This window comes from Rosa rugosa, chromosome 3, assembly GCF_958449725.1.
Source record: "Rosa rugosa chromosome 3, drRosRugo1.1, whole genome shotgun sequence".
NCBI classification, from domain to species: Eukaryota; Viridiplantae; Streptophyta; class Magnoliopsida; order Rosales; family Rosaceae; genus Rosa; species Rosa rugosa.
This window is the reverse complement of record NC_084822.1, coordinates 14038293-14107858: the sequence shown is the minus strand read 5'-3', so window position 1 is coordinate 14107858 and position 69566 is coordinate 14038293. Positions and strand designations below refer to the sequence as shown.

Genomic DNA, 69566 nt, shown 5'->3' with positions numbered 1-69566 from the left:
TCCTCGTGTTGGCTACGTTAAAAGCCACGTAGTGAGGTTTCCTCAGTGGTGAAGTTTACACTGTGTCAACAATTATTGAGGTCTTCTTAATTGTGTTGTTTAATTACAAGCCTTGTTTGTTTTTCAAATACATAGAGTTACTGTTCCATCTGGTGTTTTCAGGTTTTGTTATAATAAAAGTCAAATAGATTCTCACACTCACGAGTAAGGGTTTTCCAGATGATATATAAATTCTTCGAATGCATCCATAATTAAATAAATAATAATAATAATAATAATAAAACTAGGATTAATCCTAGTTGCTGCCGGGAATCTAAGTTGTATTGTTGTCAACTAGGGCAACTCACACGTACGCACAAGTCAGTGACCAAAAGGAATTATGATATGAAGTGGGCTGGACTTCACAAATCTAAACGGTGTTTAAAACCTACCCAAATATCCTGTATATATAGGCAGTCGTGGTTTTTCTACTATTCGCTATATTCTATGTTTTTGAGTTGTTGTGTGTATACGATCACTTGCGATGGAAGTAACTCACTCACTCAATCGCTTCTACTTTCACGTCACTCCCCTTGATGCACAACTCAACGAATATCACAAAGAACCTTCACCGGTTCAACTTTTTATCAAGTTTGACTACTACGTCAAACACAAATACTTCAATGTCTCACAAGATCATAGAACCCGAACCCTCATTCACCGATCGGAAGAGAGAACTGAAGCGGTGCACCAATCTGATTTGTGCCAGTTAGATCAGAGCCACATGAACAACGACTCGTATAAGAACTGTCTTTTTTACATTCTTTCTGAACTTGGAATCGACGAAAATAATCACAGTGCAATAGTCAATGAGATTACAGACTGGGGTCGCATAATTGACAAGTTAGAGTACAACAAGGATCGAAAAATACTGAGCTTGTGGGTTTATATTGCGAGTGAGCATATAACCTTCCGCTGCGAAAGGTGTTTGATGGAAAGAGAGTCATTGATTAAAAAGAAGCTAAAGAGAGTTAGAGTGGTAAAAGATAATGAGATAGAATGTGATGATGATAATGCGGGCGACGATGAGGAGGACTGTGAAGAAAGAAACAGCCGATGTACAGTTCGCGAGAGTGAGATTTGCAGTATTTGTATGGAAGAGTTTGCAGTGTTAGATGATGTCTTTTGCACGCCTTGTTGGCATATGTTTCATGACAAATGCATAGTACGATGGCTGGGAGAGAAGCTCCATTGCCCTCTTTGCCGCTTCCAGATGCCTATTGAACATAGAGACTGCAGGGGGCAAAACTAGACCCTAATTAGGATGAACCGAAGATCATGATTATTTGTTAGGGTATAGGGGTATATGAACCTTTGTCCATCAGAAAAATGGGTGCTCCAATTTTCAAACTGATGGATCACTAAGGTACGTACGCAAACTATATCAGTTGGTATATATATAGACTAACTTCCGCCTTTTTTTTTGTTTTTTGTCAAATACCCCCAAAATTTCATAAGTGGGAAATAGGTAGGTGATTTGACAAAAATTATATACCTGACATTGGTGGAAAACATACGGAAATTAGCATAGGTAACAAATGTATGTGATCTTCAATAGTTTGGATATACCTTATTGTCAATTTGAAAGTTTTGACACCAATTCATTCAATAGATCAAAGTTGATGTATCATTTGTTACGGTAACTATCAATTTTTTTTGTTTTGTTTTGTTTGTTGAGATATTGATCTGGTCTGTTCATTAAAGATCATGTAGCCATGATTTGCTATGTAATTTTACACTTTATTCTTCATGAAATTAGTTGGAGGTTTGGTCTCATTGTTCTTCAGGACCGTACTCAGAGTTTAAATGTACTTAGTAATTCCGTGTCCTTTGTTGAAGCTAGTATCGTGATTAGTTTTTGTCGCGCGTCCTTTAAATTGCTGCTATCACTCTTTGTAATCTAAGTTTGATCGATTTATAATGTAATATATAGCAATTCAGCTAGCATATGATCGGTAACTTAACTGTTAGTTTATAATTAACTTATGCCTCCCGATCGAAAGTTTCAAGTCAGCCACACTGCCAATGGTGTAGATCACTAAGATGCTCGATCTACCTCAAAATTCTGCCATATCATATCCATCGATCAATGGTTGTTTTATATATGCATGCAAACAAATTTAAACCACACCAACTTCTGAAATTGAGAGGTCTGGTTCGTTAAGGACTCGTGAACAGCATCAGAGGACCTAGGTCGACCTACCCTAGACGAAGGAGAAAAGTGGCAGGCAGAGGCAGCATATATACTCGACCACTGGCTACTGCCTTCAAGGGGATCATCCTATAAAATAAGAAAAGTATTGTTCGCCGGCCATTTCGATCGATAGTACGTTAATGATCACCCATGGATCAAAATGGTTTCCATGAGATCCGTCCCAACGGCATATCAATAGGAAACCTAGGGTTTGTAGAATTTCTTTGTGGGACGTCTTCACAAGGAGAACCCTAGCTAAGTACGGTTTCCTGAAGATGAGCTAGCTGAGACGGCCAGTTTCTTTGGTTAATGTAGGGTATTGGTAAAGTAGGAGCAGGACTCTATGGAACATGGATACGTGACGAATAGTACATCTTTAATTGTAGGATCTGCAAAAGTTATGACATGAAGCTGGAAAATTGAAGATTTTTAAATCTTGGATTTGGGCTTTATTTTGTAATTGTTTCCAATTTAAGTTTTTCAAGATCTGATCTCAGAATACTGTACCAAGAATCTACTATCGCACAATTCAGACTTTTACTATAAATGGCACGCACAAGAATAATTTAGATAGGTAAATCAATTTGCTTGAGCATAATATGGAAAGTCAATTCTCAGTAGAAAATATAATCCAAGGTTTTTCATCCCACCCAATCCGCCACCTGTACCCCCAGAAAAGAAAGAAGTTTATAAAGTTTCCTTAGCCAAAATAGTTATTTATTACCGTTTTAAGAAAAAAGAATACATCGATTACCGCAAAATGTTGAATATATTTCGGTTCATTTGGCTAAGCAAATTTTAGTCAAAATAGTTAAAAAGTCATTTTAGCTAACCAATTTTAAAATACAATTGCATCAGTTCTCTTTATTTTAATTAGTTTTGAATTTACATTATATTTTGAATAAATAAAAAGGGAAATGAAAGAAAAGGTCACTTTAGAGAGTAAAATGATAAAAAGGTCACCTAGTTCCCACTTGATAAAAATGTCCATTGTGAATTGCTAGTAATATTAATTTAGTCCTTATAAATAATAAGTTGATGTTAAAAAATGTCAATTTTTAATTTTTTTTATTCCGATTCTGCCCTGAGAACCAAATACACGTTTGGAAAGAGAATCTTCATATCTAATTCCTCCTCATCCTTCATCTCTTTCCTCTATGTTAATCTCGCTGCATTATCTATTCACTTTCCTCAAGTTGAACCAGAGGTCAGAGATAAAATTCCTCAGAGAAAAAAATTCACGGTCTTTTTCTCTCTCACTCCCGAGATCTCGAACAATTTTGATCGGTTTCTTTGGCCGTGATCCACCGAAACACGTCGCCGTCGGCGAGAATGGAAGGACTCTAATGTCTCCGGCGACGATGCCTTCGCCGCGATCTGCAACAAGTATGACCGATACTAGGGGTGGGTTCGGTTCCGATCGGTTTGGTTTTAGGCCGAAACCGAAAACCGAACCGAATTGTCGGTTCGGTTCGGTTCGGTTTGTGTATTTTTCGGTTCGGTTCGGTTCGGTTCGGTGTGTGTATTTTTTTGGTTCGGTTCGGTTCGGTTTTTTTTCGGTTTTCTTTTTCAATAAAACATTTTTTTTTTGTTTTTTGGCAAGACAATAATCTTGCTTCGTAGTTCATAATCAAATTTCAAAGCTTCATTATATGAAATGGTTGGCTTTGGTTCTTGTTTCGAATTCGATCAATTAGGTCAAACTTAGTTACTCTTATAAACCTATATTTATATATCAGACACTCCAAAGAGAAACTTCTATAAATTCAAAGAAAATAAAAAAACCGACCGTTGGATGCGATTATTACAATAAATTATGCGTGTGGTTAAAAATTTAGCAAATTTCACAATAGTTTCGAACCCGATCGGATTGGTCAACCGTAGTCACTTGTATGTTTTCTTGGTTGACCAATGAAGTGACGACCGCGAAACGTGCTTATTTTTTTACATCATGTTTGTAAATATTTCATTGATGGATGTGCGTTGACATAAGATAAAAATTTCAATTTTAATTACCAATACATTGGCCTATACCAATTTGTCTCCTAAAGTAGTATGACTTATATATTGTATTTAAATTATTGAGGTTCACTCTAAAGCAACCATGAAGAGAAAAATGAATTTGGAGAAACCAACCACTCGATGGAGAGATTGTAATGTTTTATGGTGGTTGTAAAAAATCTGGCCAATTTGGTTCTCGTTTCGAATTCGATCAACTAGGTCAAACTTAGTTACTCTTATAAACCTATATTTATATATCATACACTCCAAAGAGAAACCTTTATAAATTCAAAGAAAATAAAAAAACTGACCGTTGGATGCGATGATTACAATAAATTATGCGTGTGGTAAAAAATTTAGCAAATTTCACAATAGTTTCGAACCTGATCGGATTGGTAAACCGTGGTCATAAAATTTCACAATATTTTGGTTCGGTTCGGTTCGGTTCGGTTTAGGTTCGGTTCGGTTTTCACCTAGCCGAAACCGAAAACCGAACCGAACATAATCGGTTCGGTTCGGTTTTTTTGTTTCGGTTCGGTTTTTTTCTACTACAGTTCGGTTTTCGGTGCGGTTTTTTTCGGTTTTCGGTTTCGTTTGGCCACCCCGACGTCGACAAGTAGAAGGACTCTAACATTTTTGGCGACGATGCCTTCGCTCGCCTCTACTCCACCGTCGAGGTCCGACATTGAAGCTACTCTTCAGGTTCAGTCTCTTTCTCAGTTTCTTTCAGATTCAAACTGTGTGTTTCGGAGCGATGAAATCTCTTTAAGAGTTCAGAATTTCGAATCTCTTTGAAATTGACTAGAATTTTAGTTATGATTTGGTCCTATTTTTCAAATAGAGACTGAATTTTGAGTAATTTTGATATGGAGAAAGCAGAGCTTGCTTCAAAAGAGAAAAGCACGGCATCTGCAGTTGCTCTGAATTCCGAGATTCGCCGGACCAAGGCTCGATTGCTTGAAGAGGTTCCCAAGTTGCAGAGATTGGCTGTAAAGAAGGTTGGCCTCTACTGTTTGAATCAATTCTATTATCATGCTTCTTTGTAATTGTGCATTTCATAAAATTGTTTGAGAAATTGATGTTTAGTGTGCTACATTCTACTCACTGAAAATTGAAAAATGATTGCACCTCGGATACGGTATTTTAGTACTCGAAGTAATTGAAGTGGAAGAACATGTGTAGTTGAGTTGTCAATTTTGCTGTTTAGTATAGAATTCCTGATTGCTTAGGGTTAAACCAATATTGCTCGGGCAAATCTATTTTGATGTGATAAGGATATAGAAACCAGACGGGATGAGTAAGGTAGGCATTGCATATATTTCCTTCCATTTTAAAGCAAGTTGAACTTCTTGAACTTGTTAGAATTGTGTTATTCAAAATTATCTGGGTTCTTATGAGTAAAGCTTTTGTTTGATGTTAAAACAAAACAGTTCTAGGGGCTGTGTTATGCTAGAGCTGATTCTTCTGCCTCTTCTAATTTTACCTATTGTGTGCAGGAAGAATTCTCAAGCTATTATGATGATTTCATTGACAAATTTGAAAACTTACATGTGAGTAAACCATTTTGATTACTCGAACGAAAACTCTAGGCTCACATGCCTATGAAGGTACACCATTCTCTCTCAGTTTTGGCACTGTGTGTAATTTTGTGCTCAAATTGTTCCAAAATTTTATCAGATTGTGACAGAATTATTATACTAGATTCTGGGTGGGTTAAAGACATGATCTTTGACTTTAACCAACATACAGTTTATTAAAGAAATAATTAATATGTAATAAGAGCGCCTCTTATTCAAGTTATTCAAAATATCAGTATCACTTGTCTTTTAACTTTTAACTGTTGTAGTCCTCCTGAATATCTACCTATCACTTTCTGGGCTTATGTTATTCAATAGAGTTAATTAGATGGTGGTTGTCAGAGCTGAACATGCTTCCAGTTGTTTAGTGTATTTATTTTTTGTTCGTTGAATAGTTATTACACCATCATGATTGTCGAATGAGTTGGTTGAAGGCTTGTTTACAAAAAAAGACAAAGCTGGAAGAAACCACAGTTTTGCTGGAAAAAAAAAAAAAAAAACCTATGTAAAATTGAATTGATTGACAACAAGGTCAATCAGTTTCCCCTCTTGCATATGTTTTTACATTCAGTACTAAAAATGATGCCTCTTGGAAACGATCTTGTAAATTGAAATGTAAGGGCCTTCTTCTATGGATTTTTGTATCATTCTTTACTTCCCATTCAGTTTTGAGCATTTCTATGTGCTGAGATTAAGATTGGTGTAGTTTGGTTGGAATGAAGTTGGAAGCAAGCATATTTATCATTTATGGTTTATTTGGAACAGGAGAGATGCAAGTTACAGCTGGTCATACACGACTTATGCTGCTTTATGACTCCCGTAATGATGACGGGATTAAGAGTTTTTTCCAAGAGGTTCATGAGCTTTATATCAAGATTCTTCTTAATCCGACCTACTTGCTTGGTTCACGAATAACATCGTCACATTTTGATACCAAAGTTCGTGCCCTTGCACGAAAATATCTGTAGGGCTCATGCATCTTGCATGGGGGACAGCCTCTTGATTTTGTTTCAGAATGAGGTTGAAGTTTCCAAATACAGGGTATTCAAAAGTGTTTTCCCGCATATTTGTCCTTAGTATTTTTCCTCATGATTGTCACTTGTAAACTATTGACGTTATAAAGATCTATAGATCTCCATATTTAGGTACTTGTGTATTATACTATTATATACCTCTTATGTATTGTGTTCATACATATATCCCACAGATTGATGATTATTTTTGAGGTTGTGCTACATATATTTGTTATACACAATAACGTTATAAAGAAAAAAAAAATCTTGTCTTTGGCAGATAAAGCAGCATTTTGATTTGAAGCATTAGCATCAAGTTTAAGATATATGATTTCTGTTTTTGTGAACCAAAAACTGATCATAATGGATTTTGTTTTTGTCAGTGACTTAGTCAGTGACATGCAATATGACATGGTCAATGACTTTGCAAGTAACTTGCCAATTTCAGTGACATGGCCAGTGACTTGATCAACATTGGACATAGCCAGTGGCCAGGTCAGTGACTCGGCAATTTCAATGACATGACCAGTAACTTGTCTACTGACTTGTGATCAACATTGGACATGGCCAGTGACTTAGCCAGTAACATGCAATATAACAGTGACTTTGCTAGTGACATGTGATTGACAGTGACTTGAGATTAATAGTGACCTACTGTTAGTGAAGTCACTGGCCAAGTCACTGTTAACCTCAAGTCACTGACCATGTCATTGTGAATCCATGGCCAAGTTAATGTTAACCGTAAGTTACTGGCAAAGTCATTGGCCATGTCACTGACCAAGTAACTGTCAGTAGCCAAGTCACAAGTTAATAGCCAAGTCACTGTTAATCACATATCACTAACTAAGTAACTGACCATGTCACTGACCAAGTAACTGTCAGTAGTCAAGTCACAAGTTAATAGCCAAGTCACTGTTAATCACATGTCACTAACTAAGTAACTGACCATGTCACTAACCAAGTAACTGTCAGTAGCCAAGTCACAAGTTAATATAGCCAAGTCACTGTTAATCACATGTCACTAACTAAGTAACTGACCATGTCACTAACCAAGTAACTGTCAATAGCCAATGACTTAACTGGCCAGTGACTTAATCAATGATGTGTATAACAGTTAATAAAAAAATAGTCTATAAACAATATTTGTAATTTCACATTACATTGACTGAAAAATTCTAAGTAATGTACATGCAACTTTCTCATCCCAACATGACATTCTTACATGACATTCTTTCTTGTTACACAAAGCCACGAGGACAATTAAATACTCCCATCGTCTGAAAATTGGAACTAACAGGCATACCAGTTGCCTTCTTCACATTCCCAATGTGAATAATCCTACCGGCTCTCAGGGAATTTAGTCTCATAGGTCTGAGGCAACTGCATGAATAAGTAATTTTTATCAAAGACAATATGGAGCAATATCAACAGTCTACCAACAGCCGTGATGACATGTAAGCCCAACCAAAACAATTAAAAATACAACAATTAGAAAAGACAAACCTTGATCCACTGCCACTGCGATCCAGTTTGTGCATAAGAATTGCTCATGACCGGGCATTCAATGACTGTAATATTATTAGCAGATTAAGTCAGTTTCATTGCAGATCAACCAAAAAAATAATACAGTGCAAAAACTTAGTTCACTGTTTTAGTACAGCCATATCTTTATACTACAAACCAGTACCCTTTGGATTTGCAATGCTGATGTCTGCACTACCTGAAGATATCATGCACTTCCTACTAGTTAAAGTAACGGGGTCAACCAAAAAAGTTATTCAGGAAGGGCTAAGTGGTGGGATTATGAAACTAGTAAAACCATCTCCTTTCACTCCAAACCAATGTCTTTTAACAGATAATGTACTCCTTACTAGTTAAACCAAAGAGGAAGGGGATGAGCGACAAGCCCAGTAAATAGGTTACAAGAATGCATGCTGTGCTATATTCTCTATCACAACTTTCATTAATTACTTACATGCAAACAAAATCATAACTGACCAATCTTTATATATCATGATTAAAAGTTGACACCAATCTAAACTAAACTTTTCACCTTTTATATTTGGATGATAAACTCTAATCATTTATAAAAAGGAAATTTATCTTCTTCAGTAGATTAAAAAAAGATGACGACCCACATAAAAGTACTAAGCAGATTGAACCAATGAAGTAACATAATATTGTTTCCTTATCAAAAATGAAGCAGAGGTACCAGTAGCAACAAACATAATGACATCTTAAAAGCAATATAGCAGCAGCGTTTACTATTATGAAACCGAAAATCAATTTCTAACCCCATATACTCCTTGAGCCAGTAACCAAGATTAACAGTACTGGTAGTCCAGAAGATATATAAACGTCAAAGCAAATTGAAGATTTGTTCGCATATGATCAATACTACTACTTCAATCTATTATGGGAAACACAATCTCCAAATTCTCAGGCAATAAAGCAAGTAATCTACCAAACAGAAGCACATAGATACATTCTAGCATGTGAAAATTGATTAATAATATTGAAACACTAAAAAATCAGAACTCACAGTGACGAGGGAGATGGATCACGGCGACGACGAGGATTCTGAAGCTGTTGCTGGTGCGCGAGGTTGCCGTGTACAAAACCCCGCCGCGGTCGACATCCGGCAGGTATAATTGCGGCATGTGGCTCAAGTCTGACAAGATCTGGACGAGTCGGCTCCGGGTAGTGTCGTGCAAGGACCAGCGCGAGATCCGACCAGAGGATTCAAACTCCAACGACCTCCGTCGAGACCGTGCTCGACTCGTCGCGCTTCTTCGTCCTTAAGATCGAGGACGGCACCGGCAAGCACGCCTTCATCGGCCTCCAGTTCGTTGAGCGCAACGAGTCGTTCTATTTCAATGTTGCGCTCTCCGATCATGACGAGTACGTCAAGAGATGAAGAGGAGTCGCATGACGCTGCATCGACCTAAACAATCTGCAGCAATCCCATTATCGGCGAGTCAGCACCGCTTCAAGAACTCGTACACCGATCCTAACGACGCGCCATTCACACTCTTTCGAGGTATGTGTCCGTGTGAAGAAGAAGAAGAAGATAGAGAGAGAGAGAGAGAGAGAGAGATAGAGAGAGAGAGAGAGAGAGGTTTAGACGGACTTGAGGGGGAGAGAGAGTTGTCAATGGCAGTTTTGTTATTAAATGTAACTCTAGTGGTAGGTTGTGAAGAGGTGACCTTAATTATCATGAGGACATTTGTGTATCCTGAATTATAATAAGACATTTTAAAATGACCTCTTTTATCATTGGCCCTAAATAAAAAATAGTTTAAATTTATTTATAAATTACATATTACAACTTAAAAGGATTGTTTAATAAAGTTCATTTTCAATAAAAAAAAAAAAACTTAAAAGGAATGTTTTATTAACAAAAACAATAGAGAGTCTTCTCGTTCTCTCTATATTTTATAGCGAGATAGCTAAAAGTTAAAATAGAGAATCATTTGGGAGTCTAGTGCAGCTGCTAAAATTTATAAAAAGCTAAATACGCTCTCCAAAATAGTTAAGCAACCAAAATAGAGAGTCTACTTAAGATGCTCTTAGTAGCTGCGTATGACTTTAGAATGTGGATAAAGGACATTTAGAAGTAATTAAGTAGTTAGTAGTATGTAAGAAGTATCAAGGTAGTTGCAGGAGATGTGATTTTTTTTGGCTTTTAAATATTTAGGGCCGGTTAGTATGAAATTTTTTATTTTTTTTATACAAAAATTAGTAAATAGTTACGAGACTCGAATTTAAAATCTTATATATAGAAATAAGTGACTTATGCAACTAAACCAAACAGTTGTGTTTTTGGCGGTCGAATTCAAAATGTCAATTAAACTTTGTGCATAAATTTATTTATATTAATTTAATTAATAAAATCAAAGAAAAATGTTAGAGATCGTCCCTAGTTTAATTGGGAATGAGAATACCTAGCACTCTGCTAGGGTTGGGAGAGCGTCATTCTTGGCCTCTCTACACCTTTCTCCATCATCGATGGACTACTTTTGCGGTACCGATTTTGGTATCGGCTCCTTTGTGCATAGCTTATGCCGTTCCCAAACCTGGGCGCTTGTATGTGTTGATTCCTTATGTTCAGTTTCAATTGAGCCTTGGCCATCATCTGCTTCAACCTAATCTTGGCATTTCTGCTCCATGGGGGGGGGGGGGGGGGGGGGGAAGGGGAGGGTGGACGTGGATGTGCCACCTAGCTAGGTACGGACGGTTTCGACTGTTTACCAACTTCGATCGAGTCGGGCGCGGTTGAAATCGGGTTGCATAGAAGGACCTGGCTTGGTGGCGACGTGGTTGGGTGAGAGATTCATGAGAGGTCGTTGCCGGTCCATGATTACGAGTGATGGGAAGATGTCAGATCGGTGGTTGGGTTCGGGATTTGCCATTGATGCATGAGTGATCAGAGGGATTTGGGTTTGGCGGAGCATTAACCCGATTTCGATTCTGACCCCCGTCAAGATTGGTGGCATAGGTGGTGGTGCCCAGACTCGAGTGAACGGAGCATGGGTTTTTCTGGTGAAGGAAGGCGACGCTTTGGCTGGGGTCAAGGTTAGGGCAAATCTGGGTGCCCAGAGAGAATTCGGGTGCCCAAATGTGGACCTGGGCCTCTTTCGGTTTGGACTACCTACGGTGGGTCTTTGCTTGGGCCTTGTCTTATGTTTGGATTCGCATTTGGGGGATCCAGGAGATTTTTCATGGGCTCATTTTTCGGCTGCACTTTGAAATTGGAATTTTAGCTACTTAGGTAGAAGATTGCTCTCTACTCAACGTACTATTTTGCGTGGAGTAGGCAAGGTTGATCACACTACCGCCAGTTACCTTGATAGAAAGTTACCCTCTATTCGACGGATATCTTTGCGTGGAAGTATGGTTGACCATACTATTGGTACTGTTTTACATAGTCTGGGCTCTGCCCGGTGCTTCATCAAATGCTTTATAGCATTCCTCAATATTCTTGTTAGGTTTTATTTTCGATGCCTTGTTGCATCTAGTATTGTTTTTATTATGTTTCAATTTGATGTAGTTACTACATCTATAAGTTGTAATATTTCTTATTATTATTAATAAAATTCTCGACTATTACCCTCATTCCACTTCTTGGACCTAGCCCAAGCTATTGTTTCCTTTAATTTTAATTTTACTGTTTTAATTAGTTTGCCTAGTTGTTTTGCGCATTTTGCAAGCAATAAATCCCTACATTTATTGTGTAGGACTAGTCGGGATTTTTGCCTGTGTATGCACTCAAAGTGCCTTGTCTGCTCTAGGTAGGAGGCGAGTTCATTGCTTCGTTAAATGGTCGCTGCCTCCTAATGGTAGGGTGAGACTAAGTGTCGTCGGATTTATCTTCCGGCAGCAACATAGTAGGAAAGCTGTGCGTATGGTAATTATGCTACGTTGTAATCGGGTTACATATCGAGTTATGTTTCCATTATGTCACCGCTATGTTAAAGCAAATAGAGTCGCCAATAAAGAGCGCTCTTTGCTAGTTGGTGCCTAGTTGAATACAATTATTTGGTAGAGAAGCATGATAGTATTTCAGGACGTTTTCTAGATGATTATTGTAATAAGGGATTTAGGCTCAATGTCCCCCCTTGTATTCGACAGTTTCATTAATTAAGGCTTGAGGGCAGCCGCACCAACCCTTTATTAAAAAATAAAATTTGGGAGGGGAGGGGGGGACCGAACCAAACCCAACTAATAACAAACAAGGAAGAGACAACTAACAACTAACATAGTACGAAATTCTTACACTTGAGAATTTACTTTTACATATAAGCTTTTAATTGATGTCAATTATTTTTATTTGGGACTTTATGATTACGATATGGTAACTCATCTATATTTTGTTAATTTTAAGCTATCCTAACCGGATTCCGTAAGTTCATTTAGAACCTCATAATTTAACAGTTCTGATCGAAATCGAACAAACAAGCACTCAAGCAGAGGTAAGGCGTACCATAAATTGTTATTCCACAGTTAGAAAAAAATGCAAAAGAAAAATGGAAAATGGAAAATGGAAAATGTCTTTTCTATCTTTTGTATGATATAAATGGAAAACCTTTATTCTGTTCAAAAAACAATGTACCTCTTGCACTCCTTCTATGTTAGGCTGTTAGCGCATGGGTGACTGTCTGGACCTACTTTTGGAGTGCAGCCATATATATATATAATTTCTTTTTGTTTATAAACCGATCTATTCCACGAACTTAAACATATAAACAAGAGAGCCGGGCTTCCCCTCTATATATCCTTTATCATCATATCGATGTCAAAACCTTTTCATTCACTACTACTGGATCACTCATTGTATCTCTTCTGTTGTGGAACCTTTCATGCACAATATGACAATAAGCTAGCCGGAGACAAACCCATTTAGTCCTGACTTTTGGTATGAATCCCTTATGGTTTTCAATATTTCAGGGCTGATATATATATATATATATATATATTAGCTAGTTTTGTTAATTTTTCATGTTTGCTGTATGGGTTACACTCAATCGTTTAACTTTATGACAAATAGAGGACCAGGTAAAGACCCTAATATTTGGATTTCACGTTGGAGTCTAGGGCTCTAGGCTATGTTTACAAATTTAGGCTAACTAGTTTTGTTTTCATATTTTCATGGGTACGTAAAAATTGAATCCACAGTAACACTATCCCCTTAACATGTGTTTCGCACATGTCAATTGGTTTTTATTTTTATTTTTTAAAATTTAATTTTTTTTTAGCAATTTCTCTCCTAATTTTGGGGAAGCTTCTCCTTTTTTCATGGGAGGAATTGCAATTTTTTCAAATATATACCTATTGACTATCTTATTCTCATACAGAAATAATTTATTTATTAATATTTATATTATGTGAGGGCATATACGGTAGTTTAAAAATTTAACGATTCTCTCAATAATTGACTTAATTCACAGTAACATGTCTAATTTTTTTTTTAAATAGGATTTGTCCTTTTTGAAATTATCTTGGCTGCAAGCCACGAATATTGGATTTTTTTTTTATAAGAAAATCACAAATAACTTTCAAAACAATTATTTGTGGTTAATGCAAATTGCAAAATCAATTAAATAAAATAAAGAATTTCAAGATTAAAAAAAAAAATCAAATTTAATTGTTTTCAGGTGAGGCTCACTTATTTTTCTTGCCCTTTTTTCCTTAATTGATCCAGGTGGTGGGACTCTAAAGAAACATCTATAGGGATTTTGGCCACATAGGTTTCGTCAAATTAGAAGATTATTTCGAATCCATGCTACATACGGATTAGGATTAAAGACTCTGTCTCAGTTTCCCAGTGGCAGTCTAGCTAGCTATATATAAAGAACACTATTTGAGCTGTTCGTTCTTTTCCAGTTTGGGTACAATGGAAGGCTATAATCTTCTCATGACTATTTTCACCTACGAAATAAACACTTTTGACAAACCGGACCAGTATGTGGAGGACCCTTCACAACCTGTGCTCGCCGTTAAGTTTGACTACGCCGAGCATCATAGATATGGCATATACTCCCCACAATATGATACCCCAATCCATCATTCTATCAAGAAAGAAGATCCCCATGTAAGTCGATTCACTCTGGCCGAGTTCAAAAGCGACGAAGATGACGAGTGGAAGGAGCGTCTTTATTATGTACTGGACTCATTCAACGTCGCTGAGGAAGAGCAAGACGAAATCGTGGATAAGATCATTGAAGTGTTTAACAGAGAAATTGGAACATTGGGTTCCGACAATGATCCAAAAATACTGGCATTGAGTGTAGATATGAAGCTAACGCATTTCCTGGTGTGTCAGCGAGAATTAGTGGCGAGGGAACTGAGAAAGAGGATGCTCAAGAGGGTCAGAGTGGTGAAAGATGACGAGGTTGAGGAGGATCAATATCGAGAGGGCAGAAAGAGGCGTAAGATCGTAGGTGAGAGTGACAGCTGCACCATCTGTTTGGAGGAATTTGGTGCTGAAAACGACGATGTTCTCTGTATGCCGTGCTCGCATGTGTTTCACGGCAAGGAATGCATAGAGAAATGGCTGAGAGAAAATGACAATTGCCCGGTTTGCCGCTTCCAGCTACATGTTTGTTAGGAATCTTTTCAGTTGAGTTGTTTTACAACATAATCCTTTGCAAATCCGATTAGTATTACTGTTGGTTGAATAAGAATGAATTTACGTTATGTATTCCGAATAGTATTACTGTTGGTTTATAATAAGAATTTGCAAGATTTGATTGAGAATTTGCAAGATTTAATTTGTGAATCGATTGTGATATGAAAGTAATGTCATTTTAGCAATTATTGAGTGCTTCACTTTACAATTCAATTCTTTATGAATTAAATTCTCGAAACATCCAGGTAAATCCCATATTAATCATCGGTCATCTTTTTTTTTTGATCAAATAAGAACTTCATTAATAATGAACTGCTTACAACGAGTTATAGGCGACATCTCTAACCCAGAAATGGCCTCTAGACTTCACACTGGAACTCTATAATGACTGACTCTAAACTTGCACTACAACTGTATGACAAAGACAAACGCGCAGGAGCAGTGACCCCTTAACATCTTACCTCTTGTCCAGCCAGTAATAACTCTAAGACTCACTTGTGTCGACATTAAACTCACCAACCAGAGTCCTCCTGACCAGCATTTGATTGACCAAGTCAACACTCGTTGTGACCTAAACTCAATCAAATGGATTACCGGACATTCAGACCTGGCACTAAAAAAGCCAATACCATCACCTCCCTATTGTCAACACCATCCATCCACCACTGCTCCAAAACGCCATCGCCTCCGACCCGATCCCAGACAAGAAGGACCCACTAGAAGGCCAAGGATGATTGTCTATGCCAGACTTTTTCGCCACCGCTGCTGACCCAACTCCAGAACAGGAACGACCCCCAAGACTGCGAAATAGAAGATTGTCTCTGCCACACCTTTAGTAGTGTCTTATTACCAAAAAACCAAACCCTAAAACACTAGTGACAGCCAATCCCGCCACCATGGCAAACCCGATCTTATTGCCAACAAAACAACTTAAAAAACAACATTAAATAAAAAGATAACCAGGGCAGGGCCCAAAATTGAGCCCAAACCCCACATCCAGCCCAAGTAGGAGAGGGCCCAGCCCAGTTCCTGCACAGCCCCCCATCTTCGTCCCCCCATTCCTGACGTGCCACCACCTGCGACGAACATCCACCGTCAGCGCGCCCCGAAACCAGTTGTCTCGCACCATCGCCGACCATCCACCAACCCGGTCGCGCCACCGCTAGAAATCCACAGCCCACACCCCAATCCAGAAGTCCACCCAACCCAGATCGAGTCGTGGACTCGTAGCACCAACCCAGAATTGATCGACAATCCACCACCATCTCTGACCATCCAGGACTCGACCCGCCACAAATCCCATCTCCTTCGCCCTCTTCATCCCCAGACGTGCCGCCCAACCAACCCACAACTTCCACCTGTAAGTACTGAACCACCACCCCCCAGCAACTCTGATCTCCCCTACCACCAGCCATCAAACCCAACGATCAAGAACTAAGCCACCCCGATAAAAGGGACCACGCGCGATTACCCAGCAACAAGGCCCGTCCGACGACAACGTCCGTTGACGCGCCGCCGGACGGAGGTAAGAGAGTTTTTTTGAAAACCCTAGCAGAGAGTTTTGGTGTGATATGAGTTTTAATTGAATATGGACAAAATTAATCATCGGTCATCTTAATAACTCATTGGTTTTTTGGTTTAAAAGGAAATTGTCCAAAAGGATAAAAGTGGAGATTCTCTTCCCCATAAGTGTTTTCTTTTTTTATAGGACTCTCCCAAAACCTAAGGCGTAATCAAGGTAGGTGCTCGTCTGGTGGTGGCCCAACGCCTGTGCTGGCCTTGGTCACGTGGTGTCGGTGCTGCTGCCGGATGGGTGGTTTTTTTGCCTCCTAAGGCTTTGCTCGGGCTAGTTTGGGTCGACTTTGGCTAAAGGTTGACAGCGGTGGTTTGGCGGTTTTCGAGCTTGTTGCAGCACTGAGGTGGTGAGGTCGTGGCACATCATTTGAGGGACGGTGAAGGTGGCGTGGGATGGATCTAGATCTCTGATCCGTTTCTTTTCCAGGTGAAGGTGGAGGTGACTTCGGCATCAAAAGTTTGTTGGGATGCGGTGCGGTGGGGACTTGGGTCTCTTGCGCGCTTCTCGACGGCACGGGTGGCGAAGTCGAGGGGCGCTGGTGGTGTTCCTCACGGCGGCAGCTGTGGTCGTGGTGCTTCTGATGGATCGGCACAGTGAGGCCAAGCTTGAATCAGGGCTGGGCTGTAGTTTTGGGCCTTGGGCTGGGGCAACCCTTATGAGCCATTGGGTTGTGGCCCACTTCATTTAGTTTTGTTTTTTATTTCTAATAAATTTCTTACTTGTGTATATATGGAGCTATGCTCGTTAGTTAGTTACTTCCTTAATGAGCGCTAATGAGTGTAGTTTTTATCTAGTTTACTCGACCTATTTACTATGTAGTAGTTAGTAGTCTATAGGCTCTCTGTATGAGTATGGCACTCTCAAATGATTGGACCTAATCTATGTATCACTGTGCTACTACCACAGACTCTTTATCTACCCCATGATGGTAGAGGGATGATATATAGGCAATTTATGGCTTGAGTTATTAATATATCAATATGATATTCATTCAGAAAAAAAAAAAAAAAAATTTTCCTTTTTCTGGGTTTGCCAATAAGAAACGCCGACCCAGTTCCTCAACGAATAAGTAGAATGAAAGAATAAAACAAGTGTTCTTTTATTATACATTAGATGATGCGACCTCCATATTTTTCAGAACATTTTTCCCGATAAAGAAGAAAAGTGGTTACAGATAGTCAATATAACATTTACTGTGGGTTGAAATTTTTGTTGGAGTTAGAAAAATGTTTAAAGAAAAGATGTTTTTTTACCTCGCACATAGATGCATGTTGTAAAAGATATGCTTTTACGGCGCACATTTAACACATGTCGCAAAAAACTATAGCGCACCGGTCTTTGATGCTTGCTGTAAAAGTGATGTGTATTTAGTTTTTTTTTTTTTTTTTTTTTTTGACTTTGTCAAGGGGAACCCAAAGGCTTCCTGGGACCAAGATAAACCCCTTCGGCGCATGTGAAATGCTTCAACTGTGCATTGCAGCACAGTGCCTGGCCACTTTGACAGCTTCGGGGTTCGAACCTAGGTTGGGGAGCACACCCAACTAGGCAAGAACCATTAGGCCACTTACAGTGGTTATGTGCATTTAGTTTTTTACAGCTCACATTTGATGCACGCCATAAATATTACAACACATTTATAGCGCACGTTTATTGAACGCTGTAAAATTGATATGTATATACTTTTTTGCGGCACACAATTAATGCACGCCTTAAATGATATATAACATTTTCAATATCTATTTTATATTTGCACTGCCCGTTTTTTTTTTTTTTTTTTGACAAAATCTTGAATTTCCCACCTAATTTGATTCTTCTCACTTCATTCTTTATACTTTTTCTTAGTGTTTTTTAACTCTGGGATCAAATCCCTCTAATCTCTTCGCCACTTGCAAACCAGAAACAAAGTAACTCGAATTCTGTGGTCATTCTAAGCACCACAAATTCCTTCCCCAAGAATGGGTACGTAATTCCTTTCTCTCATTCTTTGTCTATCCCTCTCCCTTATTCACTTCAAATTCTTTTAGATCTGGAAGGAGCAGTGCTTCGATTTGACGGGGTAAGATTCTGGTGTACCAGGCCATGGGCAAACCCAGCCATGCCTTTCATGTGCCTCTTGTCACTAGTTCAGATCCATTGATGGCACATTTTTACAGCGGGCTAATTGTTCATTGATGGCACATTTTTGCATGCAGTAAAAGAGATATGTCATTTATGGCTTGGGCATTTACAACCTACTTTTGTGCGCTAAGCAGTAAATACCCTTTTACGGCATACAATGTGAGTCGTAAAAGACTATTTTTGATGTAGTGGTATATGAGTCTTTGTTGTGATTAATAAAGTGTTTATTGAAGCCTTACTAACAATAAACATTTTATTGTTGGTTAATAAAACGTTTGTTGAGGGTCAAGAAATGTTATATTGTGGGTTAATAAATGTTTGTTAAGCGTCAATAAATATTTTATCGTGAGCTAATAAAAGTCTCTTGAGAATCAATAAACTTGTTAATGTATCGAAATGAAGAAATTTGGTAGAGAATATGACCGAGAGCGAGAGGAAACTCTCGCTAAACCCTAGCGCCGCCGCCCTGTTTGTGCGGCAAATATGGAGGTTCTCGTCAACTCCGGCCCCTTGTTCACCTCGACGTCTATGCGCATGATTGATCGATCTCCCCCTCGACGTGAAGGAGGGTGTGGCTGGCTGTGTTTGGCAGGGTTGATCGGGCTATTGAGCTTTGTACCTCGACCTCGTCATGGACGACTCCATGGCTATTATTCCATCCGGGGGAGGAGATCCGAAAGTTGAATCAGGATGCAATTTTAGGCCTTGTTGCAGGTGACGCCGGTGTCGCTGGTGAGGACAGAGATGGTGGCGGTAGCGGTGTTGCTGGGCGGAGGCGGGCTTTATTGGGTTATTAGATCGGGTGCAGCGACGCCGGAGTTTGCAAAGGTAGCTATAGCCGCGTGATGCCGTGTCCGGGTGCTTAACGGCGGCTGGGTGTCCAGATCAAATCTGGCCAAAGTTGTGGGTTGCCTTCGGGCTCAATTCAGGGCCCACTTCCTTGACCTGTATTCTTCAGGGGGCTCGATGGACCTCTAACTGGGCCTAAAGTCATGAAACTAGTTGTTGGGTCGATGTTTGGGCCTAATTGTTTTCTAGTTGCCTGGTTGGCTTTTTTAGAATAATGTCTATGCAAGTGAAGGTCTCTTTATGAGCCTTGGTAGAAGTACTTAGTTTTAACGTACCACAATTGCGTGCTCGGCGTTAGAATTAGGTAAAATACATTGCCTACAGAGGCGAGATATTTTTATTAGCATAGACTACTCTGAACTACGATTATCAAGCATAGAGTAGTCTTTATTGTACTATTCTTATCTATGAAACAAGGGCATATAATTGGTATGTGCTCTTTACTTCAAAAAAAATATAAACTTGTTAATGTGGGTTAAATGTTTATTGTCAATAAACGTTTTGTTGGGTCTGATTGAATGTACATACAAAAAGAAAAGGAAACACCCATTAAGTAGACAGATAAGGAAAAATATTTTTTTAGGAAATTAAATCCTCCACTTAAAGAGTTTCAAAGGTCAATTGATACAAGACCCTCTTGATACAGATACAAAACAACTAATCTTAAAAGAACCCTAAAGATCGATATCTTGCTAGAAGTGGCAAACCGAACAATGATCCTTCCTTGCCAACAATTTTTCTATGCAGTGCTTTCCATGAAACACATGTGAGGAAAGCATGTAAACTTTATCATCTCTTCCTTTACCTAATTCTTCCAAACAAATATTCAATTCTCACCTCAATAGTGATTAATCCTCATCCCCTTCTTCCTTCTCCTCATCATCTTTCACCTTTCAAAAGCCTTGTTTTTCATTCTCTTCCTCAATTCCCTTACCATAAATTCTTCGCATACACCAGTATATGTGCACACTAGTCAATATAAAACCCAAAAGGCTATTGTTTCTCTTTTATTCCCTATTTCAATCCATATTTTCCAATTTTCTACCTAGCTTTGCAATTGATCTTACAAATGTTTCATCCTGCCTATCATCGTGGATTTTGAGAAAGTTTAAAGAATCATAAGATGCTCCTTGCACTCATCATACTCGTCACATTCATACCTGGCTAGACTGAATCAGCATACCTTTGACTCTTCTTTCATTTTTGAATGATGAACGAGGATTTGAGTTCCATGTTCTTAAATGAGTTTGTACTACTACGTATAGGGGGTCATCATTTGGCTTGCGGGCCCAAAAGCCTATGGGCGCCCGGCCGGCCTTACCCGCAGCAAAGCCCATCTCGGCCCTGCCCATTAGGCACGAGGCAGGGCTAGGACGGAGGGTTTAAAGCCCAGGCCCGGCCCATTATATGCCCATTAAAGGCCACCTGGCCCGGCCTCATAAGCCCAGCCTGAAAGCCCATTCAATTCTAGTATTAATATTCTTTATGTAGTTAACTAATTATTGCATTAGGCCATATTTTCCTTTTATTTTGTATTCTATTTTGTTCAATCATTAACATATCATAAATTTTTTTTTTATCAGTAAAGTGACTTCAAACTCTTTCCTAGAGAAGCTATGTATCAATTGCATATTACCTAATGGCTCTGCTAGGGTTGCGCTCACGCCGCTAAACATCTTCCTCCATCATCCATGGAGACCTATTCCGATCTTCATTCCATCGGATTCATTGAGTATGGCTGATGCCATCTCCTCCAAGCGGCCAAGGCTAGGCGTTGTACCTACCATGATCTCCTTCTCTCAATCCCAATATGATTTTGAAGTCCAGTACTATGTGTTTTGCTGGGGAAAGCGCCGTTCTAGGCCAAGATGGAAAGGCCGGGTGAGCGGCTTTGCTTGGACACTACCGGCGTTGAAGTCAAGTTGCTTGGTGGAAGCGTTGCTGCGAGAAATTCTGCTCAGATTTGCAAGGGCAGAGGCTAGAGGCGTCAAGCCTCGATTTGTGGGTCTGGCGATGGGCGATTTTGCATCCCGTTGGACTAGTGGAATGGTGTTCATCGTGCCGGAAAACGGAGTCTCCTGGATAGGGGTGCCCAAATCATGGCTGGTTGGACAGAAGTCGGCGATTCTGGTGGCGAGGGAAGCATGTTGGTGGGTCCTAGGGCTTCTTGAGCCGCTAGTTCTGAAATTCAGTTTTGGGCTAGGATCTCTTGGGTTCAGAATGAGCATTGGGTCTTTGTACCCATTTTTCAATTAGTTTTGTTTTTAACTAGCCTATTACTATGCAATTTGGTCATAGTTATAGGCTCGCTTTAAATAAGTGAGCGATAAGTTCAAATATAGTTGGACTATCCTATGTACCACTATGGCTCCTTCACGAAGCCTTGTTCTGGCCATTGTTATGTGTCAGCGGTTGGGTATGTAATGGCCTTCTTGGCATGCGCTATTATCGATGAAATTTCATTAGTTTAAAAATATCATAATTTTTTCATAGTTTTTTGTATTTTTTTAACAAAAGAACATGACATATAAAAATAATGGGCTCGGCCCTGCCCACCCAAAAAGCCCATAAGGCCCTGGGCCTTGATTTTTAAGAGAAGTCCGGCTCGAAAAATAAAATAAAAATGTTGTGGCCCTGCCCGGCTTGGCCCGAGCCCATTGATTTTGCGCAGGGCTGCCCATTGACGACCCCTAACTACATAGTTTGTACGTAATATTTGCGTTATTCAACATAGTTGATCGTACGTATCCAAAGAAACATAGTTGACGTAACCACGAGCTCACCTTTTGAATGATTTTCTAAATATTGGTTGGATTTGTCAAAGGTGTTCACTTCATAGTTGAAAATTGAGTATTGATCTGCTGAAAGTGATAAGATACAAAAGATTAGCAAGTGAGGCTCACTAAACATAAAGCAGAAACAGATTTGAAATAGTAGACTTTTTAATTATTATTATTTTTGTTTATAATAAGCCACAAATATTACATGCACGTAATTCTCTGAAGATAGAACTGAAACCCCATCCATAAATCAGAAAAGAAAGAAAATTCACAAGTACGCCGATTCAATCTTTCCTAGTTTTAATGCGATGAGGATGGCGGGTGGAAGGAGGATCTTTATGATACTTTGGACTCAGTGAAAGTTGATGAAAATAGTCAAGATAAAGTAGTAGAAAGGATCATAGCAGAGTTGAGTAGATAAATTGGAACATTGGATACCAACAGTGATCAAAACTGGCCTTGAGTGTTGATGTAAATGTGTAGGTACAAGTTTTGACCAACTTGATATATTGGCATTCCCATACAAAACGGTGAAGTATCTTACAAATTGATCTCAAGAGAATCTCAGGTAAATGCATCCATGCATACATGCATAAATTGGGTGTTGGTCTAGGAAAGTATCTTTGGGGGTTTAATGGGTTTAATATCTTTTATTTATTTAAAGATATTTTTCTGTGTGTCAAATTGGATTATTGATTGCCTAAGTTTTTTAGGTTTTGGTGTCCTTATTTGTTAAGTATCTTTAACACAAAAGAAGGTTTCTTTGTAGAAGTGGAATTAGGTTACAAATCTGTTTTTATTAGGTGTTGCACGGCATCTATTGATATATATATATAGAGAATATATCCAGCCATAGGGGTGGGCATCTAGAGACGCAAGAATTGTGATAGAGTCTTGCATGTTAGTTTGAAATCGAGTCTTCACAAAGAGTCAAACACTTGGTCCATGTATAAGTGTCATTGATTGTGTTCTCATATGCATAATACTCTCTTGAGATCAGTAGAGAGACGGTGAAGAAAGAAGAGCAAGATTTGGTGATCGTTCAAGTGAAGGAGTTCTAGAAGGAAGACAAACTTTGAGTTAGATTTTGTCTAAATCTTATAGCCGAGCTAGTGCTATTCAAGTTTGTAAAAGAACATATCCTTTTTAATATGATGATCTTTATTTTGGGTTCTCAAGAGTAAGAGCCCCGCAGTGTTTTTAATCTCATACTTGAGGTTTTCACTGCGTAACCAAAATCTGGTGTTCTATTTGTCATTTTGGTTTCTGCTGCCCAGTGAGGATTGATCTGTGCACTGCAATCCCCATTTTCCAGAAAATCATATTCTGTCCTTGTATTTTCAAAATGTAATGCATATCATGGTGTGCAAACTAGAATTAGTGGCAAGGGAATTGAGGAAGAGGATGTTCAAGAGGATTGGTGTGTTGAAAGATGAAGAGATGGAGGAGGATCAATATTGAGAAAGAAAGAGGCATAAGGTCGTTGGTGAGAGTTGCACTGACTGTTTGGAGGTGGAGCAAACGAAGATGATGTTGTTTGCATGCCTTGCTCGCATGTGTTTGACGGCAAGGACTGCAGGAAAAAAAAATTGGCTAGGAGAGAAAGACCATTGCCCTGTGTGGGTGACGAAAAAGTCCGAAGAGGATTTTAACTCACCAATGAATGCGGACTGGAGGGGGACCTAATTAGAAATGATCTAGAACCTTTCTTTGAGCGTTTGACTTGGAGTTTGATCATCAGCTCGAAGAGGAGGGGGTACCTGCAGAAAACCATCTGATGCCTCAGTCAACACGTTTTATAGTCGACTGAAATCAAATAAATCGGAATGGGAGGTTAACGTTCAAGCCTCCTTCATATAGACGACGACTTACTTAGGGGACAAGCTGCCATTGTATCCGCTTTTAAGGGTGCATTTACTTACACACTTATGATGATAATTATTGCTACACTAACGTGATTGATCATGACACATTTACGACAGTCATTCATCGCGCATTCATAGTTGCAATTATTGCTCATAGTTATTATCGTAATTGAAGCTGTAATAATCGCCTCTTTCATGACCGATATTTATCGTCATACTAACTATGAAGTTAATTGCCTTAATTGTGGGTGTAGTAGTAGTTGACCACCCCTACACCCTGTTTACCGCTTACGGCTATATCTCTGTTAGGTGATTCCTTGTTGAGTTGTCTTATTATACAATGTTGGCTGATGAGAATAAATTTACTTGACATGTCAAACACTAATTGTGCTACGGTTAATGAAAAAAATTCAAAAAGCTTTTGCATGCAAAATATTAAATTTAAATTCTTTAGCAGTTGAGTATAATATTTATGATCATTAAGACGTGCATGAATTATTTATTTATTATAGTGAATCCCTAATTTATGTTTGTTGAATGCCATTCGTTTATGTCCTATGCAAGATATCTAAGCTAAAACTCCCAATCAATACAAATTCAAATTAGAAGGATGAGAAACTCACTAACGATGTAGAAGAAGGCCTAAAATCTTCGAAACAACCAGTAAATCGATCCGTCTTATTGAAAGGTATCCATGGATGTTAATTAATTACTCTGATATGCTTTTTTCAGGACCAGCTAGCTATCTGCTACTCCTATGCTACTATATGATTATATATTATTGGGGAAGGGCAATGTTTAACGGTTTTTAGCCCACATTCATAGTAAGATCGAGTTGGATGATTTCGGCCTTCCCTGGATTCATCTAAGTTATTCAAAAGGTCAAATATGGATCATTTTTCAAGTCGTGCATACATTTTCCAAAAACTTGTTAGGAGTGGAACAAATATGGTTCAAACGTACTTGAAGGCAAATGCCATCTTTCATAGGGAATTTGTTTCAGAGATGTCATAGGAATTTTAGCTATTTCTAATTCCAATATAGACCCGGCAGAGATGTCAGCAAAATCTGAACATTGATAATTTATCAATGTAAAAGCAAATAGTTGAGTTGTTGAAATCAAGTTTGTAGAGAGCTTTATTGATTTAAATGTGCCATACTTGGTAAACAGAATTAATTCTGAAATCTCTAACATGATTTAATTTATAGTCTGATACAAACATGCTTACATTACATCTATAAAAGATATGGAATGAGAGCCTTGACATTTTGGGGAAAATGTTTAAACTTAGAAAGATACCATCTCCTAGTAGCATAGCTCCTACCAGTCAAATAGAATGCTGTTCCGACCGCGAAGGCGAATGCATACAAGGTCTGAGAAATAAAAGAGAACCCTACAAATCCTATGATTTCAAAAAGATAGTGAGGGCATACCACTAGCTCAAACAATCCACCCCTTGGAATCTTATAATCCATAACATCATTGCTTTTTGAGTTCGACGGAGACGAAGAGGATGATGATCTCATTCGCGAAAGTAGGTAGTGATGGTAGAAATTGCCAGATATCCCAAGTAGAAACAACAGAATTCCAGGGTACTTCAAATCAATTTGTGGCTCCGGCCCTTGGGTTATATTAAGGTGCTGAGCGTAGATCATGGTGGCAGTAGACGTGAAGTAACTGAGACAGATAAAAATCGCAGTATCAAGTGCCATCCCTCCACTGTACTTGTGAACAAATTGAACCTACAAATCAAACAAGACGAAAAAAATTAAGCTGTAACGACGAGACAGGGGAGGCCGGGAGAAAAATTTCTATCTGCGATTGAGATCTAATACATATATATGTCTTGTCATAATAGATAGAATAAGCCTATATATCCTCAAGATTTTGCCAGCTGCATCTTGTAAATCTAGCATATGTGTACATGACCAATATCCTATGTACTGGGATGGCTTTGTTGATGGGGTAAACCTATGGTATGTTAACATTTCTCATACATCAATTATTTTTACCACTTTAAGAACTCATGTTATCACTTTGAGGACTAATATTACTATTTTGAAGACTCATTTTACCAGTTTTAAGGCAATTGTATGCATGTCATACGTGAACACATTGTAGAATTTTCCTTGTTGATGTTGCATGGGTTATCAGCTTAAGATTGTTAGCTTAAAGTAATCTAACAACACAATCAAAATCATTTGACAATATTTGCTATCTGTATCAAATCAACAAATTGTGAAACATATTAGTCAGTTTCATCCCTTCAAAATCCTACACAATGAGTAGTTAAATTGTCCAATTCAAGCAAATGTCGAACTCGCTAGTAGCAGACTAGGCTTCTGTTAGACATTAAAACAAACACATGGCGTTCATAGGTATGTATATAATTAACTTGGATTCAATCAATTAATTTATAAGCAAATTAACTGAGATGTAAAATTCGCCGTAATCGTACCTCCAAAAGTCTTTTGAGGAAATGAATAGTTAGACATGAAGAGAACAATAGATATCTGATATCACCGTAACGGGGAAAGAACACCAAGGATGTGAGACTAGCAAGAAATGCGGGAGTATAAGTAATCTGCATGCCTCTTCTACTAGATATGTTAATTTGCTTTGATTTTTGAGAATCGGACTGATTGCTATTATTCTTCCAGAACTTGGAACACTCCAGGTGCTTTCCTCTCACCTCCGAGAATCCGGCATAAGCTGACGCTGTGAAGCAGATCACTGACATGGCTGTGATGAACACAGAAGCTGGTGGAAAAACAAATAGGATTGGCCACGCCATGCTCACCATCAACAATATGATTCTTCTTTCTTGAATGAAGAACTAAATGTTGAGATCTCAAACTCTTGGTGTACAAATATCAAATTGGAGATGTGAATGATGGGTAGTTGATTGGGATTGAGACCTTTTTCTATCAGTTTTTATGTGCTGAATTAAACTCGGTCATTTTTAAATGGCAAATGAACGAAGCTGCCGAGGCCATGCACATGTGATATAGAAGTCAAACCGTTTCTTATCTATTTGTTTTCGTTTTAGTGACCTACTAGTCCCGCAAAAGTTGCTCGCGTGGTCAGTGGCGTAGCCAAAAAAATCACTTAGGAGGGTCAAACTTTATTAACTAACAAATATACTCATTTCCAGTCGTCTTCTAAAAATAACACAATCTTTTGCCCAAAAAAAAAAAATATTAGTATAATTAAGAAAATTTAGGTGTAATATTTCTTGTACTAATGCTGAAATTGAAAGATCCTTAAATCATGTTGAATAAATTTTGGGATCAAAAAATAGAAAAAATTATGTGTTACTTCAATTTAGCATATTAACAAAGAATCGTAAATATGCGCATATGGGCATATATCGATCAATAGGGTAAGAAAACCTTGAAAAGATTCGTATTAATTAGATATATATAGTGTATTAATAGTGTAAAATATTATTACATTCCATTAAAGTTCAAGGATAATTAAAACTAATTAAGATAAATTTGTATTGAATTTTGAAAATTGAGACTAGTTAAGGATTTTTCAAAAATTGAGAAGGGGTCAATTTTATTTCATTTCATTAAGGTACATAGATCATTAACACTAATTAAGGATTTTTTTAAAATTGAGAAGGGTCAATTGACCCTTCTCGCCCTAGGCTAGCTACGCCCTTGCGCGTGGTGCCTGTGCTCCTGAGTTGACGAAAACGCTGTCCAGCCTGTCCCAATTATAGTGACATAGTCTACATTTTTTTTTCTCTTTTGTTACTCCCATTTGACGAATTAACGTAGGTATGATGTAGGACGAGAATGGACCCGACTCAATCAGAAAACCATAAAAGTAAAGAAGCGGCATAGAATGAAGAAAAGTGATTGGAAAATAGGTAACTCACGTGTAAAGAGGTTATTAGCTGCTGGAATATTCAAGAAAAATTGGTTTTGGACTTTTCGGGTTTCTCGTGCGAAAAGTCAGGTTTTGATTTTGAATCAGATTTGACTAACTTTTGGCCAGAATGTCCGTTTGAGACGCATGATCCCTTTCCAGAATGGGAACGACGAGATCTTCAAGACTCACTTTAGTGAGCCCTAACGGATTTAGGCCAAAATATGTCGTTTTAATTATCCGATTCGGGATTTAATATTTTAGGCTAGTTTTGCATTCTTTTTATTTTAGGTTTTCTAGTTTGTTTTGTTTTTACCCATGGGCTTTAGGGTTCAATGTTAGTCGCCCTAGGGTTTTATTTCTCTTATTTAAGCAGCCGTATGTGGCTGCAGAACGCATCTATTATCTTTTGTCAATAAATTTGAGATTATTCTCTTTTATCTCTGGTGGACTCCAGAACTCTATTGCTAGGTTTATTGCTAGTAAACCTAGTTTATCAATCCGATCATTCCGACTGCGTCAGGTGGTATCAGAGCAGGTCTTCCCTGTCTCTTTTATTTGCCTTAGTAGCAATGGGTGAAGTTACGAAATCAGATATTGAAGCTCTTACAACAGCGTTTACCGCTGCCATCAATTCCTTGAATAATCAGATCAGAGAAATTCGTGGATTGTTGGGTGAGAGGAACAACAACAACAACAACAATAATCGGAATAGAGGCGGGGAAGGAGGCCAGCGAGTTAGGGCTCCACATAGAGAAGTTGTTGTTCATACTTCAGAATCTGAGTCTGAAGAAGAGATTGTGCAATATGAACCACAAGGACAAGCTGACCAGGATTACAAAGTCAAGGCCGAAATTCCTTTCTTTTCGGGCAACTTGGGTGTGGAAGATTTTCTGGATTGGCAAGTTGAGGTGGATAGGTTCTTCGAAATTATGGAGATTCCAGAGAATAAGCAAGTTAAGATGGTGTCTCGAAAGCTTAAAAGTACTGCTGCTTATTGGTGGGATGAATTGCAAGGAGCCAGAAAGAGGCGAAGAAAAGTGCCTGTTCAGACATGGCGGAAGATGAAAGGTCTTCTTAATGAAAAATTTCTGCCTAGAGATTTTTGCTTCAAGAATTATCCTCCTAAGATTTTTGAGAAGAAGTTAAAGTCCAAAGAGTTTGCTTTGCCCGTTGAGAGCAATTGTTTACCTGAAGAGAAGATAGAAAATTTTTCAATAGAAGAAGCCCCACAAGAAATCATCCATGATGAAGAAGAGATTAAATATGAAATTGCTCGTGTTGACATGGTTATTAATAATGAAGAAGTTTTGGAGCCTGAAATAAATCATTCAGAACCCGATGTCATTCAAGAATGTAACCTTGAGAGCCAAGAAGAATCTACTACGGTTGCCTATGAAAGCCAAAATGCATACGATAGACTCATCTATGGTGTTGGGTTCATGATTGTGCCATCAGAATATGCAGAAGATCTGATCAATAATCCACAGGTTCAATTGTCTAATTTTTTCATGGGTCTTTTGAATGCCTATTCTTGTCTTTTATTCAAGAGGAACTCGAGGGCGAGTTCTTTCATAGTGGAGGAGAATGATGTAGGACGAGAATGGACCCGACTCAATCAGAAAACCATAAAAGTAAAGAAGCGGCATAGAATCAAGAAAAGTGATTGGAAAATAGGTAACTCACGTGTAAAGAGGTTATTAGCTGCTGGAATATTCAAGAAAAATTGGTTTTGGACTTTTCGGGTTTCTCGTGCGAAAAGTCAGGTTTTGATTTTGAATCAGATTTGACTAACTTTTGGCCAGAATGTCCGTTTGAGACGCATGATACCTTTCCAGAATGGGAACGACGAGATCTTTAAGACTCACTTTAGTGAGCCCTAGCGGATTTAGGCCAAAATATGTCGTTTTAATTATCCGATTCGGGATTTAATATTTTAGGTTTTCTAGTTTGTTTTGTTTTTACCCATGGGCTTTAGGGTTCAATGTTAGTCGCCCTAGGGTTTTATTTCTCTTATTTAAGCAGCCGTATGTGGCTGCAGAACGCATCTATTATCTTTTGTCAATAAATTTGAGATTATTCTCTTTTATCTCTGGTGGACTCCAGAACTCTATTGCTAGGTTTATTGCTGGTAAACCTATTTATCAAATCCGTCTGCGTCAAGGTAGGTACTAACAAAGGTTTCAAATTTCTCTGAAACTATCGAAATTTCCATTGAAATTTCCGTAATTTGGAAGTACCCAAACGAATAAATTCATATGCTATATCATTTCCTTCAGGAGTTTTCCGAATTTTTTTTGAAATTTTCTGTACATTTCCTTAAAATTTTTAATTTCTGAAATATCTACACACATAGAATATATTTAAAAATTCACACTAAAATTTTGTCCGAAATTTCTGTAAATTTTGTATGCCACCGACAGCGAAGTTTTTTACTCATATTTTATGAAAATATGAAATTTTGGTTTTTTTTTTTTCCAATCAAGTTGAATACAACAAAAAAAAACCTTTTTGCTTTTATCTGCTACCAAAATCATTTTCAAAATTCACCAAAATTCATGTACTTGGAAATAGTATTGTATGATACTAAATTGAAGCAGTTCAGCCATATGGGTCGAACCACATCGTAGTAGCTCTTATTATAAATACTTTTTTTTTTGGGCTAAATACTAGTTAGTACCCTGTGGTTTAGGTCCAAAATCAATTCAGTCCCTGGACTTCTAATTTCATCAAAAACACCCCTGCACTTTCAATTTTGATCTAATAGGTCCAATTCGTTAATATTCTTTCAAATAGTTGGATTATTTGTTGAAAAACTATTTATTTTTAATAGTAGGACTCACTCCTAAATTGACAATGTAGACCACCTTGACACCACATCATAAAACATAGGCCATATATGATCCACATTAACAAGTTAAATAACTCAATTGTCGGAAAACTAACAAATTGGACCTATTAGATCAAAATTGAAAGTGCAGGGGTGTTTTTGATGAAATTAGAAGTTCAGGGACTGAATTGATTTTGGACCTAAACCACAGGGTAGTAATTTGTATTTAGCCCTTTTTTTTTTTTGAGAAACTTATTATTAATACTTTATATTGCTTTTGTTGTACTTATTCATTTTCATTCACGGAGTTTAGGTATTACGTCTTCCAGGTTATATTTTTCTAATTATTAGTGAAAAAGGTGTGATGACCAAGCCTCCCATTGGGTTCCAGCCATTAAACAAAAAAATAAATAAATCACATTTACATTATCAATATACAGCACAATTATAATTACATATAGATTTTTTTTTTTTAGAGAATTGTCAACTCATATAATTGATCAGCGAAATTAAACATAATGACTCATCCCTATGGGACTGTCAAAAGAGTCACTACCTAAGTAATTCAACCTTTTTAAAGATCATGAAGCCCTGCCAAAATCTATCCTAGAAAATCAAAGGGCCAAGACATCCTGGATATTTTTGGCGACAAAACTCATTCTTGAGATAAACCCGGAGCCATCTCCTGCTGGAGAGGACTCCCACTTACCTCCTCAGTAACCACTTCACCTCCCGCATAAGCTTCTTCTTCCATTGCAGGCAACTCAATCCCCACCTGTTCTTAGCAATCCCAACATTGGTGATCTTCCTGGCCACTCTCTTGTTACGGACCTTCGATCCCAATTTGTTTTTAGCCCTTTTTGGCCTCCCCCTCTTAGTCTTCAAAGGGGAGATTTTCACTATCCCATTATCATTAGGTAGTCCAAATCCCTCTTCCACATCCAAGTAAACTAGGGCAGAAGAATGAGTACGCAATTTAGCCTTCTTACCTGGACGAACTTGCGCACCAGATGGTGCACGCTTGACCCCACTCACTTGTGCCACATGTAAGGCTATGGGAACCATCGGTAGATTCAATGGAGCACCAGACTGAATGGGAAATGGAGCTTTCCAGCTTGGTATGCCCTTCAACATCTCCAAAGACCTGCCTACAATATCCCTGAGATTAGGCATATCATCAGTTGACGTAACCCCTAACACTGAAGTTGTTGGTGTTGCAGCAACTCCAGAGCTACCTCCAGAGGTCTCCGGCAGAACCCCCTTCGCTGGCTCTTTCCTAACCACCTCTTGTGTCACCGGGCCACCCAACACAATCCCGCCATTCCTAGCATTAAACCACCATCAGTTTTCATGATCAGAAACTGATCACACACACGGTCCCCATGATCGAAGAGCCCACACCCCTGCACCATCCTTTCACCTTTTCATAGTGCAGCTCTACCTCCGCCTTGGCTATCTCCGTAAAACTGAAGGTCTGCTGCACCCACAGACGTCCACGGACATCCAGAAGGACCCGAAAGCGTTGCTCTGGAGATTCCTGCTGCAAAGCAAACTTCTCTATCCTCAAGAAGCTACCCATCGATGATCCGATCAGCATAAAGGATTCTTCAGTCCTCAGACGTGGTGGCAGATGCCGCATAGTGACCCACACCTCTAGTGAGTTTAGCGGAACCATCTCCGGCGCTCCGAGTCAAACATACTCCTCCAATAGAAGAATGCGGTTCTTGAAATGCCACGGGCCGCCGTGTAGAACCCTTTGTCCCTCCTCCTTCACCGCAAACCGAAATTGGAACCGATCACTGTCAACCGTCATGATCGAAAGGCGATCACACAAGCCCTACACCGCCGCCATCGCTTTGGGCAATCCGGCATCATCCTCAGCCCTAGGCGCCAACATATGCCCAACGGCCAAGTAAAAACCCGACGCTGCAACAGTCGTTGCTCCAACCTCCCCAAACTCAACCATCGCTTCGTTCGTCAATGCAAGTGCTGCCGCCAATCGAGCCGCCATAGCTTTGGCCATCACGTCTCCGATCTGCAAGAACCCTCGTTCTCAACTATGAATTGCCTTAGGTCGACGAAACCCTAGCCGCCGACCTCTACCCTACGTTTTAGAGAAAACTATGTTGTTTTTTATTTCACTTGTACACCAGATTTTATAATTACATATAGATAAAAACACTAGTTTAGCAACCTACTACAGTACTGGTTAATTACTCGTCCATATTAAATATCACAATTCTATTATAAATGTATAATTTTAGAGAGGCTACATTGTAAATAGGGTTATTATAGGTTAGTTTAGCCTAGGTAAAAGTTTCATTCAAAAATATCATTTTATAAATGCAATTAATGGTGAGTTCTTTATTTTTAACTGAAATTTTCACCGAAATAAAAACTTTCTCAGATCTGGACTCAGGCTAGAGGAGTGAGGGAGAGAACGCGCTTCACGCGCGGAGAAAAACCCAGAGGAGATCGAGAGTGCTCTCTCCCGGCCGGACGCCGCCGGCGCCCTTGCCGCTGCGTTCCGGTCCGGGAGAGGCTAATAACAGGGGCTTGCGGCGTGGTTCTTGGGCGAAGGCCTGGCTTAGGGATGGAGGAAGGTGCGGTGGCTGCATCTGGATCTGTGGCGTGGCTGGGGATTGAGACCGGTCCAGCGTTGGCTCTTAGTCGGATTGGGGAGGCGTCTTGCGCCTGTCGAAAGGTGTGGCGGGATCTACGGTTTGCTGTTGCGGATCGGTGGATCGACGACGATCCTTTGTTGTTTGCATTCGGGTCCTATCGTAGATCCATGGGTTTTGGGTGTTTGGGTCTACGGAGGTGCGCGAGGACAGGCAGGCAGGGGAGCGCTGATCCTGGGGATCTGACGCTGGTGGTGGAGCGGCAGGAGTGGTGGAGAAGCGACGGTGCAGGTGCAGCGGGTGAAGTGGGTCATCGGCGTGGTGTGATTTGCCGGCGGCAGCCTTGGTGGATCGCGGTGCTGCCTTGGTGGATTGCGGCGCTGGAGTCTTGCTGGGAGTGGTGGTTGGGCCGGGCCTTTGTGTTAGGGCCTGGCTATTTGGGCCTCTGTTTGGGTCTAGTTTTGTTTGGTTTGTGTTTTTCTGTTTTCTGCAGTGTCAATAAGTCCTTACTCGTTAGGGTAGTTGTCATGAATTCTGACGAATGGTTTGAGTTGGATGGTTGGTTTAGGGTTAATAGGATCCAGTCTTTTGCCGGCTTTTGGCCTCGCATCTTCTTATCAGCCTGTGCTGACGTTTCCGGGAGATCCTGGGATGGCCCTTCCTATAGTTATCTATTGTGGCTTGACCCCATCCCCGACAATGCTATCTATTTCGGCCTAGTTAACTCGATTAGCCATCCAATTCAGTCTTCGTCGTTGAATTCATTGACAGTTCATTTTAGTGTCTTCAGAGTAAGTTTGTGCAGTACTAGTTGCTGCTTTACTCGATTGTAAGCCCGTTTTTGGCTGCTGTAATTCCGGCAACGTTGTAATTGCAGTTTAATGAATGATATTTCACCTGATTAAAAAAAAAAAAAAAAAAAAAAACTTTCTCCGAAATTTCCTTAAATTTGAAGTACCGAAATTTGAAACCTTGGAACTAACATAGGTAGGTACTTTGTATTTCACATGCATGATCCTCACCTTCTTTTTCAGAAATAGGACATAAATTCTTTGCTTTAATTGTTTGATCTGCTAAAGTCAGAAAACTGAGATTTTTCAAATCCTGGACTTGGGCATCTGGAAGCAAAAATCTTCCATTTTGTGATTGTTTCGAAAATAAGTTTTTGAAGATCTGATCAATATTCTAATTTTCTGACTATATTAAGAATTTACTATCGCACAATTCAAATTTTTACTCTGAAAGGCACTTGCAAAATTAATTTAGATAAATAAATCAATCTGCATGAGCATAATGTTGTGGCTAAACACCCTGGCAGCGGTATATGGAAAGTCAAATCTCAATAAATTCTCATCCCACAAAACCGCTACCCGTACCTTTTTTTTATTTTTAAATGATGGGGTTTGGATCTTAATCAAATGGGAGACTCATCCCCACGCCCATATTATTATTTAATAAATTTTACTACATTAGGGGGACGTAATACCTGTATCCTGAGCGTTCATAGCATTATAATTATCCTCATAGAGGGCATTCTGTAAGAAATCATGTGCCTCATCCAAAGGCAGATCAATAGCATGATCTAAGTTAGCAAAGTAAGTCAATCTATCTGCTACATTATTTGCTTTGCCAATCTATCGCCACAAGTACCCCTAGAAAAAGAAGAAGATTATATTCAAAGTTTCATTGGCCAAAATAGTTACTTACCATTATAAGAAAAAAGGATTGATTATCGCAAAATGTTGAATATATTTCAGTCAATTTTTTTTCTAAATTTTTTTTTTGATTGAGGATGAGGTAGCAAGCCACCTCGATTATGTGAGCGCGTTATTAACACACCAATCCAGTCAATATTCAAACCGAGATTCGCGAGGGTGTCCCAACAAAGCTAGACTAATTCCTCTCCGCAGGCGGACGAACCCGAAGACCCATCAAATCTGCTAGCCACATATTGCTGGGAGTTAAGATTTGAACACTAGACATGCTAGCTCCATGCTAGGCAGCTCGACTAATCTCACCACACTAGCTAGATGGTTTTCCAATTTTTTTTTTTTAGCCATTTTTTTATGTGTAATTTGATTTTATCACTACATTTTCTTAAACAGCCTTATTGTTCTGATGGAGAGACTATGATTAGTTTTTCGAGAAATTTTCAAGCTTCAACATAGTATCTACGATCAAAATAAGTAGGGTATCACAATTCACCAATCTGTCTTATCAAAATAGTGACTTTAGAATGTGGGTGAAGGGCGTTATAAATAAGTAGTGTGTAAGAAGTATCAAGATAGTTGTGAATTTGAACAGGGGATGTGATTTTTCTGGCTTTTGATATTTAGGGTCGGTTAGTACTTTTCATTTTGTACTTTTTGGTTATACAACAATTAGTAATAGTTACAAGACTAAAACTTGGAATCTTGAAAAAATGTCAATTTAATTCTATGCATAAATCATTAATCATGTTCATTTAGTTAAGAAAAAATTTTAAGAAAACGGTTAGAGATCACACCTGTGAGATTCTTACGCTTGAGATTTTTGACTCTAAAATCTTTTTAATTGATGTTTAGTTATTTTTTAGGGATAATGACCACTTACCCAGAAAATACCAAATACAACCCCATACACTCCACCAACTTATTTTAAATCCCATTCACACAAAAGTTTTCTCTTTTTCTCCCAACTATTCATTTCACCTTTTATTTATACCATTAGTACCCATTTCTCTCTCCAATTCTTGCTTTTACTATTACTTTGTTTACTATTATTTTCCTTTGATGAAACGCGGTGGGCCCATCTTGAATTTATTTGTCTAGATTATAGTTGCAGCTAAAATTCATCCTCTACATTCGACGGTAAACAGTATTCCACTATTCATAATTTCGATTATTATTGACAGACTTGAGTTAGTTGCTATTTGTAACAATACTAGTAAAGAATTGAAGAAAGAAAGAGAAAAGCTGAGAAAATTGAAACATCTTAGAGAAAATCTTAAAAGAGAAACTCCAGACTACTGGAATATCATTTTTAGAATTCAAGAAAGAATCTATAAAATTGAAGAAGAGATTGAAAGTCTCTTATATATGCTAAAAGAGGAACAAAAACCTCTTGATTATTTGAGCATTGGTTAGATCCGCAAATCATTGGTATCAGAGCTTGAAAAGAGCTCAGCAGGGGAATCCCCAATGGGAACAATGTCTGATTTAATAATAGAAAGATTGAATTCTCTATTAAAATCTTTTGATGAAAAATATCAGATCCTGCAGAAGGAAATGTCTAGATATCAAGAACATCTAGAAAAAATTCCTGTTATCCACCAATTAGAAAAATTGGAAAATAAACTGGATTATATCAAAGACCTTCCAAAAACGGAAGAAGAAAAGCTAACAAGTGTTAGTAGAAAAATCAATGAACAGCAAAAAACGCTGGATTCTATGAAAAATATACTGAAGGACAAGAAAGTGCCTACAGTAAAACCAAAGAAGGTTAATGGATTCAAACCATTAGAAAGACCAGAAAAGAATCCTGTTCCAAATATGATTTTTCTGGATCCCTCTACTAGTTCTACTAGTATTCAGTATGAAAAGCCGAAAGAAACCCGAGATGTCAATATGATGAGCATCTTCGGAAAGAAGAAAGGAGTACAACTCCTAAATGCTGAAGAATTTGAATATAATGAAATCGAGCATGAGGTAAAAAATGCCTCAATTCCAAAGCTGGATTTCAAACAAATTTACAAAAGGGGAACATTTGACCTGATGGATAGCCATCATTTCAAATTACTTGAATTTACAACCCCCTCTACAACAGGAGAAACAGATCTACTACTGATCACTCCTGCTGAAGTTGCCAGAGCCAGATCAAAAAATTATCAATTTATACATATTGGAGCAGTCCAAGTAGGCATAAAACTTCTAGCTCGCGAAGGTATAAACTGTTTAGTTCTATGTGTCTTACAAGACAATAGACTAACAGATTTTCAAGCCAGTCTACTAGGAACACTCGAAGCATCCTTGTGCAATCAAGTGGCATATTTCAACTGCTTCCCAAATTTCTCGACCAGCTTGAAAGATGCAGCTCACTGTCTCCGACTGAGAGTCAAGACAGATGACATATCTATGAAAAATGATATGCAAGAATTGGCAATAGTATACCGGATATACTATAAACTGATGAGTACTACAGTAGAGCCAAAGACAAGGATATCAAACATCCCTGGTCTTACTACTGGATTCCTCACCAGTTAGAAGAACCATTCACAACAGATCCATAAGGTTACTTGGAACGAAGTAACTTTTCCCATTGAATGGAAATTATCTGGTCCGAAGCTACCAGCAGAAAGTGCAAAAGCTAAAGTTTATGAAAGTAGAAAGACTGGAGAAATCAGTCTAAATTTTGAAAATCACAGAAAAAGTGATGTCTGTCCTGAGAATATCAAGATAAACAAAAATCTTCTCAGAAGAAGCTACAGCACTAGAGAAGCTAGTGTTAGTGGTACAAAAAACTCTGAAGAACCATCAGAGTCCATTACTGAAGAAGAATTGGAAGCTGATCTAAACAGACCAGTCAATATGCTTAGAGCGCAAAAGCTCTATGATCTCTATGAAGAAGCAGAATTTTGCGAAAATCCTGATCGATTAGAAAAACTAATCGAAGAAATGAAAAACTTCAATCCAGGAAAGGAAAGAAAACTCCTTCCGTATCAAGATGTGGAAATGGAAGACGGAGAAAGCTCCAAAACTTTCATCACTAGAGAAAAGGGAAAAGGGAAAAGTGAAACTCCCTATACAGAAAGCCCCTACGGGCAGAAATGGAGAAAGAAATTCTCAAAGGTTTGTCCCAGAGGACAAAATACCCAGAGTACCAATTTCCAACTATGGTATCTGGCTAGATTTAGATAAAGCTCTAGACAAGAGAAAAACTCTTGACCAATGGGTAGACAGCTTGATGATGGCATCTGCTCTTACCCTTGGAAAATTTGAAGCTCCTGATCTTCAGATGTACTTTGAAACTACTCTTACTGGAGTAGCTAAAAAGTATTACTTCTCTTTCAAAGAAACAGTCAGAGGAAAAGAATGGCTGGAAGATATCAAAGTTTCAAAATCCCCGTAAGATTTTGCAGTACCCCTGTACGATCAGTTCTGTGGAGATCTTTCAAATCTGAGTGAAAAGGCTAAAGAAACGGCCAAATCAAATATCTATGCTCTCAAAATCTGTGACATGAGATATTTTGAAGAATACTTGAATGAATTTCAAGAATATTACTGTACAATTGGTGAACTAGAAAATATTGATCTAGTCAACCTGTTGCACAGGAAACTCCCTGAACCATGGAGAACAGCTGTGCGAGAAAGCATAGCAGAAAAACCAATTGAAAGATTTTCAGTTGGAGGAATTGCCGACAGAATCCGGCAATTACTAAAAGAACAATGCAAAGCCAATCTTAGAGCAAAGATGTCTAAGAAACAACTCAAACAAGTTGAAAATTTCTGTTACGGAATCTTGGATATGCCAACCAACTGGGGATGTCATGAATCCAAGTTCTACAGGAAAAAGAAAGGAAAATATTACTCTAAAAAATTCAAAAAGAGTAATCAAAGAAAAAATTGGAAATTCAAGAAGAGTTCCAATTACAAGAAACAACAGGAAGAAGAGCCTAAACACAAATTCTTCAAGAAAAAGAAGAATACTCATCAACATAAACAACCAAGCAAGAAAGCTTGCAGATGCTGGTTATGTAAAGCTGAAGGGCACTATGCCAATGAATGCCCGGAAAAGGGTAAAAGATCTACTAAGACTCTGTTTGAAGAATAAGAGCATATAGTAGAGTCAGCCAACATGAAAGGCTACGAAATAGCCTATTCTGATGATGAAGAAGACGACAGGTCAGTTTACTCTGCCTGGTCTGAAGAAGAAGATTCATCTGAGTCTGAGACAGATTCTGAAGTAGAGTACTTCGAATCCAGACAAATGAATGTTTTAAAAATCAAAAACTGGGAAGAAAGGAAGACAGAATCTTTAATGTCTTCTTATCAGGTGAATCCTGGTACATTCGTCTGTGACTACTGCTTATGTCACGAAAAGAATGGTCTCCTTATGTTTTGTGAAGAGTCAAAAAAGACTTATCACAAAGAATGCTTCATAGCTGAAGCAAGAAGAAAAACCAAGAATGGCCTTGTCAGCCAATTGGTTGAACAAGAATATGAAGAATATTTCTCTGAACAAAAAGAGAAAAAGGTAGAAGCCGTATTCCAGGAAATCATGGAACCTTCTCCCTCAAAAAAGAAAGAAGAAATCATCGATGAAGAAACCGGTGACAATTTTGAACTGGTTGAATCACCAGAAATTGTTCCAGAAGAATGCAAACCATTTATTCCCAAGGAACAAGCTCAAGAAAATGAGCTTCAACAATCGAAAGTCGTCTCTACAAGTAGATACAGCAACTACATAGAGATTGGACTAAAATTCCCTGATCACAAAAAATATCATCTACATGCCTTTGTAGATAATGGATCAGGATTTACAGTTGCAAAAAGATTTGCAATTCCAGAGAATCTCTGGAAAGAAGAAAATAAAACAGCTACTGGTGTTACTTTTGATGGAAGCCATCTCACCATAAATAAAGTAGCAAAAAATGTTCATATCACCATTGGTGGAGGAACATTTACCATCCATAACGTTTGGCAATCTGAAGGCCAAGGCGCAGATTTCTTGTTGGGTAATGATTTCATTCTCCAATAGAGATTTATTCAGGATGAAGAAGCAATAGGCTTTAGAAAAGGAGAACGGGTGTTCTGGGCTGATAGGCTTATTCAGGCTAAAAGTATTGTAGGTCCAAACTTTACTACCCAATATCAGAGATCGCAACAGAATAGTGGTGATCTTACCCCCTACAAACCCAAATTTGAACCCATACTCCAAATCAAACAACAAGAAGAATTACTTGTTGAAGAATCTTCTGAAGAAGAAGAAGAAGAAGAAACTAGTGAAGAAGAAGAAGCTAGTTTCATTCATGAGCATAACCTCAAGCACTTTCAGAATAAGCTTGAGTCTCAGAAAATTCTCACTCTTGAAAAAATCAAGAAACTACTCGAGCAAAACATCGATGTAGACCCTCAGAAGTTTTGGGAAAAAGACCCAGTGGTCTGTGAGTTAAGATTACATGACATGAATGTTATCTGTCATGTCAAAGCCATTCCTCAGTACAAAGAGGAAGACCAAAAAGAATTCAGAAAAGATATTGAAGATCTCCTGAACAAGAGATTAATTCAACCATCCACTAGCCCTCATCATGCTCCAGCATTCTACGTGAGAAATCATGCAGAAAATCTAAGAGGAAAAGCTAGAATGGTGATTGACTACTGAGATGTCAACAAGAAGACTGTCAAAGACGGTTATCAAATTGCTCAAGTAAGAGTATTGATCAACCAGCTCAGAGGAGCTAAAGTCTTTTCGAAATTTGATGCAAAGTCGGGTTTCTGGCAGGTCAAGATGCATCCGGAGAGTATTCCTCTCACTGCATTTGGAACACCACAAGGACATTACGAATGGTTAGTAATGTCTTTTGTTCTAAAGCAAGCTCCCTCAATCTTCCAGAGAAAAATGGATAATATCTTCAAGCATGTTGCGGAGTTTTGCGTCGTCTACATAGATGACATTCTGGTCTTCTCCAAAAACAGAGAAGAACACATGAAACACCTCCACGAGGTTGTAAAGCTGATGGTTCAGCATGGAATCATCCTAGGAGAAAAGAAAATCTTCTTTATCCTTGATGAAGTTGATTTCCTAGGAATAAATATCAAAAATGGAGTGATAAAACTGCAACCTCATATCCTTGAGAAGATCTGGAAATTCCCAGATAAGATTCCTGATGCTAAGAGTCTAGAGAGATTCCTTGGTGTCATTAATTATGGGAGAGACTTTATCCCTAAAATATCAGGGTTAACAGTAATGTTATCTCCTAAAACAAGTTCCAAAAGAAAATGGAACTTCACAGAAGACGATGAAAAAATTGTGAAGTAGATAAAAAATCTCTGCAGAAACCTCCCTCCTCTTCAACAACCAGAAGAGAATGATGAAATTATCCTCCAAACAGATGCGAGTGATAATTATTGGTCTGATGTGGTTCTAGCGAGATCGCCTGGAACTAACATTGAAAAGATCTGTAAATTTTGTAGTGGCAAGTTCAGCCCTGCAGAACTAAATTATCCCACAGGGGAAAAAGAAATTTTGGCTGTTAAGAAAACAATTTTAAATTCTCCAGCTTTTCTTGGAAAAACCTTTACTGTCCGCACCGATTGTGCCAGAGTAAAGAATTTCAAAAATTTCAAACTTGATAAAGCTGCTGATAGAGGAAGACTAGCAAACTGGCAATTATTCCTTAACCAATATGATTATGTTGTTGAATTAATTGCAGGAAACAAGAACTATCTTCCAGACGCCTTAACAAGAGAATTAGCCATGTTCAGTAGAAGAAATGATGACGACGATGAAGGTCGCAATCCCAGAAGCAGAAAAGCCAGAAAGAACATGAAACCAATGAGGATCCCAAAGAAAAAATCCTCAAGAGATTCCTGCTAAGTCCAAGAGGCTTAGCCATAACTGATCAATCCCAGGGTAAAGGATTGGCTAGCCCGTCTCAAACAGCAGACGATAAAGGCTCATCAAGACCGTTGACGGCTGTTGCTTTGCCAAAAAGCAAACCTACTCCAACTGGAGTAATAAATGTTTTCAATTATGAACTTCGAACGTTCGATACTCCTGTGTTCAGAACTGGCAGGAGATTAGCTTACCACCAGAAGGCAATTCTGGATAATCTTTTATTTGCCTTTCAGGAAAGAAGCAGTGGTCTAATGTTTCCAGCTCTCTTTGCATTAGCTGAAGAACTTTATGAGAATGCAAGACCACAGTTCGAAGAATTACAGCAGAGTGCTGTCAAGAAAGAAAAAATTCACTTCCTAGAAGATCCTGAAAGTGCTAGGGTCCCTATCATAGCACTCAAAGAATCAGACTGGCATGAATTCCATTGTCTGATAGGAAGCCATAATTCTAAAGATCGAATTCCTCCAACCCTCTTCATCATTGCAGGACCTTATGTTGGAAGATACCTGGTAAATGTTCAGAGTGAACATCCGCAAGAACACAAGCTCTGGCTTGTTGAAAATAGTTTCGTCCATAATCTGTGGACTAAATCTAATGATGATCTCAAAGGCTTGCCTCCAATCCTTGTCAACACAGTCAAAAATATAAGAAAAAATGACTGTACGCTTCGTCTGAAGTTCAGATCCACCCCCCCAGAATGGATCAAGAAGGCAAATGGTGAGGTTGAATATATTTCTCCGTATCATTATGTGAGAATTATTCAAAGACAGTATCTTCAGCCTGCCTGTGTTGGGTACAATGGCCAACCAAACTCAAGCATCCCTTGGATGAAAGCCATGGCCCTAGAATATATCAAAAAGATCATCTCTGAAGATATCAGCAATACCTTCCTGGCAGCAGGAGAAAAGACAATCATCACTGCTTACGATCATCCTGACGTAGTCAGCAGCGACCTATTCCTATCTCTCATTAGAAAAGAGATAGACTCGACACTGGCATGCATGCAATGGGTGGAAAAACTTGAAAATGACAACCACTACAAGATGTATGTTGATACAGATGTCGAAGACAATGCTACAACAGTAAGAATGGCCCAGACAGACAACAACTCCTTTGTCTTTGGCCACAATTCAGAAACAGACGAGAACATGTGAAGATTCGGGTGTAGAAAGCACCGAAAGTACTTTTGAATTTTTCCAAAAGCTACTTTAGCTTTTCAAAAGGAGAAAGGTGAAAAACATTTCACCTAAAGGAATATGCTTTTCCCCGTCCGACCTCCACCAACAGGAGCACTCAGGAAAGCAGGAAATCACGGAGTTGTTTTGTACATTATGTTATTTTGAATTCCAGATTGAGTTCCGCTCCCTATATAAGGAGCTTTAGTTTCATTTGTAAGGCATTCGAAAATTTCGATATCAGTTCTAGATTCGAAAAAATCGAGATATCAACTCTAAAATACAGACATAGGATAGCAGTGTGCTTCCTTCCTGTCTAGTGTGAAGTAGTGTGCTTTCATTACAAGTGAGTACTGTAACTCAGTCTCATGGATAGCTAAACAGCTTTTAAGCTGTTTACCTGAGAATGAGGCTCTGGATTCTTAGCTTGTGATTATGTTTATATAAATACTTTCAGTGTGTTCACCCACTTCATCAAATTTTAATTTCAGCAAGTTATCTGTTATCAGTTGTTTTACTAATTGTGATCTGTCATTATCATATACTCTCTTTAAGTTCAGATCTCCTTTAGCTTAGTAAACTTTGCCACAGCTTAGGATAGAAACAAGCAGCAGTGATTCCGCCTGTTAAAGTAACCGTTAGGTGAAAAACTTGGGCATGTTGAAGGCTAGTTTTGTTTTTCTCAGAAGTTGGAACAGGATTTTCTAAGAAAAAGTGAATTTTGAACCCAAAAGTCAGCATAGGATAGACTAGGCACTACTTTAGAAATGACTACCATTATGAGTCTTTTCCCCTAAAGATTGTGTAATTGGGCAAAATACGTAGATGATGGATCAAATGGGCAAAATACCATGAGTTCTTGGGCAAACAGGCTTAACCCCTATTTTTTATTTGGGCCATTATGATTACAATATGGTAACTCATCTACATTTTTTTTATTATTAATTTTAGGCTATACAAAGAGTATATTTAGTAATACTAGCTAATTTTTAACCAAATTTAGCCGAAATAGCTACAAAGCTATTTTGGCTAGCCACTTTAAAAATACGTTTGCATCAATCCCCTTTATATTAGCTAGTTTTTAAATATATATTATTTATTACATAAAAGAAATGTTTTAAATTAATAAAAATAATAGAGAGTCTCATCTCATCTCGCCTCGCCTCACTCTCTATATAAGAGTGAGATAACTAATAGTATAGAGAGTTAGATTACTAATAGTTAAAATAGTGAGCCACTGATATAGCATCTTTAGCAATGCTAGCCATTTTTAGCCAAATTTTAACCAAAGTAGCTAAAAAGTCAAATTTTAGCCATATATGGATCATTTTCAAGTTGTACATACATTTTCCAAATACATGCACCAAAACAAAACTTCTTAGAAGTGGAACATAAATGGTTCAAACGTACTTGAAGGCAAAATGCTATCTTGTATAGGTAATTTGTGTCAGAGATGTTAACGTTATATGTATTTTCATTCCTAATTGCAATATGAACAGGGCAGAGATGTCAGCAAAATCGGAACATAGATAATTCATCCAAGTAAAAGCAAATAGTTGAGTTATTGAAATCATGTTTGTAGAGAGCTTCATTAATATAAATGTGCAATACTTGGTAAACAGGATTAATTCTGAAATCTCTAACATGATACTTCATTTATAGTCTGATACAAACATGCATACATCTAATAAAGATATGGAATGAGAGCCTTGACATTTTGGGGAAAATGTTTAAACTTAGAAAGATACCATCTCCTAGTAGCATAGCTCCTACCAGTCAAATAGAATGCTGTTCCGGCCACGAAGGCAAATGCATACAAGGTCTGAGAAATAAAAGAGAACCCTACAAATCCTATGATTTCAAAGAGATAGTGAGGGCATACCACTAGCTCAAACAATCCACCCCTTGGAATCTTATAATCCTTATCGTCATTGCTGTTTGAGTTTGACGGAGACGAAGAGGATGATGATCTCATTTGGGAAAGTAGGTAGTGATGGTAGAAATTGCCAGATATCCCAAGTAGAAACAACAGAATTCCAGGGTACTTCAAATCAATTTGTGGCTCTGGTAGCCCTTGGGTTATTGTAAGGTGCTGAGCATAAATCGCAGTCACAGTAAACATGAAGTAACTGAGAGAGATAGGAATCGCGGAATCGAGCGCCATCCCTCCACTGTACTTGTGAACAAATTGAACCTACAAATGAAACAAGATGAAAAAAAATTAAGCTAGTGAATGGCAGCAGGGGACGTAGTTTCCACCAACGACAGGGTAGGCCAGGAGATAAATGTCTACCTTCAATTGAGACCTAGTACGAATCTGTTGTCATGACAGATAAAATAAGCCTAAACCTTAAGATTTGGCCAGTTGCAGCTTCTAAATCTAGCATATGTGTAAATGACTAATACCCTAGGTAATGGATGGCTTTGTTGATGTTGGGTTAACAGCTGGAGATTGATAAAGTAATCTACGAGCACGACCAAAATCATTTGACAATAGTTAGAGAGGCCCAAATCCTCATAAATTCTATTGCGAGGTCCCTCCTTTCCAATAGTTAAAGAACATAGTCTCTCACACGTAGTATACGAGCCTTAGATCTGATGGCTAAGCATGTACGTGGTTAAGTTTGGACAATATTTGATATCAGTAGCAAATCAACAAATAGTGAAACATACTAGTCCGTTTCTTCCATACAACAGCTTACACAATCAATAGTTAAATTCCCCAATTCAAGCAAATGTACATTCCGAACTCGCTAGTAGCAGACTAGCTAGGCTTCTGTTAGACATTAAATCAAACACATGGCGTGCATATCTATGTGTCTGTGTAGATTTAGCTTATTCAATCAAATTGAATTTCATCAATTAGTTTATAAGCAAAGTACCTCCAAAAGTCGTTTGAGGAAATGAATGGTGAGAGCTGAAGAGAGCAATAGATATCTGATATCATCGTTGTGGGGAAAGAACACCAAGGATGTGAGACCAGCGAGAAATGCGGGAGTATACAAAATTTGCATGCCTCTTCTACCAGATATGTAAATTTGCTTTGATTTTTGAGAATCAGATTGATTGCTAGTCTTCCAGAACTTGGAGTACTGCAGGTGTTTTCCTCTTACCTCCGAGAACCCGGCATTAGCTAACCCTGCGAAGCTGATCACTGACATGGCTGTGACGAACACAGAAGCTGGTGGTGGAAAAACAAATATGATTGGCCACGCCATGCTCACCATGAACGATATGATTCCCTCGATCAGATTCTTCTTCTTTCTCGATTGAAAGAACTAAATGTTGAGATCTCAAACTCTGAGTGTGGAAATCATTAAATAGGAGGTATGAATGATTGGTAATTGATTAAGACGAAGACTCTTATCTACCAGTTTATTTGGATTTTTTTTTTTTTTTTTGCGTGGGACCAGTTTATTTGGATTAAGAGCTTTTTCTACCAGTTTTCCTTTTTAGGTAATGAATCAAACTTGGTCATTATTGACGCTACCGGGGTCATGCATCTGTGGTATAGAGCCTCTTAATAGAGGTAGACATCTTGGTCAGGTCATTATTGACGCTACCAGTGTTGAAACGCCTAAGCATCTTTTGGGTATAAGCTGATTGATGAATCAGGATACCATCTCTACGATGCTCAAGTTCCAAAGTGAGGCAAAACCTTGTTTTCCCAAAATCTTTCACCTCAAACTCGGATTTCAAGTGTTCAGCGGTTTCCCTCAACTCTTTAAGGGTACCAATTATATTCATGTCATCGACATAAACCGCTACTATTGCAAATCCGGAACTTGTCCTTTTTATGAACACACATGGGTATAGTTCATTGTTGACATATCCCTTACCAATCAAGTAGTCACTTAGACGGTTATACCACATCCGTCCGGATTGTTTTAATCCATATAGTGAGCGTTTCAACCTTATAGCAAACGTGCTTCGTGGTTTAGAGCCACTTGATTTGGGTAACTGAAGTCCATCTTGAACCTTCATGTATATTTATGTATCTAGATCCCCATATAGATACGCAGTAACCACATCCATAAGCTGCATGTTCAGTTTTTCGGAAACTACCAAACTGACAAGGTAGCGGAACGTTATGACGTCCATTACGGGAGAATAGGTCTCCTCGTAGTCGATTCTAAGGCGTTGTGAGAAGCCTTGCTCCACAAGGCGAGCTTTGTATCTTACAATCTTGTTTCTCTCATTACGCTTTCTAACGAATACCCATTTGTGACCAACTGGTTTGGTGTTGGGCAGTATTGGTACAACTTTGCCAAATACCTTTCTTTTCCCTAGAGAATCAAGTTCTGCCTGGATCACATCTTTCCATTTTAGCCAGTCAGCTCTACGTTGACATTCATCAACGGAGCGTGGTTCGATGTCATCAGTCGCAATAATCTCACGCGCCACTGATACACGAATACATCATCAATGATGATGGAGTTTCTTTCCCACGTCCCATGTACACTAGTGTAATTTACAGAGATCTCTACGTTCTCAGGGATAGGTTCTGACATTGAGGCGTCCCCCAAAGATGTCTCTTGGACATAACCATAATCCGGAACATTCTCATGGGACGGATTTTGAGTATCGATGATCAAAGGATTTGTTTGTGCCCCATTCGCTCTCTTTCTAGGGCGAGTATCCTTCGAACCAATCGGTCTACCGTGCTTCCTTGCGGGACCTGCGGCCATAGACGCCACATCATTGCCATTCTGGGCAATGGCCGGCGCCATCTCCTGGTGTCACAGGAGTGGCATTATGTCCATTATTCTGGACATCAATCCTTGCAGACACGTTTGCAGCAGGTATGTCTGATCTCATCACTTTGGCAACATCAGAAAACGCATAAGGTAGAGTGTCTGCTACGTTCTGGAGCTTGATTATTCTTCGCACTTCAAGTTCGGACTGTGCGGTACGGGGATCGAGATGAGACATAGTGGGGACAAACCACGACAATTTCTGTCGTTCCTGTTGAACATCTGTGTTCTTATCTCCCCCTAACGATGGGAAGACTGTCTCATCAAAGTGACAATCCGCAAATCTAGCGGTAAAGAGATCGCCTGTCAAGGGTTCAAGGTAGCGGACGATAGTTGGAGATTCATATCCAACATAAATGCCCATTCGTCATTGTGGACCCATCTTAGTACGCTGTGGCGGCTTAATATGCACATAAATGGCACACCCAAAAATGCGTAAGTGCGAGATATCAGGCTCGTACCCAGTCACTAGTTGTAACGCATAGTAAGATTGGGTTGCAGTGGGTCGTAGACGAATTAGCGTCGCTGCATGCAATATTGCATATCCCCAAGCAGAAACAGGGAGATTGGTGCGCATAACCAATGTCCGTGCTATCATCTGTAGTCGTTTGATAGCGGCTTCTGCGAGACCATTTTGGGTATGAACATGGGGAACTGGATGCTCTACATCAATCCCCAGTGACATGCAATAGTCATCGAACGTTTTCGATGTAAACTCCCCAGCATTATCAAGTCGAATTGACTTAATAGGATGGTCAGGGTAGTGAGCCCGTAGACGGATAATTTGGGCTAGGAGTTTAGCATAAGCAGCATTCTGAGTGGACAACAACGCGACATGTGACCAGCGTGTCGACGCATCAACCAATACCATAAAATATTTAAAAGGTCCGCATGATGGTTGAATTGGTCCACAGATATCCCCTTGGATTCTCTGTAAGAACGGAATGAGTATTTTGGGATCATTTGCGTAGGACGGTCTCGGTCCTAATTTCCTGAAGGAACAGGCTTTGCAGAATGAGCGAGGGGCCTTAGAAGCAATCAATGAGGATTTTGGTTGGGCCTGAGCGTCTGTAGTGCTATTAGAAGCAAAATGTGTGACTACATCACCCATCATGGCGTTGGAACCATGGAAAGTGGCATCCATGGCGTCTTGACCATGGGGAGGGATATCCATGGTGTCATGGCCATGGGTAGCGCCATTTATGGCGTTGTCACAAGGGACTTGGGCGGCCTTTTGGCGTCCCAAGACAGCTGTAGCGCCAGATGCTGCGGTGGCTGCTGTCTTACTAAGTCCAGGAATCAATTTTCGATTCTTGCTTGTTCTCACTCTGAAGAATGGATGTCCGTGTGAAGTCTTTAGTATACGGAGCATCATATCACGACCAGGGTGTCCTAGTCGGTCATGCCAAAGCCAGTATGTGTCAAAATCCAAGAGATCTTCTCTTATGACATTATTGGATTCAATTGGTCGAATTATAGTGACCTAAAGCCCACTAGATTGACACATAAGCTTCTCTAAGATGCGCTTCCGTCCGCAATCATTAGAGGTAATGCAAAGGAACTCTTTTCCGTTCTCAGTATGCGTTTCCGCATGGAATCCGTTGGCTCTTATATCTTTAAAGCTCAATAAGGTTCGATTTGCCTTAGGAGCGTAGAGAGCTTCTACGACTTTAATCAAGGGTCCATTTGGCAATAGGAATTGGGCCATTCTATGTCCTTGAACTAAACTTGATGGCCCAGCCATCGTAGTCACAGAGGAATGTGTAGGCAACATCTCTAAGAATAATTGCCTATGGCGTAGAATGGTGTGCGTAGTCGCACTATCCGCAAGACATTATAGTTCTCCAGAATCCATTCCTAAAAGAAAAGCTCGTAATTAAAAAGGAGTCATAAAGAAAAGAACTCAACTTTTATTAATAAGCCAACGGGATTACATCATTGTCTCTTTCACCAGAGAAAATCTAATCCAAAAACTAGCTAATGTAAAACAATGGTAGTCGTCTAACTTCTTTCGGTAATTCCAACTTAAATGTGACTAGGTGAGTAGAGAGATGTCGGTGGAGCAAGGCTCGCTTAAGTACCATTAATCTCAAAACCTTCCTAGACATCACATTTTTATTGAGTACGCCTACTTTGAAGAAAGATTAAACCATTGGCATCTACTACAAAAATAATATGGCAATTGCCTACATCTCTTGGAAAATAAAAAGACTTAATCAAAATCGCCAGTTTCTGGGTCTTGATCCTTGAAGTCTTCCACCCTTAGATCAAGATCGCCATCTTGATCTTCTTGTTCCATGTAATTTGCCTCCCTTGCTTTACGATACATTTTGTATGCGTTTGTAACATTCTTGGATGTTTTACATGCCCTTGCCCAATGTCCTGGTAGTCCACACCTAAGACAAGCATCATTATGGTCAGGTTCCCTTGATCGAGGCACTTTAGAAGAGCTTTGGGGACGGTTCTTTCCTTTGGTGGCGTCACCACCATAACCGGAGGCTTGGCCTCTTTCTCTCTTCACACGTTTACCACCACGGTTCCGTGCACGCCTATCTTGGCGGTTTCCTTCCTCTTTAGGGTGAGAATATGGACCAGAACGTCCAGAATTATCCCTTTCCTTAGGGTTTCGCTCCTTGTGCCCTCCCTTAGGGGCACGACTATAATTAGACTCCGGAATTTGCTTGGCTCCCACGGGTCTAGAATTATAGTTCTTCACAAGTATGTTGTCGTGCTTTTCAGCTACGTTCATGGCACCAATAAGCTCATGAAATCTTGTAATGCGTCCTGCATTGACATCAATCCGATAGTTCTTGGCTACCATCAATGCAGAGATGGGAAAGGTAGAGAGAGTCTTCTCGATCAACATCGTATCAGTGATTTTCTGCCCACAGAATTCCATCAAAGACTTGATACGAAGTGCTTCCGAATTATAGTCAAGTACAGACTTGAAATCACAGAAGCGGAGGCTATACCATCTCACTTCTAAATCAGGAAGCAGGGAGTCACGAACGTTGCCAAAACGCTGCTCGAGTTCTACCCATAGTTTTCTGGGGTCTTCCTCATTGAGGTACTCATTTGGAGCGCGTCATTCATGTGCCTTGTCATGAGAATTATGGCTTTAGCTTCATTGGCCTCTCTCGTAGCTCTATTCGCTTCAAAAGTGGTAGCTTGTTGAGGAGTAAGCACGTTCTGACTTGGCTCTTGGATCGTACTCAGGATCCCATCAGCCTTAAGATGCTGGCGCACATCACGGACCCACTTGTGGTATCCTGCGCCTGTTGCCTCTAGTGGAGCGAAGCTAAACTTTTTCAGGTTACTCATCCTGAAAAACAACAAGAAAATAGGGTTAGTTTCTGAGCATAATAGGCTACCACGAAAACAATAAAAATTTCTGAGCGTAGTCGCTTCCAAGAAATTAGGAATTTTCGAGCGTAGTCGCTTCCGAGAAATTCAATTCCAAGAAGGGTTGGATTAGATCGAAACAATGATGTTTGTGGTCGATCGTTTTATCTCAACAAACTCTAAGTTTGGAGGACTCTACAAGCTCTAAGCTTGGAGTGAGCACGAACCCCCACAGTTCGGCTTTATGTCTCCTTTATGAAGAAGAAAGGGGGGGGTAGAAGAAGGGAGGTTGCAAGTCCCCGATAAAAAGAAGAGAAATTGAATTAAAAAAAAACTCTAAAAAAAGGGAACATTTAGGGAAAAAATATCTCGAAATAGGTTGCTGGAAAATTTTGGTCCGAAAAGTCGCCGGAGGTCACAAGAAAAAGTCGTCGGTGCTGACGTGGCAGTCGGAGCTGACGTGGCGCTCTGACGCTGACGTGGTGCTGCTGACTAGATGCTGACGTGGCTTGGCTCTGGGCTGACGTCAGTGGGCTTCAGGCTTTGGGCCGACCTTCTGTTGTGCTTTTGGGCCTAGGGTTTCTTCTGGGCTTGGTTACTTTTGGGCTGGGTTGGTCGGAGCAGATCTGATTGAAGCAGAGGGTTGGAAAGTCAGGTGGAGGTTCAGCGGCGCAGTGGTTTCTGGTGGCCGGTCAGGGTATCTTTTGGCCGGTTCCGGGAATAATTTTTTCGGTTCCGGGAGTCAGGGATCGAGACCTGCAGGTGGTGGAGTATGGCTGCAGGAGGCGATGAGGAAGCCTTTGAACCGGGCAGAGAGATTTGAGTCACTTCCGGGGGCCGGTTTGGTGGTTTTCCGGCCTGTTCTGGGGGTGGGGCCGCCAGTTCTGGACTCCTGGAGTTGAGATCTTCAAAGTGGGCGGCGGTGGTTTCTGGGATTTGAAGGCTACGAATTTAGGTTTCAGGGTTAGGGCTTCGTGCTAATAACGTGTTTTAGGGAATCAGAAATTGAGAGAAAATCGTTGTGTATTCTCATTGATAATAGGGGCCTCTTTATATAGAGGATTACAATGCATAGAGTCTGAATCATACAAGGAAAGATAATCTCTATATTCTTCTTATTAAACCCTATTACCACTAGGTCAAGTAACCTAGAGTTTGAGCCAAACACAAATTAGAGATTTACTTGAACATGATCTTTTTTTTTTGTCCCCTTACTCCTCTCTTCTCAACCGTTTCTTTTTCTTTTGCTTTATTTATTGAGTTTTTCTCGTTTACAAGGTGGTCAACAACTCATTCAATTTTACTGACTTCTATTTTATTTTAAATTTACTTATATATACACTAATGTATATAATATTTACTATATATAAAACGTCAGTTAACTGTTCATAAGCAGTTTTACTGTTCATAAGTCGTTTACTGTTCATAGCCGAGCCGAATAAAGTGTTCGTTTCACGTTCATAGCCGAGCCGAATAAAAAAATCAAGTGAAGATGATATACTGCCAAACAGTTCAAATCCAGACAAAAGGAAGCTTGGTGATGATTCCAGATTTCACACACAGTGCTCTAGAGGGATTATATGCGCTTCACCCTCGGTATATATGACAGAAGTCTCCATCTACACCAATCTAGAAGTCTCCATCTACACCGACAGAATCCTCTATCCACAGAACATTCGCTGTTCCAGATTATCGGGTTTAGCGATTGATCAAAGCTTGATAGAGTTTGGGTTCTTCTTGATAACGTTAACTCTTCCAAATTATCAGGTTGATGAGAGCTTGATAGAGTTTGGGTTTCTTTTGATAGAGTTTGGGTTTCTATTTCATTAGACCTGATAAAAATCTTTTTTCTTTTGGGATTTTTGTTGTTCGTGGAACGCACAGAGAAAAAGAGGGAGAAGAGAACGGGGGAAGAAGAAAAGAATAAGAAGAAGAGAGCTTAGAAACTCTTGCTTGCTTGAAGAGAAAACAAGTGGACGGTATTTTTTTTTATCTCAAATTTTCTGATTGAAGCTGTTTATGGGTTTTGTATTTAATGAGTCAAGAATTGGATGCTTCAAAATGGAATATATGCTGTTTTTGATATTGGGTTGTGATTGATTTTGCTTGCAGGTTTTGTTTCTTATTACTGTTTCTGATTCAAGTGATTACTGTTTCAGAAGATTTGTGTTTCAGGTGTGGGTTATTTGCTTTCTTGCATGTTTATGGGTTTTATATTTAATGTCTGAATTAAAGAAGTAAATTGAGGAAACTTACTCTAATGTTGAGAAAGAGAGGGAGAAAAAACGGGGAAAGAAGGAAAAGAGGAAGAAGAGAGAGAGATCAGAAGTACCAGTCTCAAATGGGGAAGTTTTGGTTACTTCTGGAATGTGTCAATCCAAGCCATTAATTGGAAATTACAATAGGTTACTTTACCTGTTTGGATAGAAATCACATAAGTATAATTAGTTCACCCAGGAAAAGAAGTTTGTCAGAAGCAGATGGGTTCTGACTGAGATGATTCTTTAGATTTTTTTTTTTTTTTGGATCTGGTGAGATGATTCTTTAGATGATTTTGTATTATGAGTATTCTAATAGAAAGCACAAACTTATTTGCAGTGTTTTTTTTAGGAAAGCCTTGAAGGAGCTTAATCATATGATTCAGCACCAAATTACTCCATTTTACTGGAGCTCAGGGAGTCAGGGCTGAGAAGAGAAGGGTCTGTTTTTGACCACAGAACTATTAAATTTGTTCTTGCAAGTTTAGAGACCAGAGTATGAAATGGGAGGAAAACATCAATCAATTATCTTTCTCTTGCAATGTGCTCAATGAGAAGATGAGAAAAAACTAAAATAAGATGTAGTTTAATTCCTTCAGCACAAAACTGTCGGTGTGTGTATATTTTGGATATAGGCATGCATGATCAAAACTTTCCTTGATATCTTATTACAAATTCATTCTATTTGTCATCTTCTATGTCTTATAGCAAAGTGAGTGTTCATCTACCTTCATTCACTCTACACAAAAATTTTGTTTCAAAATTGTTCAAGTGTAGGATGTGTTTAAGTTCTCCAGTTGTTCTCCAAATACCATGTACAAGATAAGAATATGGTATGCATGCCAAGGAAGTGACAAAATTAACAATCTCTTTTAGCGTCAAAACCAAACTGGTGACTTAATCTGTTGCTATGGATAAAGATATCATTAAACCAATAGTTAATTAGAGAAGATTAGCAATTACGCATTAACAAGTTTCAATGTTCCTAGATGGAGTAGTCGGGCAACCCATGGTATGTCTTGCTAGATTTGTTGTTCATGATGGTAGTATCTTTAAAGCAATATATGTCTGCTCTTCTTGAATGTTTTCGTTTCTTAGCATGAAGCTGCAACTTATAAATGAGATGTTTTATAGTTGTTGATATAATGACCATGTTAACTATATTTTATAGGCTTTTGAATTTAGTCCTTAAATAATATCGTTGTAGTTCCAAAACCCGCAGTAAAACGCGGGCACAATTTCTAGTAGTTTTAAATCCATCAGATCATCCATCAAATCATCAGCCAAATCAACTAATCGAATTTTTTCCCTAGGGGTTTTCCACTTTGAAAGAATTGGGATCCCAATTCTCCGTTCTCCGAGGAATGTGTGTGGGACGTTTCCGGAGCAAATTAGTTAAGAAATGCACAATGTTGAATCATCGAGAGTTCGAGACATATTTGTGGCTCCAACAGTTAACATGTTTACTCTTACTCTCTTAGAATGGCAACTTCTTTTTAACTTTCTTTGCAAGTAGGTTGTCTAGCTTTGGTTTCATTGAGTGGTACTTGTCATGAGGGGCACATGTAGACACATGTTCCGGTGCCTAGGGCACATGTAGACACATGTTCCGGTGCCTAGCTACCTCAGAAAACAGAAACATCATTGCAATCCATAATTAATCAGAAGCATGAGTACCTTTTGAGACATTTCCGCACGTGTTTCTCGTCTTGGTTTCTCTTTATAAATTTTCTTGATCTAGCCAAGACTTTTAAGTTTCAACTTTCTTTGCTTATAGGTTGTCTTGCTTTTAAGGGTACTCGCCTACTCGGGTTGAGGAGCACTCATGTACATGTTACAGTACCTTGCTTTTGAAACCTGAAAACATGCATCTAGCAGAGATGTCCTGCAGGGTTGATTAGGTAGCTTGCTAGGGTTAGCTATATCCCCATCATTGCCAGCTCCAGATAGTATTTCACTAGACTCTTCCTCTGTTTCATTGATGTGTCTGAAATAAGAATCTGTCATTAGTTTAACCATATATGACGGCGCAGCCTATCAATCATTCGGTTTATCCATCCTCGCCATAGTAATCACCAAGTAAAACTAGAATTTCCTGGGTTGGCTGTTTTAAAATCCACTATTGCTCAACACTTGGATTGGAATCAGAAAACTATAGCATAAACTTCTGATCATGCATGACACAGATGTATTGTTGCAGGAAGCTTGAATAAGTAGTATAGTATGTAGGGCTCTTGCTATGTGTGCTGGAAATTTGTGATGACCTTTTTATTCTTCTGTGGCTTATGTTACCATCACAAAAACTTGTGGCGCTGCGATTAATCAGTGTATATGATATGCAAATATATAAGTATTGACCCTCAGTAGAACATCTTTATGAAAAAATACTGACCCTCAGTAGCTTAGTCATTATCCATGTATCTGATCGTAACTATGTTGCGACAGAACATGAAGTACAAATTCTGAACTAAAAGAAACATTCTCAAGAATAACAATCACAAACTAGTCACACATGTTGCACCAAACATAGAGGATTTCTGAAATCTCTAACATGATACTTGATTTATAGTCTGATACAAACATGCATACATCTAATAAAGATATGGAATGAGAGCCTTGACATTTTGGGGAAAATGTTTAAACTTAGAAAGATACCATCTCCTAGTAGCATAGCTCCTACCAATCAAATAGAATGCTGTTCCGGCCACGAAGGCGAATGCATACAAGGTCTGAGAAATAAAAGAGAACCCTACAAATCCTATGATTTCAAAGAGATAGTGAGGGCATACCACTAGCTCAAACATTCCACCCCTTGGAATCTTATAATCCTTATCATCATTGCTTTTTGAGTTTGACGGAGATGAAGAGGATGATGATCTCAATCGGGAAAGAAGGTAGTGATGGTAGAAATTGCCAGATATCCCAATTAGAAACAATAGAATTCCAGTATACTTCAAATCAATTGGTGGCTCCGGTAGCCCTTGGGTTATAGTAAGGTGTTGAGCATAAATCGCAGTCACAGTAGACATGAAGTAACTAAGAGAGATAGGAATCACAGTATCAAGCATCCCCCCTCCACTGTACTTGTGAACAAATTGAACCTACAAATTAAACAAGATGAAAAAAAATTAAGCTTTAACAACAATAGTGAATGGCAGCAGGGGACATAGTTTCCACCAACGACAGGGTAGGCCAGGAGATAAATGTCTACCTTCAATTGAGAACTAGTATGTATCTGTTGCCATGATAGATAGAATAAGCCTAAACCTCAAGATTTTGCCAGTTGCAGCTTGTAAATCTAGCATGTGTAAATGACCAATACCCTATAAATGGGATGGCTTTGTTGATGTTGGGTTATCAGCTAGAGATTGATAAAGTAATCTAAGAGCACAACCAAAATTATTTGACAATAGTTAGAGAGGCCCAAATCCCTATAAATTCTATTGCAAGATCCCTCCTTTCCAAATGTGAGCCTTCATATTGTTAACAGAGATTGACATCAGTACTGGTGATGGTTCAATTAGTTTTAGTTTTACGTATGGGGTAACAACACCATTAAGCCTGTGTCTTTCTTATGTTTGCATTTATATATGTACTTGGGATTTAACAGCTATTATGTGTATGTAATGTTAAAGAATATAGCCTCTCACATAGTACACGAGATTTTGATCTGATAGCTAAGTATGTACGTGTTAAGTTAGGACAATATTGATATCAAATCAACAAAACATACTGGTCGGTTTCTTCCGTACAAGATCTTACGCAATCAATAGTTAAATTCCCCAATTAAAGTAAATGTACATTCCGAACTCTCTAGTAGCAGACTACGCTTTTGTTAGACATTAAATCAAACACCTGGCGTGCATATCTATGTACATATGTAGATTTAGCTTCTTCAATCAATTTGAATTTCAACAATTAGTTTATATAAGGAAATTAACTGGGATGTAAAATTCGACGTAATCGTACCTCCAAAAGTCGTTTGAGGAAATGAATGGTGAGAGCTAAAGAAAGCAATAGATATCTGATATCATCGTTATGGGGAAAGAACACCAAGGACGTGAGACCAGCAAGAAATGCGGGAGTATAAGCGATTTGCATCCCTCTCCTAGAAGATATGTAAATTTGCTTTGATTTTTGAGAATCGGGTTGATTGCTAGTCTTCCAGAACTTGGAATACTGCAGGTGTTTTCCTCTTACCTCCGAGAACCCGGCATTGGTTAACCCTGCGAAGCTGATCACTGACATGGCTGTGATGAACACAGAAGCTGGTGGTGGAAAAACAAATATGATTGGCCATGCCATGCTCACCATCAACAATATGATTCTTCTTTCTTGATTGAAGAACTGAAAGTTGAGATCTCAAACTCTCTGTGGACAAAATATCAAATAGGAGATATGAAAGATGGGTAATTTTTTTTTTTTTTGAAAGAAGATGGGTAATTTATTGGGGCCGTGACCACTTACCTAATTTTAGCCTAAAAATTGCCCACTTACTCCACTAAGAGATTTTTAACCCCATTTACCCAATCTAACATCTACTTACAATTTTGCCCCTATTAATCAACTCTCTCCTTTCATACTCTCTCTCCTCCCCCTCTGTCTTCGATCTATTTCACTTTCCTCCACCTTCACCGATTTCAGTCTCAGTCTCTCTCTCTCAACTCGTCTCAGTCACAGCCTCTCTCTCTTAACTTGTCTTAGTCTCAGTCTCAGTCTCAGTCTCTCTCTCTCTCTCTCCATGTCTGCAGATCGAAAAATGGGTTCGGTTTGTCAAAATCGAGGGAGAGCCAAGCAGATCGGCGGCGAGGGTTTTTCCTATGCTTGCTGCTTTTCCCGCTCGGTCTGGTTCAGTACGACTTCAAATCCTAAATCAAGCAGTCGCATTCCAGTTCCACGACGGTGGAGGAGATCAAGCCGAGTCGCCAACGGCGGAGGGTCTGCTGGAGCGAAATTTAATGCAGGTATTCCTAGGCGGCGACGGAGGAATTTTACGCCGGTGGCAGGGATGGCTGCAAACAATCCCAGGTTTGCGATTTGGCTGTTGGTGTTTGATTCCGAGGATGAGCTTGTGCTTCTTCTTGGCGCGCTCGTCGTCGTCGTCCGACGGAGGAGGAGGAGGGACCGGCTTCACACTTTTGGGTGCCCAGAGCAATTTTTGGGTGCCCATAGCACTTTTTTTTTTTTTTGTACACTGTGAACCCCGAGAATGAGGAAGGGGGGGGGGGGGAATTGCAATGTAACTGTGGGGTTTGTTTGATGGTCTACTGGGGCAGTAGACACATTATTGGCCCCCAGTAGACTTTTATATGAGGGACAGGGATCACTATAGTGTGGTGTTTTAATAAGTTACCTGTTGTTTTCTGTGTATTAAAGTCAAATTATCTGTGAATCCTACAAAAATGTGCATTTTTGGTGGTCTATTGGGAGGCAGTAGAAACATTGGACTTTGTATTGGGGGGCAATAATATGATTACTGGGGGGCAGTAATATGATTATAAATTGATCAATTCTTCCTGTAGTGTATTCATTTTGGTTTTTGGAGTTCATACAATTCACTGGACGGCAATAATATGATTTTTGGGAGGCAATAATATGATTACTGGGGGGCAGTAATATGATTACTGGGGGGCAATAATAGCCAGATTCCGGATTCCGGTCACCGGTCGCCGGAATCCGGTCACCGTTCGCCGGAGTTCCGTCACCGGTCGCCGGAGACCGCGCCGACCACTGGTCACCGGAGCACAGCAAGGTGGAAGGTGACTTCTCTCTCTAAGTGAGAAAGAAGGAGAGGGCAAAAAAGTCTCAAAAAAAAATAAAAAAGAATTAATTGGGTAAAGGGGAAATAATCCCTTAGAGTGTTTTGGGTAAGTGGGGTTAAAAAACAGTTGGTGGAGCAAGTGGGCAATTTTTAGCCTAAAATTGGGTAAACGAGCATTTTCCCTAATTTATTGGGATTAAGACTTTTTTCTACCAGTTTATGGTATAATCCCATTTTATAGTACTCTTTAGGTAAGGAATTAAATTCGGTCATTATTGGATGGTTGGCTAATAAACGAAGCAACCGAGGTCATGCATATCTGGTATAGAGGTAGCGATTTGTTTTTATTTTAGTGACCTATATATACTGTTTAGTCCTTGAATTTTTGCCCTAAAAACTTCAGTCTCTGACCTTCTAATTTCACACGTTTTGTCACTGTACTTCAAAATTTCGAACCAATAGGTCGTTGCCGTTACTCTCTGTCCAAAAATTCCGTTAAAGCGCTGACGTGGCAGTCTCTCTGCGATAAAATGACTATTATATCCTCACTTCATTTTTTTAAAATTAATTAATTAATTCTTTTCTCTCTTTTTTTTTTTTTTTTTACTGTCGACATCGAAGCTTTCTGATAATACCCTCTTCCTTCTCTTCCAGTTCACTTCTCCACTCCTACTCCTCCGTCGCCAAGATTTTAACTTTGAATTGCTCTGCATTTCCAAGCCCATATCCAAATTGCCCATGGCTTCGGCGGCAAAGCCATCATCTCGGTCATCGACGCCTTAAAGCTGAGACTCCTCACCTACCTAGCGACCCAGAGCCACCAAACCAACCCGACCCGCCCCGACTCACCCGCTGGTGCACCCATCACAACTTCAACCCCTTCGCCGATCTCATCAATTCCCGCAGCTCCGACGGCGACTTCTTCTCCAATGCTGCCTCCGATTCCGACGGTGACGTCAGCTACTTCGTCACCGATCTCTTCGACTATCGCGCCTCCTCCCATCATCCCCCAACAACTGCGTCCTCGTCTCGGGTTCGGATCCGTTTGTGACCGAACTAGAGATCGAAGGTGACGACGGCGATGATCTCGAGTCAAATTCCAATTTGGGGCTAGGGTTATGGCCGAGTCAAATTCTCAGGGCTCCATCTTGAATTCGGTGACTTTCTAGCTCCGCAAGGGCTTCGAGTTCTTGGGTTGGAGCCCAATTCAGATTTGGATAACGATGCATTCGAAAGCAATCGGGTCAGCGAGGGTATCCAGTCGATTTAGGACAGTATTTTCATGGAGGAGTAGAGAAATGCGGATGAGAATTGGATGGGATGGACATTGGAGAAGTGTTAGTTTTAGTTTTCTTTTCTTTTTGTCTAATCGATTTGGGTTTGGGAGAAGAATTGTTGCAATTTTTTTTCTCCTTTTTTATTTGGATTTGGTTCATGAACATGTAAAATTTCTGGGTTTCAATGGTTGGGAAGTGGTTATTCAAAGAGAGAAGAGGTTGGGGGTTTTGGAGAGAGGGTAAGCAGAAACTAAAAAATAGAGAAAAATTAAAAAAAAAAAAAATTAATTAAGGAAAAAAAAAAAGAGAAAGTGAGGGTATAATAGTCATTTTATCGCGGAGAGACTGCCACATCAGCGGTTTAACGGAATTTTTGGATGGAGAGTAATAGCAAGGACCTATTGGTTTGAAATTTTGAAGTACAGGGACTAAACATGTGAAATTAGAAGGCCATGGACTGAAGTGTTTTTAGGGCAAAAGTTCAAGGACTAAACAGTATTTAGTCCTATTTTATTTTATTCAAAGTGACCAATAAACCTTACTCTAGTGTCATTTGGTGAGTAACTGACTATGAAAACTATGCTCAATCATCGTTGGATGTAAACCTAATAGTAGAAAATAATACAACTTAACTTAAATGTAGCAAATTACCATTAGATACCAAGGTTCTAAAAAACGCTATGCCCTAGTCGGTCAGAAGCCCGGGGAGTAGCGCCCAGGGGCTTAGGAGCGTTTTTTTTTTTTAATATAGTTTTATTTTTATTTTTTTAACATATAATTATATAAATATAAATATAAAAGGTATTATAATGTTTGAAAATAGTGAAAATACTTATAATATGGATAAAATGTTCAACAACAATGAAATAATGAGTTCTTAGAAATAAAAAGCAATTGCAAATTTGATTCTTGCAAGCCTATTCCTCAAATTCTTCTTCTTCATATCCCTCTAGTACTCCCTCCGTATCGGACTCAAACACAAAATCCATCTCATCTTCTTCCTCTTCATCCGATACAAAATCCTCCTCATGAAGTTCTCTAATTTCTTGAAGTCTAGAACTTCTCTTAGGCTCTAAGCTACTATCCACTCATGATCCCTCTCCAACCATTTCACTAGTAAGATCTGACTCAACATCTTCATCACCACCATCAACAATCCATCCTTGTGCCATAGTAGCTGTTTGGCTCCAGTTTTGTTGCAGCTGGTCAACAGTCTCTTTTCTTGCGGGCGTGCCAGCACCGTTCGGGTGCGGTCGTCAGGGGTGTCCCTTGACCTGACTTCTTTCATGCGATTGTGGACGAGGAGAGCACCAACCTCGTCGCGGGATTCTTTGTGCCTCGTGGTGAGGACATTTGCTTAGCTTCTTCGAAATCACAATCGATACTCGACGTTGTAGATCGAGCAGAGCGAAAATCACTGGAAAGTGGGGAGAACTTGCTAAAGCGTGACTTTAGCTTAGCTGGTTTGCGAGGGCGTTACCCTTGCTTGGCTGGTTCCGTAACTGTTGTGGTCGCGGCACTACAGTCGGCTCCTGAGGAGACTAGGACCGAAGCACGTTGACAGAGGGTTTGGTGGTACTGACAGTCGGCTCCCGAGGAGACTGGGACTGGAGTGTGGTCACTGGTAAGAGAGAGAGTTGGTTGCTCCAAGGAGGCTTGGATAATCGTAGAGATTAGTTGATTGAATTTTGTGTGTTGTGTTACTTGTTGTAGCCTCTATATATAGGCTACCAAGCCATAGCGGTTGGCCTTAAACAAATCATGATGGGTTTTCCATTTAAGCATTAATGGAATCATGATAGGTTTTTCTATTAAGCACTAACGGAATCATGGACCACTTAATGGAATTATGGAGCACTAAATGGAATTATGGTGGGTTAGGCACTTAAGCACTAATGGAATTGAAAATGATGAGTTTTGGAGTGGTTTTGAGTCACTTTCTGCTCCTTTATTCCTTCAATTATATCTCCACCAAGAATTCAGAATGGGCCTTCGACTTCTTCATATCAAATGATCCACCATGAGTGTAGATCATTCTGCTAAAATTTCAGAGCTTACTTCCATGTGGTTGGGTCGGAAACGCTGCTGGACTCCTTACAGGTCCGGTTTTCCAGTTTTGTCTTTCAGAAAATTGGACTGATTGTTTAAAGATTTTCCACTCCAAACTAGCTCTTGCACTATTCATTTCGTTTGGTTAGTCTGCCGCCCCTCCTTCCTTGTTTAGCTCGGTTTCTCCTAGCCGAAGTAGGAAAATGCGCTAAAGTTGACTTTTCATTTTCATGCTTCCATTATTTCCTTTTCTTGCAGCTCGCATAATCTTCCATAATTCTGGAGGTAGGCTTTATTTAGCCTCTAAATAATATATTTCGAACTTGTCGACAATATATAGCTTGAGCCACTGACATTGGCTCAATTTCTCCAAAACACGCATTGTCAGGCCAAAATGCTCATTTTGAGTTCAAACAGTAGCTTCACTAGCAAGTAGTACATCCACATTCTTCTCTTTCATTCTTCTCTTTTTGTTGATGATCTTGGTATTGAATTGGACATCGACTAAATTGTTCAACCTTCTTGTATCTAGTCTATTCCTTTTCTTTGTATGGATCTACATTAAGGGAAAAAAAATAGTATATTATGAGTTAAAATTAGTAAACTACATTACTACTTGCTTACTAGTTTGTATAAGTGCACAACTAAATAAGTACCTACCCCCTCAAAAGCGCTCCAATTTCTCTCACATCCGGATGAACTTGTGGTCAATGAAAGTATCTTTTTAGCCATTCTTTGCAATTTTGGTACATTTTTTCCATAAATATTCCACCATACAACTAAAAAAAACATAAACAAAACAACAACAATTATGAATTAGCCAAAACTCCAAAAGTAAAACAAAGAAAACAATAACAATTAGCTATATAAAAAATTAAGTTGGTATTTCTTACCCAGATCATAATTGTCATCATTTTGTGTGCATCCCACGTTGGCCAAAGCTCTTCCAAATCCACCCTATTTCTTCAAATACTTGTGCAACTCTACATTTGTCACCAAATTTTGAGCTTGAATGTCATCGGGAAAGAATATCTCAACAAAAGTGAAGAAACCATCCATGCATGACCACATTATCATTTCCAATGCTTGGATTGGCATATGTGTAGTAAGAGTTGAAGAGGTAGCCCGCTAAATGCAATGGACTATCAAGTCGATCACGGGCTTTCCCATCAATAATGTCAAGGATTGGATGATAGTGAGTTTCTTGATATTTGAATGCCATTTTAATCTCCTCTTTGGCTCTAAGTAGTTTTCCATACACAAAGCCCATTGATGGCTTTTTATCCCCATCAACAAGGCGAAGCACCTTGACTAAAGGAGTAAACACTTTCAAGCAAAGACTTACCCCATTCCAAAAAGAAGCACTCAAAGCAATATTCACCGCCGCCTTCCCTTTCACACTCTTTGCATGCTTGCTTTTATTCCATTCACCACTAGTAATAATAGCTTTAACTCATTCTTCTTCTCCATCAAGCTTTGCAAAGTGAGGAAAGCGGTTGCAAATCTTGTGACTCCCGACATCACTATGTCTCTTTTTTTTTTGTAAACTTCCTTATCAATGTCAAAGTCTTGTAATGTGCATAAATGTAGATGGTGAAGCTCTTTGCCCTCTCAATCACTCCTTTGAATCTAGGTTGGTTGCCAATTCCTTGAAGCATAAGATTCAAGGTGTGAGTAGCACATGAAGTCCAAAATATGTTTGGCCTCTCCAACTTCATCAAATCTCCCGCTGTCATATTATTTGAAGCATTGTCAGTCACCACTTCAACCACATTTTGTGGCCCAACTTCTTCAATGCACTTGTCCACATATTCAAAAATATATGTCCTGGTGTGTGCCTCATCCGATGCTTCCTTGGAAGAAAGAAAAGTTGTGCCTTCCGCACACTTGACACACAAATTCATGATACTTCTTCTTTTCTTGTCGCTCCAAGCATCGGTCATAATAGAGCAACCATTCAAAGCCCACTCTTCTTCTTGCTTCTTCAATGAACTTTTAGTTCTCTCTACCTCTTCCTTCAATAATGGCTCCCTTAATTGGTATTGGCTTGGAGGTCGGTAACCCGAGCCAAATTGATCAACCGCTTCCACAAAAACTTGTGGCGCTGCGATTAATCTATGTATGTGATATGCGAATATATAAGTATTGACCCTTAGTAGAACATCTTTATGAAAAAATACTGACTCTCAGTACCTTACTCATCATCCATGTATCTTGTCGAGCCCCGAATTTCGAATATAGAATAACCAAAAAGTTATTAAATAAAAGAACAATCCAGAACGCGATGACTCAAACAACTCATTTTTTAGAGTCACATATTACATTACACAGAGTTTACATATTAAACTGAAACCTCAAAATACTAAGTAAATGCTCACAGAGAGCATAATACAAAACAGAAATCTATCAATCACTGAACAACAAAATAGGTTTCTGAACCTAAAACTACTACCGCAACAATGCCGAGGCCTCAACTCTGGTTGTCCTGACTTGCAGTATTAACCCCTACACTATCGAATAGTGCACGGGGTTGCAACAACAAACCTGGTGAGCTTTCTAAGCTTGTATGAGTAAACTCAATCAAAATCACCTAATCAGACACATGCTTATAAAATCTCAACTTAAGATTAAATTAAAGCAACAAGACTTATCATCTCAAAATCACCCTTTCAACTCAAGGAAAACAAATCAACACCATGATTCTTTTTAAAAAAAACTCAACATTCTTTTCTCTTAAGAACAGCACAAGTCACCACAGTGACATTCATATCATTTATTAACTCAACAATTTAAATATGAAAACAATGTCCCTCTTGGACAATAAATACTGCTTACTCCCTATACTTATAGAGTTTCATCGTTTCAGTCCCTGACCTTCGAATTTCACCTAAAAAGTCCCTGAACTCTCAATTTCCTCCCAATTGGTCCCTGCCGTCAAGTATCCGTCAAAAACTTCGTTACCTTCCCCTACAAAGTCTATTATACCCTAAATTACTTTAAAAAAAAAAAAAAAAAAATCTCTTCCACTCTTTTTTTATTTTTTTTATTTTTGCCTTTTCTTCTTCCAGCTCTCTCGCCTCCTTCTGTTCATCTCCTCATCAAGATGGTTCCAATCCACTGACCTTCAAGAGGTGAAATGAAAAAAAGAAATAAAAGAGAGAGAAAAAAAAAATTAAAAACAAGTGAGGGCATAATAGACATTTCAGCAATTTTAACAGAAAATTTTGACGGCAGGGACCAATTGGGAGGAAATTGAGAGTTCAGGGACTTTTTAGGTGAAATTCGAAGGTCAGAGACTGAAACGATGAAACCCTATAAGTATAGGGAGTAAACAATATTTAATTCATAAAAGAAAGAATACTCTATAGACTTTCTTTAAAACAGTATTCATGAGTCACAATAACCGTGCAGTTACCCCCATAAAATACAGTGGTAGATAGACTATAGCTCTAACTAGATTGGACCTTTCAACCAGGGGCTTGGTTCCCATTTTGCTCGCCCTCAGTCACCACTGTGATTCTCGGTACAATGACTAAAACATTTAAAGAGGTCATATTAGACCCAAAATTGTTCCACAAAACTCATTAAAACAATATCACAATTGTACTCTTTACAATTATCGTTTCCAACTTTCCACAACTCAAAGTATTTTTCAAAACAATATAAATCATTTTTCTCACAATATATTGTTTTCCTCAAAAAGTCAAGTCTCAAAACAATAATATAATCCAAATCGCAAAAATTGCTTTCACCACAATACAATTCCACCAACATATATATTTCATGTAACTACACACACACACACACACACCCCGATTTTCAATCACAATAAAAATACAATTAAATCAAACACAAATATTCCAGGTGTGATGGTCCAAACATCAACACTAGACACCTATAAAAATTTTCTTTTACCACAAGCAACTAACGATGTCCCAAACCAGCAATGTGAATACAGACTCATTCTTTAGAGTCATATATTACATTGGGTAAAGCTATGGTATGCTAACATTTCTCATACATCAACTATTTTTACCACTTTAAGGACTCGTGTTACCACTTTGAGGACTAATATTACTATTTTGAGGACTCATATGGTAAACTAAGAAAATTTACCACTTTAAGGACTCATGTTACCACTTTGAGGACTAATATTACTATTTTAATGACTCATTTTACCACTTTTAAGGCAATTGTATGCATGTCATACGTTAACACATTGTAGAATTTTCCCATATTACATTATACGAAGTTTATAAATTAAACTGAAACAACAACTCAATAAGTAAACACACACATTAATTACACTCATTACATAGCGGAAGACTAACAAGTGCATAACACAGTTAGGTTGTTAAACCTACCACTGCAATAGTAAGGAAGCTCTACTGCTTCAACCACGCTCACCCTCACTTGCAGGATAAACCCCTACACCATTAAATAGTGCATCGGGGTGCAAAACTCGGTAAGCTTTTGAAAGCTCGTGTGAGTAAACTTAAACAACCAAAACAGAAATACAAGCTTCAGTCAACTCAACCTAAACACTCAATAAGCATACGTCACAGCATCAACTATCAATTTTTCATCTTTCAATAGCATGCATCAGCAAGTCCACTCGTGACTAAAATCTATATGCTCAGACTTTGATTCAGCATTCAATTTCACAATCATAGTCAAAACAAAATCACTTCAAGTAATATTTGAAATTATTTTAAAGCTCAAAGGTGAATTACAAAATCACACTATCCAAAATCATAGTAATCCCTGCATATCGTTTAGTTTAGGAGACTATATTGAAATCACACCAAAGCAACTCACGCTAAGGACATAAAGCCACCCCTTTCAACTCAAGGAAGCAACTCACACAAATCTCCAAAAATCCACCCATTCAACTCATGCAAGCAACTCACGCTTTGAATAATTTTCTTCCAAAATCTCAACATCCTTTCCTCCAAAGGAAACACATGTCACTCCGTGATAAAATCATATTAATTGAAATCTCAACAATTCAAATATGAAACCCAAGTCCCTCATGGACAATAAAAGAAAGAATAATTTCGAGACTCTCTTTTAAAACTCGTACTCGTGAGTCACAAGTAACACTCAATTACCCCCACAAAGTACAATGGAAGACAAACTAGAACTCTAACTGATAGTACCAATCACCCAGCCAAAGGCTTGGTTCTTGATATCATGTCTTGGTCACAGTCTGTGACCTTTGATCTTCAGACCTATCTTGTCTTCAGACGCCCGATCTCCACAGATCACAACATTAAACAAGTAGCACAAGTCCCAAAATGTTACACAAATCTAAATAAAATATTTCCCACTCTTGGTCACATCTTTGACCCCTGGTACAAAGACCAAAACATTATGCAAGTCGCACAGAACCCAAAATGTTACACAAATCTAAATAAAAGATTTCCCACTCTTGGTCACCATCTATGAACCCTGGTACAAAGACCAAAACATTAAGCTAGTTGCATAGGACTCAAAAATGTTACACCAATCTCAATACTTTTCAAAACAATAGAAATCATCATTTCCACAATATATTGTTTCCCGAAAAGTCACATCACAAAATAAAAATATGACCAAAATCATGCATATTGCTTTCATCGCACATCAAGTCCACAAGGAGATATATATTTCACAATAAGAGTTGGTAGTGGAACCAAAGCAGCTCTAAACCCTAGAGCTGAGCAAAGAGAGGCGGCGGCCAAGCCATGTCTGCCAGATCTTGCAGTGATGAGGTGTCTCGATGATCATCTGTGGGTTGGTGGTTATGCGCTAGCACGTGTTGCATACGGCAAGGCTCACTCGGGGATTGCTTGAAGAGGAGAGTCGGGGTTGGTGCGTTGTACCAGAGCAGCGGGGAATTTCTTTACAGCTAGTCCTTTGTGCAGTTCTTGGTTCCAGCCAGTTTGCGGGATTAGACTGAGGATTGTTGACTGCGTCTTGTAGAAGAGAGCAAGTCTTCGAGGCTGATGCAGTACAGGAAAGGCCGGCCACCAAAGACGGCGGCGGCGGCTTGGCAGATGTAGGTTCAGGCTTCTTCTCACTTTGCTTGAGTTAGGGCCTGGGTTCAACCTTGGGCTGATGAGGCAAGAGAGCCTTCCTACTTGGCAAGATTTGATTTGGGCTTGGGCTCAGGTAAAGGAAAATTGGGCTCTAATGTATTAGGGTATTGAGCCTATGTGAAGTTGGATAAACTTCCATGAGTCTTTTATGACATTTCTAGTTTCTTGGTTATACCACAATTGCGTGACTGGCAAGTGAGGGCTAGTTGAATGATTTCTTTTCCGTAGGAGGCGAGGCTTTTTCATTCTTATATATATAGGCTCGCTTAATTGTGAGTGTCCCAGAGATTCTTAATAGTTTGCTTTGGTTTAAATAGGCAGTTCCGATTTTCTTGCTGGATGGTTTATGTAAACTTTGTAGACTTTAGCCTTTGGTTGTTGATCTAATGCATTCAACTTCTATTTGAAAAAATGGAGATATATATTTCACATAAATATATATATATATATATATATATATATATATATATATATATATATATATATATATATATATATATATGTAGTCATCATTCACTCAGGAATGCCACTATTGTCAACTATAGTCATAGTTAAATTAATAACTCCAAGGCAATAAGGTAAGTTTGTTCGTAAATGAACATTGTGAGATTTACTCACCTCAAAATTCCGCTGCATCTTCTTACACAAATTGAGATAAAAACCAACCTTTCTCACAGTGATCCTGTCGCGCACCTAAGCAACAAATTCACGACTCAGTACATCAAAACTCAAAGCGATTAAAATTCGAATCCCGCATTTGAAATAAAACCTAGTCACTCCGACCTCAAAACCAGGTCAATCCAACCG

At 39.0% G+C, this 69566-nt stretch overlaps 7 protein-coding genes across 10 annotated transcripts; 4 read left to right on the top strand and 3 right to left on the bottom strand.

Moving 5' to 3' along the window:
• The first annotated feature begins 523 nt into the window (after positions 1–523).
• Positions 524–1291, top strand: LOC133737283 (uncharacterized). Its single transcript, XM_062164878.1, has one exon. The coding sequence runs from the start codon at positions 524–526 to the stop codon at positions 1289–1291; it is 768 nt and encodes a 255-aa protein (XP_062020862.1).
• A 3809-nt stretch (positions 1292–5100) lies between these two features.
• Positions 5101–6779, top strand: LOC133737282 (uncharacterized). The gene is made up of 3 exons (XM_062164877.1): positions 5101–5232; positions 5731–5784; positions 6534–6779. The coding sequence occupies exons 1-3, from the start codon at positions 5101–5103 to the stop codon at positions 6777–6779; spliced, it is 432 nt and encodes a 143-aa protein (XP_062020861.1).
• A 7438-nt stretch (positions 6780–14217) lies between these two features.
• LOC133737280 (putative RING-H2 finger protein ATL21A) lies at positions 14218–14931 on the top strand. Its single transcript, XM_062164876.1, has one exon. The coding sequence runs from the start codon at positions 14218–14220 to the stop codon at positions 14929–14931; it is 714 nt and encodes a 237-aa protein (XP_062020860.1).
• A 10411-nt stretch (positions 14932–25342) lies between these two features.
• Positions 25343–27121, bottom strand: LOC133741346 (uncharacterized). Its single transcript, XM_062169269.1, has 2 exons — positions 26600–27121; positions 25343–25883 (listed from the first exon to the last, which is right to left on the bottom strand). Exons 1-2 carry the CDS (start codon positions 26942–26944, stop codon positions 25377–25379), a joined length of 852 nt encoding a protein of 283 aa, XP_062025253.1. The 5' UTR covers positions 26945–27121; the 3' UTR covers positions 25343–25376.
• Positions 27122–44794: 17673 nt separating this feature from the next.
• LOC133738170 (uncharacterized) lies at positions 44795–46579 on the bottom strand. The gene is made up of 2 exons (XM_062165625.1): positions 46121–46579; positions 44795–45432 (listed from the first exon to the last, which is right to left on the bottom strand). Exons 1-2 carry the CDS (start codon positions 46463–46465, stop codon positions 44923–44925), a joined length of 855 nt encoding a protein of 284 aa, XP_062021609.1. The 5' UTR covers positions 46466–46579; the 3' UTR covers positions 44795–44922.
• A 6237-nt stretch (positions 46580–52816) lies between these two features.
• LOC133740495 (uncharacterized) lies at positions 52817–54283 on the top strand. 4 transcript variants are annotated; one of them, XM_062168445.1, is made up of 4 exons: positions 52829–53101; positions 53219–53313; positions 53447–53509; positions 53945–54283. In XM_062168445.1, exons 1-4 carry the CDS (start codon positions 52937–52939, stop codon positions 54021–54023), a joined length of 402 nt encoding a protein of 133 aa, XP_062024429.1. In that variant the 5' UTR covers positions 52829–52936; the 3' UTR covers positions 54024–54283. The 4 variants fall into 4 exon arrangements, with proteins under 4 accessions (XP_062024431.1, XP_062024430.1, XP_062024429.1 ...); XM_062168444.1 differs by having other exon boundaries at positions 52832–53101; positions 53933–54283; XM_062168447.1 differs by lacking the exon at positions 53447–53509 and having other exon boundaries at positions 52817–53101.
• A 1843-nt stretch (positions 54284–56126) lies between these two features.
• On the bottom strand, positions 56127–58032 carry LOC133739193 (uncharacterized). The gene is made up of 2 exons (XM_062166931.1): positions 57562–58032; positions 56127–56693 (listed from the first exon to the last, which is right to left on the bottom strand). The coding sequence occupies exons 1-2, from the start codon at positions 57904–57906 to the stop codon at positions 56184–56186; spliced, it is 855 nt and encodes a 284-aa protein (XP_062022915.1). The 5' UTR covers positions 57907–58032; the 3' UTR covers positions 56127–56183.
• Positions 58033–69566: the final 11534 nt, after the last annotated feature.

What these genes read in the sequence shown, in the direction of transcription:
- LOC133737283 (XM_062164878.1), top strand. Translation starts at nt 524, where the DNA reads ATGGAAGTAACTCACTCACTCAATCGCTTCTACTTTCACGTCACTCCC.
- LOC133737280 (XM_062164876.1), top strand. Translation starts at nt 14,218, where the DNA reads ATGGAAGGCTATAATCTTCTCATGACTATTTTCACCTACGAAATAAAC.
- LOC133738170 (XM_062165625.1), bottom strand. Translation starts at nt 46,465, where the DNA reads ATGGTGAGCATGGCGTGGCCAATCATATTTGTTTTTCCACCACCAGCT. An exon ending in TCCTCAAACGACTTTTGGAG is followed by an intron (nt 45,433 to 46,120) that starts GTACTTTGCTTA and finishes TTTCATTTGTAG; the next exon opens with GTTCAATTTGTTCACAAGTA.
- LOC133740495 (XM_062168444.1), top strand. Translation starts at nt 52,937, where the DNA reads ATGACAGAAGTCTCCATCTACACCAATCTAGAAGTCTCCATCTACACC. An exon ending in GAAGAGAAAACAAGTGGACG is followed by an intron (nt 53,314 to 53,446) that starts GTATTTTTTTTT and finishes TTTTGCTTGCAG; the next exon opens with GTTTTGTTTCTTATTACTGT. An exon ending in TCAGAAGATTTGTGTTTCAG is followed by an intron (nt 53,510 to 53,932) that starts GTGTGGGTTATT and finishes ACTTATTTGCAG; the next exon opens with TGTTTTTTTTAGGAAAGCCT.
- LOC133739193 (XM_062166931.1), bottom strand. Translation starts at nt 57,906, where the DNA reads ATGGTGAGCATGGCATGGCCAATCATATTTGTTTTTCCACCACCAGCT. An exon ending in TCCTCAAACGACTTTTGGAG is followed by an intron (nt 56,694 to 57,561) that starts GTACGATTACGT and finishes TTTAATTTGTAG; the next exon opens with GTTCAATTTGTTCACAAGTA.
- LOC133737282 (XM_062164877.1), top strand. Translation starts at nt 5,101, where the DNA reads ATGGAGAAAGCAGAGCTTGCTTCAAAAGAGAAAAGCACGGCATCTGCA. An exon ending in AGAGATTGGCTGTAAAGAAG is followed by an intron (nt 5,233 to 5,730) that starts GTTGGCCTCTAC and finishes TATTGTGTGCAG; the next exon opens with GAAGAATTCTCAAGCTATTA. An exon ending in ACAAATTTGAAAACTTACAT is followed by an intron (nt 5,785 to 6,533) that starts GTGAGTAAACCA and finishes GTTGGAATGAAG; the next exon opens with TTGGAAGCAAGCATATTTAT.
- LOC133741346 (XM_062169269.1), bottom strand. Translation starts at nt 26,944, where the DNA reads ATGGTGAGCATGGCGTGGCCAATCCTATTTGTTTTTCCACCAGCTTCT. An exon ending in TCCTCAAAAGACTTTTGGAG is followed by an intron (nt 25,884 to 26,599) that starts GTACGATTACGG and finishes TTTGATTTGTAG; the next exon opens with GTTCAATTTGTTCACAAGTA.